This window comes from Homo sapiens, chromosome 18 (genome assembly GCF_000001405.40).
Source record: "Homo sapiens chromosome 18, GRCh38.p14 Primary Assembly".
Taxonomy (NCBI): Eukaryota; Metazoa; Chordata; class Mammalia; order Primates; family Hominidae; genus Homo; species Homo sapiens.
Window position 1 is genome coordinate 25,897,641 of NC_000018.10, and position 72,089 is coordinate 25,969,729.

At 39.5% G+C, this 72,089-nt stretch overlaps 1 long non-coding RNA gene across 1 annotated transcript, besides 2 other annotated features; it reads right to left on the reverse strand.

The window, feature by feature from the left end:
- Positions 24,198-24,297: an enhancer, noted in NCBI's record as "active region_13176". NCBI's record gives its function as "activates an Ori minimal core promoter by ATAC-STARR-seq in GM12878 lymphoblastoid cells {active_cell/tissue: GM12878}" and the evidence as "EXISTENCE:reporter gene assay evidence [ECO:0000049][PMID:35858748]".
- Positions 53,768-53,964: a silencer, noted in NCBI's record as "fragment chr18:23531372-23531568 (GRCh37/hg19 assembly coordinates)". NCBI's record gives its function as "represses an EF-1alpha promoter that drives an FKBP-Casp9 reporter gene in an ReSE screen in K562 erythroleukemia cells {active_cell/tissue: K562}" and the evidence as "EXISTENCE:reporter gene assay evidence [ECO:0000049][PMID:32094911]".
- Positions 60,293-61,815, reverse strand: LOC124904271 (uncharacterized). Its single transcript, XR_007066319.1, has 2 exons — positions 61,387-61,815; positions 60,293-60,514 (listed from the first exon to the last, which is right to left on the reverse strand). It is a non-coding gene; the product is annotated as an uncharacterized LOC124904271 (long non-coding RNA).
- Positions 61,816-72,089: the final 10,274 nt, after the last annotated feature.

Below are 72,089 nucleotides of genomic sequence, written 5' to 3' on the forward strand. Positions count from 1 at the left end.
TTCCATATGCTTGCTCTGCAACTTGCTTTTTTGCTTAACATTATGTATTGACCATATTTCTGTATCGCCGCCTATAGGCCTCTTTCATTCTTTTTTATCTGTTGTACAGCATTGAACAATAAGATGTATCATGGTTTATTTGGTCATTTCCCTATTGGTTTAAGGTTGTTTCTAATATTTTCCCATTATACACAATACAGTAATGAACACCTTGAACTATCTTGATATACTTATGCAAGTATATCTGTTGGCTAAATATCTAAAAATGAAACTGCTGAGATGAAGAATGTGCAAATATTAAATTTTAAAAGATAGCGCCAAATTCTGTTCACAAAGGCATGAATGTTTAAGGAGTTACCAGGCCTTTGTAACTAATCATAAATGTTAGCACTGGAAGTGTCCTTAAAATTGTCTAGCCAAAAAACCTTTGTTTTTTTATGATCACATTGGTAATATTTATTAATGCAAATATAATTTTTAATAATGATAAAAAGATGCAGTGAAAGAAAAAATAGCTATTTTAGAAAAGTGTATTCCATATCCTCTTGTTTAGTTTTTCATAAAAAGATTGCTTTTTTTTATATACATTAAGTTCTGGGGTACATGTGCAGAACGTGCAGGTTTGTTACATAGGTATACACGTGCCATGGTGGTTTGCTGCACCCAACAACTGGTCACCTACATTAGGTATTTCTCCTAATGCTCTCCCTCCCCTAGCCTTCCACCGGCCAACAGGCCCTGGTGTGTGTTGTTCCCCTCCCGGTGTCCATGTGTTCTCATTGTTCAACTCCCACTTATAAAACCTTTGTTTTTTAAGACAATACTAAGGTTTGTAGAATTTATATGACCGGTCCTGTTTCATGAACCCAGGCTCCAATCCAGGTTTTCCGACTGCCCCACCCAGTACTTCTCCCACTACAACATATTTTATAGGGGCAAAATTAGACTTGAATTTTGGAGTAATCATTTCCAGAGAAATAGAATGTCTTTTATAAACAATTAAAAACATCTTTTCTTCCTTTGGAGTTTTCAGCAGTATGGAGAACGACTAGGATTTATGTTATGAATCAAACATTCGGAGTGGCAATAGCTCTACGAAGCAAGCAAACAGGTAGGTTCTGTATCAGAACACAATGCTAAAAGTTGAAACCTGTAAATGGAATCTGATTTCCTTACTAAATGATGTTAGAAATGGAGGCTGCAGTTCCATACTCAGGCACTCATCACTTTAGGGAAATTATTCCAATCATCATACTCCAAAGCTCCTCAAATTATTTATTAGTGCATAATAAATTACCTCAAACTTAGTGGCATTTAAAAAAAACATTTTATCATATTCCTGGTTCTGTGGGTCAGGGTTTTGAGAAGGGTACAGCAGTGGTGGCTTGTCTCTGCTCCACAATGCCTGGAGCCTCAGCTGGGAAGGTTCACACATGGGGGTGACTCAAAGCTGGGGCTGGGATCGTCTAAAGGCAGGTGGAAGCTGGCTGTCATCTGGGATCTCAGCTGGGCTGTTGGCCAGAGAACCTGCACATGGCCTCTCCATATGGTCTCTGTGCTGTTTTATGGCACAGTGATGGGGTTCCACGGACAAATGTTCCAAAACTTATCTTCCAGTAACAGTGATGTGAGGAGATTAGGAGAGTGCCCTCCACAGGAATAAATATAAGACTGGACAACCATGTTTTTTTAAAAGATAATCAATTTCAGGTCACTGGAAAATGACTAAAAGTAGATAACATCTGGAGAAGTATTTACTCATGAAAACTACCAGTCAGGCCGGGCACAATGGCTCACACCTGTAATCTCAGCACTTTGGGAGGCCAAGGAGGGCAGATCACCTGAGGTTGGGAGTTCAAAACCAGCCAGGCCAACATGATGAAACCCCATCTCTACTAAAAATACAAAAAGTATCTGGATGTAGTGGTGCACATCTGTAATCCCAGCTACTAGGAAGGCTGAAGCAAGAGAATCACTTGAACCCAGGAGGCGGAGGTTGCAGTGAACCCAGATGGCGCCACTGCACTCCAGCCTGAGCAACAGAGTGAAACTCCATCTCAAAACATGAAAAAAGAAAAAGGAAAAAATGAAAAGAAAGAAAACTACCACTTGGGTAAATTAAGTGACTCTGTGGCTTTCTTTCCTGAGAGCATTCTAAGCTCAGGTGACAAAACCCTCAGCTCCACCTCCCAGAGGTATCTGGGCTCAGGATGGGAGACAGAGCGCTAAAACAAGGCAACACTGGAAGTGAGAGAACCTTAGAAGGGCGGGGGTAGTGAAAGCTCCACACATCTCTGGCTGACTGCTAATGGACACATGCCTGAGGGAAACCCCAAAATGCCCAGCAAACATTGCAAGCTCGGGAAACACGTACATGGAGGTGAGTGGCAGCAGGGCCTTAGAGACAATGGGAGCATCCTTCACTAAAGGAACGAATGAACACATTGCGAAGGATATATATTCCGGAATACTATGCATCAGATGGAAGCTACCATCTGGATGTACATGAGACAAAATGGATAAATCTTAAAAACATATTTGAGGGATAATAATTATGATAATGTCAACCAATACTTATATAGAACTAATTAGAAACCCCCATGAGTCTGGGACTTTTCTAAAATATGTCCATATATTAACTCATGTAGTCATCAAAGTCATTAGGTTGGTGCAAAAGTAGTTGCAGTTTTTGCCATTACTTTTAACGGCAATTAAAAGGCAATGTGGTATAGTCAGGATTCAACCAGGTAAATATTACCAATAGGATATGTATATATAAATATTCACATATGTATTTAATTACACAACTACATGAATACACTCCCATAAAAATGTTAAGCAATATAGAAATGTCTAAACTGTGAACACCCCTTTATATCCACCTCTTTATGCCATTCTTCTTGTCCTCCAAACATGCAGAACTTTATATATTATATATCTTAATATATACCTATAGATTATATATATCTTATATACCTATATATTAAGAGATTTTTTACAAGAAATTGACTTACACAAATTTAGGATCTGATGTCCAAGACCAAAAACAGTGAGGAAGTGAAGATCGTGGGCACAGGACAAAGTTCTCACCAACTGGGAGGCAGGAAGGGAAGACGACAGGCAAGATGGAACTCCATGGGCATGGGCTGAAGCTGTCATCACAAGTGGAATTTCTTCTGTGCGAGTGTTGTAGGCAGAATTCTAAGAATGAACTCAACTGACTTGCAGCCTTGACACCTTCCTTTTGAGGGGTAGTGGAAATCTGTGAATATGAGAAGCCATTATTCCCTTGATTATGTTACCTTATGCAGCAAAAGGGATGTTATCAGGGTGGGTCTTATCTAATTACACGAGACCTTTAAAAGCAAAGGGTTTTCTCTGCCTGGTAGCGGAAGAGGAAGTAAGAGATTTGAAGTACAAGAGTGACTGCTGGCTTTGAATACAGAGGGGATCACATGCCAAGCCTCTTTAGGAGCTGAGGAAAGCTCTCAAGCAACAGCCAGAAAGAAAGTGAGGTCTTTGGTCCTACAGTCCTACAACCACAAGGATCTGAATTCACCCAACAACCTGAATGCACTTGGAAGTAAATTCTTCCCCAGAACCTCTAGATGAGAACCTGGACAACACTGTGACTTCAGCCTTGTCAGGCCATGAACAGAGAATCCAGACAAGCCTGCCTGTACTTCTTACTACAAAAACTGAGATATTAGCCAGGTGTGGTAGCATGCGCCTGTAGTCCCAGATACTTGGGAGGCTGAGGTGGGAGACTTGTTTGAGCCTGGGAGGCAGAAGCTACAGTGAGCCAAGATCATGCCACTGCACTCCAGCCTGGGTGACAGAGTGAGACCCCATCTTAATAAAAAGAAAAAAAACTATGAGATAATAAATGACTGTATTGTAAGCTGCAAAGTTTTAATAATTTGTTAGGTGTTGTTATGCATGGAATGTATGTGTCCCCCTCAAAAATTCATATGTTAAGGTGTAGCTGTATTTGGAGGAAGGAAGTAATTAAGGTTAATTAATTACTTAAGGTCAAATGAGATCAAAAGGGTGGACCTCTGATATAAAAGAATTCGTGTCTTTTTTTTTTTTTTTTTTTTTTTTGAGACAGAGTCTTGTTCTGTCACCCAGGCTGGAGTGCAGTGGCATGATCTCGGCTCACTGCAACCTCTGCCTCCTGGGTTCAAGCTATTCTCCTGCCTCAGCCTCCTGAGTAGCTGGGATTGCAAGCACACACCACCCCACCACACCTGGCTAATTTTTGTATTTTTAGTAGAGAAGGGGCTTCACCATGTTGGTCAGGATGGTCTCGAACTCCTGACCTCGTGATCCGCCCACCTCAGCCTCCCAAAGTGCTGGGATTACAGGTGTGAGCCACCTCACCTGGCCAAGAATTAGTGTCTTTATAAGAAGAAACACCAGATGGCTAGCACTCGTTCACAAGTGCCCTCTGTCTTGCACGCTCTCCCTCCTTCTCTCTCTCTCTCTCACTCTCTCTTTTTCTCTCTCTGTGCCATATGAGAACACAGCAAGAAGGTGGTCATCTGCAAGACCAGGAGTAGGCCTTCACCAGAAATCAACTCAGCCAGATCTCGTACTTGGACTCTCTAGCCTGCAGAACTTTAAGAAAAGAAATTTCTATTGTTTAAGCCATGCAATCTATGATATTTTGCCATAGAAGGACTAAGATAGACAGCAATGGGAAACTAATATAGGAAGCTACTGTATTATCGTTATCCATGTGTTACAGTGAGGAAACTGAGTAAGATTCTATCACACTTCAACAAGAGCACCGTGACCACTCAGTAGAGGAAGGACAGTTGCTTCAACAAACGGTGTTCTTTTGCACTGCAACAGAATAAAGTTGAACCCTTATCTTGCACCTTGCAAAAAAATTCACTCAAAAATAATTAAATACTTAAATGTAATACTAAAACTGTAAAACTCCTATAAGAAAACACAGGAGAAAAGCTTCCTGACATTGGACTTGGCAATGATTTCTTGGATATGACACCGAAAGTACAGGCAACGCAAGCAAAACTAGACAAATAGGACTGCATCCAACTTAAAAACTTCTGCGCATGAAGGAACAAAGGATACAGTCAACAGAGTGAAAAGACAGCCTATAGAATGGGAGAAAATATTTGCAAATCATATATCTGAGAAGGGGTTAATATCCAGGGTATATATAAAGAAATGCTGCAACTCAACAACAGCAAAAAAATTTTTAATTAAAAAATAGACAAGGCTGGGTGCAGTGGCTCACGCCTGTAATCCTAACACTTTGGGAGGCCAAGGCAGGTGGATCACCTGAGGTCAAGAGTTCGAGACCAGCCTGGCCAACATGGCAAAACCTCATCTCTACTAAAAGTACAAAAATTAGCCGGGCATGGTGCCAGGCACCTGTAATCCCAGCTACTCAGGAGGCTGAGGCAGGAGAATCGCTTGAACCCAGGAGACAGAGGTTGCGGTGAGCCAAGATCACGCCACTGCACTACAGCCTGGGTGACAAGAGTGAGATTCTGTCTCAAAAAAGAAAAAAATAGACAAAATGTTTGAATGGATATTTTTCTAAAAATGATACACAAATGGCCAAAAATATATTTTAAAAAATCCTCAACAGCACTAATCATCAGAGAAATGCAAATCAAAACCAGAATAAGTTATTACCTAACACCCAATAGGATGAGTGCTATTAAAAAAAAAGAAAAGAACAATGGTTTGCAAGCATATGGAGAAATTGGAACCCTTTTGTGCTATCAGTGAGATTGTAAAATGACACAACTGCTGCTACAGAAAACAATATGGAAGTTCCTCAAAAAATTAAACATAGAACCACTATCTGATCCAGTAATTTCATGTCAGGGAATATAAGCAAAAGAATTGAAAGCCAGTCTCAAAAAGATATTTGTATGCCTGTGTTCATAGCAGCACTATTTATAATAGGCAAGAGATGGAAGCAACCCAAACGGCCACTGATGAATGACTAGGTAAATAAAATGTGGGATATACATACCATGGAATACTATCCAGTCTTAAAAAGGAAGAAAATCCTATCCCACGATACAACATGAATGAACCTTGAGGACATTATGTTAAGTGAAATAAGCCAGTTATAAAAAGGATAAATACTGTATGATCCCACCTATTATATGAGGTATCTAAAGTAGTTACATTCAAAGAAACAAAAAGTAGGATGTTGGTTACCAGGAACTAGGGAGAGAGAAGAAAGGGTAGTTATTCTTTAATGGGTGTAGAGTTGCAGAGTTGCAAGCCAAAGAATTCTGCAGATCTGTTTCACAATGATGTGAATTATGCTTAATACTACTGAACTGTACACTTAAAATGATGAAAATGGTATGTGTTATGTGCTTTTTAACCACAATAAAGCATATTTGCCACAGAAATTTAGTTAATATCTTATAACTAAACATGTATATATGTTGCTTATATAATCACTGTAAAAAATTATATTACAATATCATTTACATAAATGTAAGGACCATTTCTACACATAAAGTATATATTTTACAGGAATACACGCATATTAGGAAGTGAATCAAAGATATAAAATGGGTGTCCAGGTGAGTGAAAGGAAAGGATATGAGGCAGGTTGAAGATAAGGAGATAGGTGTTGGGGGGTGGAGAAGAGACAGAAACAGATGGAGCAAAAGAAAGGCCTTGCATGTACAGAAGAGAACGATCACCATTTTCTGTGCCTAAAGTACAAAGAAAACAAAACAGCCTGGGTAGCATGATACTACTTCTTCTCAATATGTTATGTATATTTGCAAAGAAGAATATCTGGAAGCATAAATATCAGAATATTAACTGGTTTTCCCTAATGCTTGGAAGTATGGATGATTCTTGTGTATATTTCCTAATTTAACTGTAGTAAAGGTGTATTGTTAAAAATAATCTTTAACATCCAATACATATAAATATATTATAGGCATGTTCATGTACAATATATATATTAGTGTCTATTATATATAATATTAATGTTATATGTATATTACGCATACAGTCATCCATCATTTAATGAGGGGAATACATTCCAGGAAATGTGTTATAAGCCAATTTCATTATTGTGTAAACATCATAGAGTGTACTTATACAGACCTAGATGGTATACCCTACTACACAGCTAGGCTATCCCTTATCCCTGTCTCTGTCTCTTCTCCACCCCCCAACACCTATCTCCTTATCTTCAACCTGCCTCATATCCTTTCCTTTCACTCACCTGGACACCCATTTTATATCTTTGACTCACTTCCTAATATGCATGTATTCCTGTAAAATATATACTTTATGTGTAGAAATGGTCCTTACATTTACATAAATGATATTGTAATATAATTTTTTACAGTGATTATATAAGCAACATATATACATGTTTAGGAGCAATAGGCTGCAAACCTGTACAGCATTACTGTACTGAATACTGCAGGCAATTGTAACAAAATAGTAAGTATTTATATATCTGAACATAGAAAAGGTATAGTAAAAATATGATATTATAGTTTTATGGGACCACCATCATATATGCGGTCTGTCATTGACGAGAACATTTTGTGGCACATGACTGTATATGTATGTGTCTTAGTTATGTTGCTGTAACTGAATACTACAGACTGGGTAAATTGTAAGAAATAGAGGTTTATTCAGCTCATGGTTGTGGAGGCCAGGAAGTCCAAGGTCAGTGGGCCAGCACCTGTGAGGGCCTTACTGCTGCACTATCTCATGGCAGAAAAGCAGAAGGACAAATGATGCATGCCCTCATGACTCAATTGCCTCCCAAGGGCCTCAGTTCTCAACACCACCACAATGACAACCCAGTTTCCAACATGTGAACTCTTGGGGGACACATGCAAACCATAGCAGATTGAAGGACAATATGGTAAACCAATCACATATAACTATAATTATTTTTAACAGCTCTGAGGTATAATATATATGCCATTAAACTCACACATTTGAAATATAAAATTCAATGGTTATTAGTATATTCACAGTGTCGTGTAACCATCACCACAATCTCAATATAGAAGATTTTTATTACCCAAAAAGAAACTATGTATCTCTTAGTAGTCACTCTTCATTTCTCTCCAAACACCCACGCCTAGGCAACAACTAATCCATTTTTTCTCTATAGATTTGTCTTTTCTGGACATCTAAAATAAATGGAATCCCACAATACTTGGTGTTTGGGGAATGGCTTCTTTCACTTAGCAAAATGTTTTCAAGATTCATCCATATTGTAGCATGCATCAGTACTTCATTCCTTTTTATTGCTGAATAATATCCTATGGTATTATGCCACAATTTATTTGTATAGCTGAATAATATTCTATTGTATTGAAATACTACATTTTGCTTATTCATTCATCACTTATAGACATTTGAGTTGTCTTCTCTTTTTGGCTATTGTGAATAATGCTGCTATGAATATTTAAGTACAAGATATTGTGTGAATGTGTGTTTTGTTTTTCATGGGAATATACCTAGGGGTGGAATTGCTGGGTTATGATAACTCCATGTTTAACATTTTCAGGAACTGCCAAAATATTTTCAAACTGCACCATTTTACATTACAACCAGAAGTGTATATGGGTTCCAATTTCTCCACATCCCCACCAATATTTGTTATTATATGTATTTTTATTATAATTATACTAGTGGCTATGAAGGAATATCTCATTGCAGTTTTGATTTGCATTTCCCTAATGGTTAATGATGATGGACATTTTTTCATATGAAAATTGGTCATCTGTATATCTTCTTTGGAGAAATATTTACTCAGACTCTTTGCCTTTTTTTTTTTTTTTTTTTAACGACAGGGTCTCTCTCTGTCTCCCAGGCTGGAGTGTAGTGACACAATCATAGCTCACTGCAGCCTCAAACTCCTGGGCTTGAGCTATCCTCCCACCTCAGCCTCCCCAGTAGCTGGGACTACAGACATGCTCCAGCATGCTTAGCTTTTTTTTTTTTTAATTTGTTTTTGTACAGGTGGAGCTCACTTTGTAGCCCAGGCTGGAATCAAACTCCTGGCTTCAAGAAATCCTCCCACCTCGGCCTCCCAAAGTCTTGGGATTACAGGCACAAGCCTCCACATCTGTCCTCTTTACCTGTTTCTACAGTGGACTATTTGTCTTTAATTCTTAAATTGTAAGACTATTTTATACCTTCTGGATACATGGCCCTTATAAGATATATGATTTTTAAATATTTTCTCTCATTCTGTAGTTTTCTTTTCACTCTATTGATGATGTCTTTTGAAATGCAAAAGATTTTTTATTATAATGAAATTCAATTTATCTAATTTTTTTTGGTCACTTGTGTTTTGGGTGTCATGTCTAAGATGGCTTCACTTAATATGAGGTCACGATGATTTACTCCTATGTTTTCTTCCAACAATTTTATAGTTTAGCTTTTACATTTAGATTTTTGCTCCATTTAGGGTTAGTTTTTGTATACGGTGCAAGGAAACTATCTAAATTCATTATTTTGCGTTAAGTTCTCCTAGCATCATTTGTGGAAAAGATCATCCTTGGCAACTTTTTCAAAAATCAATTAACATTAAATGTGGTCATTTATTTTTGGATGCTCAGTTTTATTCTGCTGATCTATATGTTTTTCCTTATCACACTGTCTTGATTACTGTAGCATTGTAGTTAGTTTGGAAAACAGGAAGTGTGAGTCCTCCAACTTTGGTCTTCTTTTACAATATTGTTTTGGCAATTTCAGATCCCTTGAATTTCCATATAAATTTTAGGAATAGTTTGTCAATTTCTGCACAAAAAAAGGCAGCTGAGATTTTGACAAGGATTGTGTTGAATCTCTAGATGAATTTAGCAAGTATTGCCATTTAAACAATACTGTCTTCCAATACATGAACATAAGATGTCCTTCTACTTAGATCTTCTTTAATTTTTCAACAATGTTTTATAGATTTAAAACACATATTTTTTACTTTTACATCTGCATATTTTATTCTTTTGTGGTATTGTAAATAAAATTGTTTTCTTAATTTCATTTTTGGATTGTTTAATACTAGTATATAGAAATACAATTTTTTATATTGATATTATTCAGTTGGTGCAAACGTAATTGCAAAAACTCCAATTACGTTTGCACCAACCGAATATATACTAAAAGTTTGCTGAACTCATTTGTTAGTTCTAATTTTCTAGAGGATTCCTTAGGATTTTCTATATATGAGATTATGTCATTTGCAAGTAGAGATGGTTTTACTTCTTCCTTTCCAATCTGGGTGATTTTGTTTATTTTTATTGTCTAGTTGCCCAGGCTAGAATCTCTCCACTACAACCTTTAATAGAACGGCAAGAGTGGACGTCCTTGTCTTTTTCCAGATCTTAGTGGGAAAGCATACAGTCTTTCACCGTTAAATATAATGTTACTTCTAAGCTTTTTATGAATATTCTTTATGAGACTGAGGAAGTTCCCTTCCATTCCTAGTTTGTTTAGTATTTTTATCATGAAAGGGTTTTGGATTTTGTTCAATAACCTTCTGCATCAAACAAAGTGATAATGTATTTTTGTCCTTTATCCTATTGATACGGTATAATACATTAACTGATTTTCAGTTGTTAAACAGACCTTCCTTTCGTAGGATAAGTCCCACTTGGTCATATTTGGTTTCCTAATCTTTTGCTAAGGGTTTGTTTGTTTGTTTGTTTGTTTGAGACGGAGTCTCGCTCTGTCGCCCAGGCTGGAGTGCAGTGGCGCGATCTCGGCTCACTGCAAGCTCCTCCTCCCAGGTTCACACCATTCTCCTGCCTCAGCCTCCCGAGTACCTGGGACTGCAGGCGCCCATCACTGCACCCGGCTAATTTTTTTGTATTTTTAGTAGAGACAGGGTTTCACCGTGTTAGCCAGGATGGTCTCGATCTCCTGACCTCGTGATCCGCCCGCCTCGGCCTCTCAAAGTGCTGGGATTACAGGCGTGGGCCACCTCGCCCAGCCTTGCTGAGGGTTTTTTGTGTCTATATTTAGTAAAAATACCAGTTTGAGGTTTTTTTCTGTGTGATGTCTTTGTCTGGTTTTTGGTATCAGGGTAATATTGGCCTCATAGAATGAGTTGGGAAGATTTCCCTCCTCTATTTTTTGAAAAAGTTTGTAAAGAATTGGTATTAATTCTTCTCTAAATGTTTAACAGAATTCACTAGTAAAGCCATCTGGTCCTGGGCTTTTCTTTGTGGGAATATTTTCAATTACTTGTTTAGCCTCATTACCTGTTATAGTTTGATATTGTCAGATTGTCTATTTTTTCTTAAGTTATTTTTGGTAGTTTGTATCATTCTAAGAATATGTACATTTCATCTAAGTTATCTAATTTGTTAACATACAATTGGTTGTAGTATTCCCTTATAATCCATTTTATTTCTTTAAGGTTGGTAGTGATATTTCCTATTTCTTTTCTGATTTAGTAATTTGAGTCTTCTGTTTTTCTTGCTCAGTCTAGATAGAGCTTTGTTAATTTTGTTGACAATTTCAAGGAACCCAATTTTTTGTTTCATTGCTTCTCTCACTGATTTTTCAATTATTTATTTATCTCTGCTCTACGTCTTTATTTTCCATCTTTCTGCTAGCTTTGGATTTGGTCTGCTCTTCTTTTTCTACTTCCTTAAGATAAAAAGTTACATTACTGATTTGAGATCTTTCTTTTTTTGTAATATGGGTATTTAAAGTTATAAATTTTCCTCTAAGCACTGCTTCAGCTTCATCCCATAACTTTTGGTAGATTGTGTTTCTATTTATCTCAAAATAGTTCCTAATTTTCATTGGTTATTTAGGAGTGTGTTGTTTAATTTCCACATATTTGTGAATTTCCCAAATTTCTTTCTGTTATTAGTTTCTAATTCCATTCCTCTGTGTTCAGAAAACATAATCCATATGATTTCATTTCTTTTTATTGTTTTTAGTTTTTTATGGCCTAGCATGTGGTATGTATATTGAAAAATGTTCTATGCACAATTGAGAAAAATGTATATTCTGCTGTTGTTGCGTAAAGTGCTCTATAGATGCCTATTAAATATAGCTGGTTTCTGATGTTCAACTATTTTATGTCATTAATGATCTTCTTCATAGTGGTACTATTATTGTTGAATTATCCATTTCTTCCTTCAATTATGTCCGTTTTAGCTTGACATAGCTTTAAACTCTGTTCTTAGGGACACACAGACAGACACACACACAAACACACATATATATACATGTATCTTTCTGATAATCTGACTCTTTTATCATTATAAAATGCCCATCTATAGCTCTAGTAACATTTTTTTGTTTTAAAATATGTTTTATCTGATGTTAGTATTGCTACTTCAGCTTTCTTGTGGTTACTATTTGCATGGTAGATATATTTCTCTTTTTTTTACTTCCAACATATTTGTATTTTGTGTCTAAAGTGTGATTTCTGCACACAGCATATAGTTGGATCTTGTTTTATATCCAGTTTGCCAATCTCTACTTGTTTCTATTGTTTAATTTATTCAGATTGAATGTTATTACTGATATGGTTGAATTTACACTGCTATTTGACTTTTTGTTTTCTATAGGTTTCTCTCGAGTCTTTTTATTCTCCTCTTCCTCCTTTACTCCTTTTCTTTACGTTAAACAAATACTGCCTTGTGTAACACTTTAAATTTTTAGTGACTTTTTAAATACTTTTTTATTTTTATTTTTTGTTCTTCCTCTAGGACTTATCACATACATCTTAAGTTTTCAGAATCTACTTCGGATTTATACTAACTTAATTTCAGTGACATATAAAAATGTTATTTCTTTATAGCGCTATTTCCTCTTCCCCTTTTTTGTACAACTGTTGTTATATATATTATATTTATATATGTTATAAACCCAAGAATATATTGTTACATTATAACGTTATATAATCTTATGTCTTTTAAAGAAGCTGAGCAAATAAATGAGACTATTTATTTATAAAGTTTATTATATTAACCTTCTTATTTACCATTTCTTTTCATTTGTTCCCACGATTTCAGTAACCATCTGGTGTCATTTTACACCAATACAACTTTGCTTAGCTGAGTATGGTGGTGCCCATCTGTAGTCCTAGCTACTCAGGAGGCTGGGGAAGGAGGATCACTTGAGCCCAGGAATTCAAGGTTGCAGTGATCTATGATCGTGCCATTACACTCCAGCCTGGGTGACAGAGCAAGACTCTGTCTCTAAAAAAAAAAATTAAGAATAGACAAATAAATAATTTAAAGTAATCATTTTGCTCTTTTGTGTACCCATCTGCTTTGTGCTATTATTGTCAAATAAATTACATCTTTCTATGCTATAGGTCCATAAATACAGATCAAGGTGGGGGTGTGGGAGAGAGAGAAAGAGAGAAGATATAAGTGTTTTTAAATTATTAAGTGAAGGAAGGTAAAGTTGAGTATACTCACAGTAATCCAAAGATGAGAGTGATTTTAGCAGGATTCTGTTTGTCTCACTCCTTCATCTCTCTTTTAGTTTCCTAACAGTCTGCCTCTATCGGTATCTCACTCAGCTGTTTGGCTACATGAACTGCCAGCTGATTGCCTTATTGTTTTCAGCAATGCTCTGGGCCATAAATTGCTCCACAGCCTAATCCAATTAAATTTGAACCCCTTTGCAAAGACAGTCTTTGAGGCTTGTTTCAATCCCAGGAAAGGCTTTTGTTAGCTATCTCTTTCCCTAATTCTTTCTGTTCTGTGGTTTAGCTTATTGCTATCATGAAGCTACCAGCCTCCTCATAATTGCTTACTACCAAAATCTCCATTGATTTTGATAGCAGCCTTGGACTTCAACTTTACCACACTTTGTTCCAAATAAAATCAGTGCCCTTAGGGAGACCTATGGAGTTCTCTATTCTCACAGCCTGCCTGTCCCCCTGGGAAAAACCTCTGTTTCACTGCTCTAGAGCTGAGGGAAGGAAGAAAGGCCTGCTTCTGTTGGAGTGATATCCCTGTTTTATGTGTGGGGCATTGGGAGGAGGTGGTAGCCCTGATCTTTTTTTGTCTTCTCTTCTGGCATGGAAACAAGACTATAAAAGTGAGTTAAAGTGAAAACCACTGGGCCCAATATTCTTGGTCTGCCCATAATAGAGCTTCTGCAACATGGAGCTGGGGAGTGAGGAATAAGAAATTCTAGCAGCTTGCTTCTCCAGGAAGAAACTGTAGCCCTAGACTGGAGCTTGGGAGAGTAGAAGCTCTTTGTTCTTGCCCACTCCCACCTACAGCAGAGCTTCCATCACACTGAGATGGAGTTTGTTGTAAGTAGGTGGTGGAATTCTGCATAAATGTCACAGACTCTTACTATTCTTATAGAGACTTAGTAAATTTTCTTTCTTTATTATTATTATTATTATTTTGAGATGGAGTCTCGCTCTGTCCTCCATGCTGGAATGCAGTGGTGCAGTCTCGGCTCATTGCAACCTCTGCCTCCTGGGTTCAAGCAATTCTCCTGCCTCAGCCTCCCTTGTAGGTGTGACTTACAGGCACCCTGTTGGCCAGGCTGGTCTCGAACTCCTGGCCTCAGGTGATCCACCCACCTCAGCCTCCCAAAGCGACTTAGTAAATTTTCTTAAATATGTTTTCGCATTTGTGTATGCCCTTAGGACAATTTCCAGAAGCCTTAAATGGTGTTTTCAAAATGTTTACCAGTTAGAATTGGTTAGCTGAGGCCAGGCATGGCAGCTCACACCTGTAATCCCAGCACTTTGGGAGGCCGAGGCGGGCAGATCACCTGAGGTCAGGAGTTCGAGGCCAGCCTCACCAACATGGAGAAACCCCGTCTCTACTAAAAATACAAAATTAGCCAGGCATGGTGGCGCATGCCTGTAATTCCAGCTGCTCTGGAGGCTGAGGCAGGAGAATCACTTGAACCCTGGAGGCAGAGGTTGTGGTGAGCCGAGATCACGCCATCACACTCCAGCCTGGGCAACAAGAGCAAAACTCCATCTCAAAAAAAAAAATATTGGTTAGCTGAGGAGAGGATCAGTGAAGCTCGTCCTACCACCATTCTAGAAGTTTCCCTTCTATATTTCTTTAAAAGATAAAATTTGCCTAAGGCTAGGAGCCAGGAAACCAGAAGACTCAAAGAGGAACCTAAGGTTGGAATCCACAAAGACTGGCCTGCAGGGCGGTGAAGACTGTGCACTCTGCTTGCCAAGCCATGTGCCCATGTAGCTGTGTTAATCTAGAAGAAATGGCACATTTTTCTAATGTGCTCAGGAAGAGGGGCACCGCTTTCTAATTCACACAAAGGCACCAATGTACTTGCACAGCCCCAGAAGCCACAGAGACTCCAGTTGATGGGTTATGTAGGATGAGTCAACCATCCAGAGCGGTGATTCCCAATTTTGGCTGCTCATTAGGATCACCTGGGGAGCTGCTGAAAAATACCAATGTGAGGGTCCCTCCTAGACCAATTAAATCACACTCTCTTGGGATGGGGCCCAGCCATCAGTATTTTTAATGGCCCCTCAGAGGATGCTAATGTACAGTCAGGATTGAGAACCACTGATCTAGAGCAGGGAGCCAGGGGAATGGGATTCTTTGAACCTAAATACCTCAAGAGGATATCAGCTGACAATGGAGTTCCCATGCTGGCAGCTGTAAAATGTTGTAAAAGTAAATAGTGACTAAAATTGGCAGAGCGAAGTAAGTCAAATTTACAGTAAGTAGTTTCTTTCCTGAAAGAAATTGCTGAAGTTGTCCCCAAGTAATAAGAAAAACAGACAATGACACTGTAAACATAGTTTCCAAACACCCCCACTGCCAGTCCTCACTGATACGGCTCACCCAAGCCTGGTCAATTGTCTCCTTGTGTCATGATGATGCTATGGTGGCAGGCCCTGCCCACTCATTTGGCCACACTCTACTCCATGCTATTCTTGGCATGGATAGGACTAGAGGCTGTCTTGACAGAGACATTAATTCCCAAAAGCCAGAGAACATAATGCCTTCAATCCCAGGGACAGGCTATTGTCCTTTAACAAGGGGACTCTACTTAGTCCTAGAATGTTCTGCCCAAAACATAGAAATAGAAGCAATATTTCTATTACATAGAAAGGAATCATTAGTCTAAAAAAAATTGGTAATGAGAGAATTTATAAAATGTTATGGAAATTCTCTGGGTCATTTGCCCACCCCTTTCTTGTCTTGGATGCTCCGGCTTGTAGGAAGTCCCCTGTGTGCTCCATAAATGCTGTTTTGTTCCCTTCCTTCCTTCTTCCAGAGACCCCCTTACTCACTCAAAAGCACCATAGCACAGTAAAATTTGAAAGGTTGGTAGAGATCTTCTAAATGAGTGAAGGCATACACATGGCTTATGTGACCCACTTCCTCATCCTTTGCTACCTACAAATATCTGTGATTGATTCACAGTACTCTTTCCTGGGAACCCAGGCAGCCTCTCTAGAATTGAAACATGAGTAGAAACTTCTTTGCCATCTCTGAATCAAACTAAAATAACTTGGTACAGTAAGATGAGTTTGACCAAGAATCAGACTTAGATTGAAAATTTAGCCTAGCTACTTTAAGCTGTTGACTTTAATAAGTTGCTCCATCTCTCTGAGTCACATCAGCTAAATGGGAGAACTAATGCCTACCTGGGTTATTGGATTAAATAATCTCAATGGTCCACCTCACACTGTATCTATCGGGTACTCATACTTCTCTTGCTCCTATAGGGGAGGAAAACAAAACTCTTCCTCTACACTCCTAGGTTCTCTGATTAGCGACCTGAAAATTTAATGGACAAAAGAGAGATAAACAAGAGGAAAACAAATAGAGAGTGTTAACATGTGCAATGCATATACATGTGGGAGAAACTCAGAGATGAGTAATTCAAATGGAGGGATAGAATTTGGGGGCTTGTATAGCATCTTCACAAAGAACAATAAATTTGTAGAGAAGGATAAAGGGTTTAGACTTTTAGGGGCAGCAAGCTGTGGGAAGGTAAATATATGGGGAAAATAAGGGTTATTTCAGTAAGTTTTGTTATGTAAATTCTTCTAAGTGCTGTCCCAGGGCTCATAAGTCTAGAGTTATCTCCAGTGCCAACGAAGAATCTAAGCCTGCTGATAGGCAAATGGGAGGAAGGCAGAGAGCTTTATTCATTCAGTCATTCATTCACTTATTTTTGGCATCTGCTGTTTCTCAGTTTTCTTCAGCTCAAAATAATCTTCATGCCAAAGTGGCATACTTTAAGGTAACATATTCTGATCCCCTACACTCAATATCCCAAAGCACACACATACACATACACAAACACACACACACACACACACACACACTTCACAAGAAAGGAAAACAAGCCTTCAGTGATAAAATGACTTGCTAGTTAGTGACACCTTAGTCAGTGGCAGAATTACAAGAACTAAATAAACCTGATTAATGAATAATAACAACCTCAACTCAGGACAAATGGCTTTTAAGTGTTACCTAGCGTATTAGTCCGTTCTCACGCTGCTGTAAGGACAGACCTGAGACTGGGTCATTTATAAAGGAAAGAGGTTTAATGATTTACAGTTCCCACAGGGCTGGGGAGGCCTCAGGAAACTTACAATCATGGCAGAAGGGGAATCAAATACATCCTTCTTAACATGGCGGCAGCAAGGAGAAGCGTAGAGTGAAGTGGGAGAAAAGCCCCTTATAAATCAGATCTCCAGACAATTCACTCACTATCACAAGAACAGCACGGAGGTAACCGTCCCCATGATTCAATTACCTCCCACTGGGTCCCTCCCACGACATGTGGGGATTATGGGAACTACAATTCCAGATGAGATTTGGATGGGGACACAGCAAACCACATCACCTAGATTGATCTAACTGAAAATATACTCTGCCAGAATTTCCTTATCATTTTAAATGCTTGATGTATCCCACACAACTTCCCACTCAGAGAAATACTAGCAGCCATTGCACAGGAAGAGTCTGGACATGCAGACTTCACTTCTGCAATACAAAAAAAAAGCACTGGATTGCTGGGCCTGGTGATGAAGCTTCTTGGGAGGAAGGTGGTGCTCTTTAAGCAATTTAAAAAGACATTTCTTTCAGTGGCTTTGGTCAAGGCTTCTCTCTTAGCTCTCAGAATGCCTGGCTCATAAAGAAGAGCCCCAGGAATTCTAAAGTCATTGGGAGCCTGTGCAGATCTGAGAACAGCCTTCCCACCCTCATCCCCTGCCTCACCCTGTGCATTTTTCCATCTCCCAAGCTCTCTTGTTTTCTGCACTTTTAAAACTTCTTTATATTTATTCTAGTAGTAGCCTGCCATGCAATAAAAGAATGAGGGAATCTCGTTAAAATTATATCAGAAGGAAAAAGATGGAGTAGAGCTTGAAATTCCTGCAATCTACACACAATAACCTAATCAACTAGAATACACAGGTTAAATGGAGTCCACCCTATGGTGAACCTAGAAGATTGAACTCCCTCCCGGGGAATTGCTACCTTCGGGGCACCTAGTGGTAGCCATATTAAAATGCAGGCATGAAAATACCTCACATTTTAGAGCACTTTTAACTTTCCTACTCACTTGCACAACTATTTAGTTTACTGACTTCGGTACAAAGGCCCAGGAAGGAGGAAAAGTTATTGCTATTATCCCATTTTGAGAGTTAAGGCAAAAGAGGCAGTGAGGTTTCTCTGAGGTCATCTCATTAGTGGTGGGATAAATCCAAGCCAAGAGTCCAGTCTTGCTTCTTCCCACATACCCACATCTTCTCTTACTTAAAATGAACCCAGGCTGAAACATAGTCAGATGACTGACCTAACAACTGTACAATCATCTTTCTCTCCCTCAGCTTCTAGTTTGAATTTGACATGAGCCTGAGTAAGCAGGAGATCGCAGTGTTTACTCAGAACTAAAAGTGACATCTTATAAATCTGCCTTAGCCTGGAACTGAAAAGGACCCAATAATCCCACAGATAGTTTTTTGGATAAACATATAAATTGACCCTGCTGGTCTTAAAGCTTGAACCTTACATTTGTTGTATCTGTTTTTTCCTCAGGAAAGGACCTTCAAGCCTGTCAAAAAAAAGTATCAAAGACCTGAAACTCACCAGATCACGGCATCCAGACAATGAGATGCTGGACCCCTCCTTCATCATCATCCTTCCTTGCCCCTCCCTAGCTCTTGTTTTCATTTCCTCCCTCCTGTATGAAACCCTACTTTTAGTCGGTCAAGGAGAGGATTTGAGACTGATCTCCCATCTCCTTGGCTGCAGCACCAAATTAAAGCCTTCATCCTTGGCAATACTGATCATCTCAGTCATTGGCTTTCTGGGTGGTGAGCAGCAGGACCTAGACTGAACCCCTGGTGTCTCAGTAACAGAACCACAGGAGTGGCAGGAGGATCAGAAGTCCATATGGACAGCAACGCTGACTGTCCGGAAGCAGGATAAACACCCTGCTAAATGTGAACCTATTCCATACATTTACATGTCCTCTATGTACAGAACAATATGTCCTGACTATAACTACATTAAGTCATAGTAGTTATAGTCAGGACATATTTTCTCAGTCAAAAGATATTAAAAGTTTAATATGTGAGGGCAGTGGGGAGATTGGCAAATTTTTTTAGCATTGAAAAAGGGCCCACAGAAGGTAAAAATCACAACTTCAGACTCTTTCTTGGCCGACTTCCACTCAAAATTCACCATTCCTGATTTCCATTCCTTCAGGGGCCTGATCTCTGCTTTAAAATGATAGTAAGCTAATATGATAATATAATATGTATTAATAATTTAATGCTTACCCTTCCTAGGTAATATATGTGCATTTTTAACTGAGCTGTTTTAGACAACACACTTTAATCCAAAGCAAACTTTCTAACCCACGTTTCTCTAGTGATGACCTGTCACCTGAGTCCCAGACCTATATATTCTCAGCTTACTAAACATTTCCATTCAAACCTGCCAGAGGAATTGAAACTCAATATGTCCAAAATTGATCCTCCACTTCTATCCTTCACCTCAGTCAGTGACATCACCAATCATTCACTTAAAGCCAGAGACCTGGGAGTTATTCTAGGTTCTTCACAACCCCACCCCAGCCAAGAGCTGATCCAATCTGTCTAACTCAGCATCTCCCAAATGGTGTTTTATGAGCATCGTGTCAATAGGCAAAATACTTTCCCTGATCAAACAAGTTTGGAAAACATTGGTTAGACAAAGTTAAACCTTTTTTATAGAACTAAGGGTTTCTAATATGTTGCCCTGAATTACAAATATCCAAAAAAGAAAATATACCACCTAATGTTCCAAACTCATTTGCCCAGGGAACTCTTATTTTCTTTGCAGAGTATATTGCAGGATCTATGTATTACAGAACATACTTTGAGAAATGCCATGATCAGATATTTTTGAACCGTGTTTTATTATCACGCATTGTCTCATGCAATTTCTGTGTTGTAGATAAGTAGTGTTGTAACAGTGTACATATAAGAAACTGAAAGTCTCAGGCATTACACGACTTGAAAGCCAGAAATGTGAATGAAAATATTTTGTTACAAATATTTATTGAGAAATCCCAGTCAAAATATCACTGGGATTTGGGGGCACTTCATGAAGTGTGCTTATGCTTAAGAGTAAGAGAAAGTCCAAAAGAATCCTAAACAAACAGCTGGCAGGAGCGATGGCTGGAATGTGCTGTTAAGGGTGGGGTTTTGGGAAGGTGGTTCGAGGCTTATTTTCCACTGGTTTGTATTGTTTGAATTTGTTATAGCAAGCTTATGTTATGTTTATAATTTATTTTCTTAAAACATCAATACAGAAAAAAAAATAATAAACAAATCAAATGCCTGGCTGGTGATAGTACTGTTTTAAAAATCCATCTGAAAGAACGAAAATGAAAGAAGAGCCAGACATTCTTGGAAAGTGTAAGAACTTGTGCTACCAATTATTACAATGTACTTAGAGCTGTAGTCATTTTTTTTTTCCTGAGATGGATTCTCGTTCTGTTGCCCAGGCTGGAGTGCAATGGCGCAATCTCAGCTCACTGCACCCTCCAACTCCCAGGTTCAAGGGATTCTCCTGCCTTAGCCTCCCGAGTAGGTGGGATTAGAGGTGCCTGCCACCACACCCAGCTAATTTTTGTATTTTTTCTAGAGACAGGGTTTCGCTCTGTTGGCCAGGCTGGTCTCAAACTCCTGACCTCAGGTGATCCGCCTGCCTCAGCCTCCCAAAATCCTGGGATTACAGGCGGGAGCCACCATGCCCGGCCAAGCTGTAGTCATTCTTAAAGTGAGCTAGTGGCACAGGTATATAGACCAACAGATGAGTTAATCCAATAGAAACTCCACAAATAGAGGCAAGGAGATATTGGCACCACACTCTAACCAATTGAGCTAACAGGCCATCGTGTGAGGCAAGCAGACATAAAAATTTAGTAGACGATTAAGGTGGCATTTTAAAGCAGTGGTGAAAGGAAAACTCAATTTTACTAAATTTTACTAAAACGATAGGGTAGCTATGTCCCAAATAAATAAGCTTGAATTCCTAACTTATTTATTATACTAAAATAAATTCCACATAAATCAGACTTAAAAATTATTATGAAGCCTTGAAAATAATAAAAGAAAACATAGGTAACTATTTTTATAATTCCAGTTTTGAAGGAAGCCTCTTTAAATGTATACAAAAGCCAGAAATGATCAAATCAAAGACTGTACATTGTACAACACAAAAATTCTCTAAAACAAAAAAGATCACTGCAAGGTGATTTACAAACAACATATAGAAGAAAATGTTTGCAGCATAAATGACAAAAAGTTAGCATATTAATATATTAATATAAAGCCCCCTGGTAAATCACTAAGAAAAAGAAGACTACCAGTAAACCACAAAAAAAGTATAAGCCCAAATTTCCTTAATTTAGCCTCAATTAAAATTAAAGTGAAAATCAGAGATCATAAGGTTTTGTTTGTTTTTTTTTTTTTTTAATTTTTTTAAGCGCTGGGGTCTTGCTATGTTGCCCAGGCTGGTCTTCAACTCCTGGGCTCAAGCAATCCTCTGGCCTCCACTTCCCAAGTAGCTGAGAGTGCACACCACTGGGCCTAGCTACAGATTTTTAACAGCAGGACTATAAAGAAAATATTGAGAAAAACCACTGAACAAGTCTTTCACATTTTATTTATAAAGATAAGGAAGAAACCTCAAGATACTGAAAACTCAGATACCTCAAAGGAACCAAGAATATAAATACTACCCAGGCTGGAGTGAAGGTTTTTTCTTATAATCTTTACACTTAATCAGTATTTTGTCACGATGACATTGAGCCCTGGGTAGATCATTTGCCAGAAGCTCTCTGGTGAGGTTCTACTTTATAAATAATACTTTATAGGCACATAATCTTTAACCTTGAGATTAATAAGTATGCTTATTTGTTTGGTATGGAAAGTGTTATTCATTGTTTATTTAGCATATGAAAATGAATTTTAATTAATTCAACAAGTTAATATTTAACCCATTGATTTTTACTTTGCCGACGTTATTTTAAATAATTCAACTAGGAAAAAAGGAAGAAAGGAAGGCAGAAAGAGAGGGGAGAGAGAGACAGAAAGTGTGTTCCAGTTTTCTTGGAGTTGGAAAACCACCACTTTTTCTCCTTGCATAAATTACAATGCAAGTAAAAAAAGAAATAGTAAGTATAGCCAAAACAATGTGAATCTCAACTTTTCCTCAACATGATTTAATACTGAAAATGACAAAGAACATTGTATCAGTCAGGATTGCTTTTGGCTAAAAGCTATAGAAATGATAACATTGTCTAAGTAATAAATACATTTAATTACTTCAAATGACAAGAAGTCTGATAGGAAGTTCTAGGAATTGATTCAGCCTCTCGCAGATGTCAACTTGCGGAGTCAATATCTCTATGATTCTCTTGCAAAATTCACCTCTTAAAAAAAAAACCAAAGCAGTAGGGAAGCTTCTCCAGATGGGAAGTCCCGCAGATCCCCAAAAGCTCACTCATATGCCCCTTTTGCCCCCAGTGTACACATCACTGGCAGCACCTGTCAGACTGTACTGTGATTTTTCAGTTTTCCTGACTGTCTTCTCCATCAGCAACAGTGAGGGCACTCCCATCTGATTTCTAGCACCAAACACATGCCTGGTGTACGAGGAGGCCCTTAATAATTGCTCTTTGGATGTCAAATAATGGTAAGCAAGTGGAAAGAGTTAGGGGAGCCCAGGCACTTTGCAGCATCCTTTTGGTCCTGCTCAGAACCTTGCAACTAAGTGGTAGAAAACAAAGGGGAACAAAACGGTAAGGAAATTCTGAAACACCGCAAGACCAGGAAGAGTGCACAGAGACACGGTCATTGCCAGTCTGGGCCCAATGCAAATCCTGAAAACTTGAACCCAAAGATGCTCAAGCTGCCAGCGGAGGTCTGACCACAGACAAAACTGAATGTTGTGCCAAGGTAAGCCTCAGTGGACTTCACATCAGCGTCTGGCTTCCCTTTGACATATCCCAGGAAACATGTTAAAAATAAGGGCATCCTTCATTCTTCTCTTTCAAATCTCTCAGGACGGCCCCTCCCCAAATAAATTGGACTTTCTTTTTTTTTTTACTCTCCTTCTCCAAAACCAGCCCATGAGGATCCTTTACTGACCTTTGAAAGAAATTCTCCCCCTCTTCATCTTTGTCCTTCAGGGGTATGCTTCTATCATAAAGACTTTACTCGTGATAGCTATAGCCCAGATTTCTGCCTTGGAAACACAAAAACCAGAGACCAGAGTCTACGGCAGATGGCGAGGGCTGCCAGAGTGAGAATTATGGAGAGAGAAACAAACATCAATGCAAAATTATCTTCTACCACATTTGTTATTCTGGTAGATCTGAGCATTCCTGCAAAAGAAACTTACTCTTCCTCTACATGTCCCCAGCAAACTGGGTCTCTGCCCCAAATTCAGTTTTTTGGAACAGTAACTCTCTAGCAAAATACTCCATGGTACGGTGGGTGCTAGCTTCCCCAGGCTCAAGTAGGGAAGCCCTTTTGCAGAGCCAGTTTCTTGCCTCAGTTATCTGGGGATGGCTTATCTAGGAGCCCGTCAGCTTCTCCTTTCTGCATTTACTGCCCCATCCACCAGAGGGAGTCTGGCACCAGACTAAAGTGAATTTTGTGCGAAGGTAAAATGGACACCCCGTCAGTGCCTGGCTTCAAGATGGTAGCCATGAAGGCAGCGAGTTCCCTTGTTCAGATCTCCAGTCTGCTCTCTTCCTCCTCAGTTGAGGCTGGGTGAGCACCTTATGCAGGAGGTGGAGAATTGTCACCTGATCTTCCATTCTCAGGAATCAAGAGACCACATGCTATGATCTGTCTCTCCTTTCCCAAGACCACCCCGATTCTACCTTAGTTTGGTCAGTGCCAGTGGCGGTGCTCTAGAATATGCCATGAAAAGTTCACTTTTTTCTTCCTACAAGAAAAGCAAAAGGAAGGAAATTTGTGTTTCCCTAAACTCTTGCAACGCTCTTCAAAACATTGTCCTTCTGAGCCTGGGCAGTGTTCCGCACACTCCTGCTTCAGTGTCTGTCTCTCCGACTCCAAGGCACAGTCCCCCACCCTCAGCAAGTGCCCTAGGCCACTGCAGCAAGGTGTGTGCCTGTTTGAGTGTCAGGCCAGCTGGGGCAAGCGAGATTCCACCTGCACATCCGAAATGTCTGAGGAGAGTGAAGGAGTGAAGGACGTCCCATCCCAAAATGTGTTGAATTGGTATACTGATTATTTCAAGTTACAAACGTTGGAGAAACTGTAGTTTCAGAAAGGGCTAACTGACCTGTCTCTTCCTACAGGCAGCAAACCATAAGGATTCCTCTGGGAGGCCGGCACGGTGGCTTACACCTGTAATCCCAGCATTTTGAGAGGCCAAGGCAGGCGGATCACTTGAGGCCAGGAGTTTGAGACCAGCCTGGCCAACATGGCTAAACCCTGTCTCTCCTAAAAATACAAAAAAATTAACTGGGCATGGCGGCACGCCCCTATAGTCTCAGCAGGAGAATTGCTTGAACCCAGGAGGCAGAGGTTGCAGTGAGCCTAGATCGTGCCACTGCACTCCAGCATGAATGACAGAACAAGACTCAGTCTCAAAAAAAAAAAAAAAAGCAGGAAAAAGAAATCCTGGATCCAGCTCCACCCTGGACAAGTACAAATCGTGGTTTGTACCTCTTTATTTTCATTCATTAGCTGTTTTTACACTAATTCACTTAATGCCTGTATTAAAACCACATTATTGTAGGGTGGTAGGAGTGCAGTCCTCGTAAATTTGGAATCCCCAGGTTGGAATCCCCAGGATTATGTGTAAGTTCTGAGGGGGGCCTCACAAAGTGCTAAAATGTTTGGTCACTATAGGAGGCCATGAAGTGTTCATTCTTCATTCCTTCCTACCTCCCATCCCCCCACCCTGGGCCCACTTGTGTCTCCACAGATGCCACAGCACTTGTGGGGGCACAGGAACCCCTTGCTGTTTGGGTGCCATCTTGTTCGTGGTCTGTTCAGGCTAGCACTCTAGCCACCTCTCCTGGTACTGCCCCCGAAGTGGGGGCACAGAGCCCCCCTCCAGCACCCACCAACAGCTCTGCTCTCCTCCCTTCCCCTAGCCATCCCCTCCACTCCCTGGCCCAAGGGAGTTGTCTCTTACTCCAAGAGAAACCTCTCCTCAAATCCTATTCCACCAAATTCTTAACCTCTATCCCAAATCTCAGTTCTATCTGAGGCTTAGATTTTGCAAACCAAAGCGACTTCCTCTTTCTCTTGGACACCTTTTCACATCACTTCCTTGAGGCAATGACCTAGAGAAATTACTTTAATGGAGTGGGGCAGAAGAGGGAAAGAAGATACTAATGGTAGGAGAGAGAGAAAAAACTTCGGTTAATATTTTTAAACACCACCACGTTGCATCTGCTATTACCTGATTTAAAATTGCAATGTTCTTAAATCTCAGATGACGACAGTGATTGAAAGAAAGATGCCTTCCCTGCAGGCTATTGTCCTTTATTCTCCCATCCTTAGTACTCTTTGTTTAACCCCAGCCTGGAAGTTTGCTTTACACTTTCACCCATAAGCCTGGACCCATTTTTACGCAACCACCTCTCTGTCCATTATTCCACTTAGCCATTCTTCTGCCTACAGCTCTTCAGAGCGCTTAACATTTCATTAGGTGCTTCATCAGGAAGACAAGGAAGAAGTGAAGTATCTCAAAATGACTGGCTTCGTTTGCCAATTTCTTTGTTTTGCACTAGAAAGCATTTCTGCAACTCAGTTGGCATATTCAAGCACAGTCAAGAGAAACTCCTCTTGTCAATTCCAATTCCACTCCATTTACTGGCACACATAGTTGAATGGGCTGTTTAAGTGGGGTTGTTACCAAATGAAATGAATTTGAATTTGCATTACATATACTTTCAATTATTTATGGTTTGGGGTAACCCATATCAGTGACTTTTCCCCTCTACTCTCCTGAATCATCAAGAGAAAGCAGAAGGAAAAGTAACTCAGCACTTTTTGCAAGGTCTGATGGTGATTACTGCTTACTATGCTGAACTGATCTTCATTAAGAGCTTCGTATCAAGGCTTCTTCCCATAGACTTTCAGACCTTTGAAGATCTTTGGGTCTAGGGCCACCACTCCATGGGGCCAGAAGAGACCAAATGTGATTGGAGAGGCCCTGCTAGATCCCAACTGTTCTACCCTCCTGAAATCCCCAATACTGAAGCTGCTTTTAAGGCTGCTTTCAGAAAAAAAGTCTTAATTAGACACTATTTGAGTAATTCTTTTACGGTTTAGGACATGGCCCTTTAAAGGCCACTGTTAAAATGTATTTTCGTGGCCTGCTTGCCATGAGGAGTCTCCCCTAATTTTCTCCCATTACCAGCTTAGTTAACCATCACCCAGGAAGGCTCAAAGTATCTGGCTCTTCAAGGGAGGGTTTCTGTGTAAATAACCTCAGGACTGTGTCCTTAATGGTGAAAGGATAGAGCTTGATATTCCATTATTAAACAGCATATTAAGTTCATGCACAGACTCCGGAGAATGTGTACCATGGGACCTCAGCTTAGAACACAAACAAAAGGTCTAAGTCTTCAGTTAAACCTAGGAAGCTAAGCACAAAATAATCAAGTTAGGCATCTCTTCATTCCAGGTCTGGAGATAAACACATATTCTTAAACCAGTTCTTTTTTTATTTAATTCATTGTCATACAACTCATTTCCAAAAAAGTTTATGCAAGCATTTTGGTGATTTTCTTAAGTCTTTTCTTACATAAAGAAGAGCCATATTGGAAAATCGCGGTGGTATATCATTAAAAAACAGATAGGAAATTATGAAGAACTGATATGGTAACTAAAAGTAGATTACAGAATAAAAGCGTAAAGAAAAGGAACATAAACAAAATTAAAGGGCAGCATTTGGAGGTCCGTTAATTGCGTGGTAATTGGGAGTCAAAGCAGAATCTATTTAGAATCCACAAGGCCTATTAGGAGTCCAGAGGACCAATAGCAAGTCAACCAAAATTAGGAAAAGAAATCAGATTTTAATTGTAAACAGAAGACTAATCATTAGCTGTTCCCTTTCCCTAGAGTAAGTCATGGATAGTTGCCTGACATTTTACATTTTACTTTAAGTACAAAGAAAAAATTACACAAGTGGCCTACTCATTAGCAGGTTTTCCTGCATTAGTGGCCATCATAAATGTAGCTAAAATCCAAGGTTTAAAAACATCTTCTCAATTTCTTCCTAACAGCATACTTTCAAAATTGTCTTTTATTCACTCCAGGTCTACTATTGCAGACAGAAGACCCCACTTTTCATACATACATAAGAGCGCACCCATGGCTTCAACCAAGTCACAGACCAATCAGCCGTACATTGAAAATCCAGTTAACTCCAACTTTCAGGAGTGTAATTCACTGCTAAGAGGCAAAAAAACTGTTCAATAGCTGTCATGTTCATTTGGTCAAGGTAAATTAGGTCACCATAAGCCACGATTACACACATTATGAGACAGGATCAAATGATCCTGAAATTGGTAACATCTTTTAATAACCATGCTTATTACATAGGAGTTAAATATGACCTTTAATACTTATTCTTGCTATAATATCTTTACCTATATTAGGGCTTCAATAGCCAAATACGTTAGAGTAGCCCATTGATGAGTTAGAAATGATAAATTATTACGGACATTGTTGAAATGACAGATTATACACTAGTCCCCTTCTCACTGCAGTTTTTTGTTTTGTTTTTTGAGACAGGATCTTGCTGTGTCACCCAGGCTGGAGTGCAGTGGCGCTATCATGGTTCACTGTAGCCTCAGCCTCTTGGGCTCAAGCAATCCTCCCACCTCAGCCTCCTTTAGTAGCTGGGACTACACACGCATGCAACCATGCACAGCTAACTTTTTAATTTTTTTGTAGAGACAGTCTCCCTATATTACCCAGACTGGTCTCAAACTCCTGGGCTCAAGCAATCCTCCCACCTTGGGCTCCCAAACTACTGGGGTGAGCCACTGCTCTCGGCCTTAACCACAGTTTTAATTTTCAAGGGTTCAGTGACCCACGGTCAAATGTGGTCCAAAAATATTACATCACTACTCTTGCACTTTGGGGCCTCTGTTAAGTAACATAAGAGTTACTTGAACAGTACAATAAGATATTTTGAGAGAGAGACACTACATTCATATAACATTTATTACAGTAGACTATTATAATTGTTCTATTTTATTATTAGCTATTGCAGTTAATATCTTACTGTTCTTAATTTATAAATTAAACTTTATCATAGGTGTGTATGTGTAGGAGAAAACATAGCAAAGGTTGAATATCCCTAATCTGAAATCCAAAATGCTCTAAAATCTGAAACTGTGAACACTGATATGATGCCCAAAGGAAATGCTCATTGAAACAATTTGGACTTCAGATTTTCGGGCTGGGAATTCCAAACGTGTAAATACAATGCAAATATTCCAAAATTAAAAAATCCAAATTCAAAACACTTCTGTTCCCAAGAATTTTGGATAAGGAATACTCAACCTGTGTATATAGGGTTTGGGCATCCACTGGGGATCTTGGAACATACCCTCTTCAGTTAAGAGGGGACTACTATATTGAAAAGCAACCTTATTTGATTTTACTTTGATACCTCTATATTGTAAGATCTATATTGATCTATGCAGCTTCTAGGAACATTTCTATGGTATATAAAGGAAACAGAAATAGCTCTACTTTTTAAATTTCATTAAATATAGTATTATTAGTGTTAACTACTACTTCCTAAGTAGAGTTTTTAACTTTTTGTTTGACTTTTTTTTGTTTGGGCACAAACTTTATAACCCAAGGGCTCCATGTTACATAGTTTTTAAAAAGACTGTACTGGCTGGGCGTGGTGGCTCACACCTGTAATCCTAGCACCTTGGGAGGCCGAGGCGGGTGGATCATCTGAGGTCAAAAATTTGAGACCAGCCTGGCCAACATGGCAAAACCCCGTCTCTAGTAAAAATACAAAAATTAGCCGGGAATGGTGGCAGGTGCCTGTAATCCCAGCTACTCGGGAGGCTGAGGCAGGAGAATCGCCTGAACCTGGGAAGTGGAGGTTGCAGTTAGCTGAGATCGCGCCACTGCACTCCAGCCTGGGTGAAACAGCGAAACTCTGTCTCAAAAATAATATAAATAAATAAATAAATAAATAAATAAATATAAAAAGACCGTACTAAGTATTTCATCCACTTTAGCACCTGGTAGGTATAAGGTACTGGGATGGGCATTGGAAAGGCTATTAAAATGTATAAAGTAGCATAGGACTAATAGAATTAAAGAAGTACCACAGGAGCTCAAAGGAGGAGAGGTGGCTTCCAGGGCAAGGATCAGGAAAGAATTCATGGAAGTGATAGAATAAGAACTAGACCAAGAAGAGTGAAAAGAATTCTGGTAGGCAGCTGAGCAGATATTTCATTCAGTTACTCAGTGTATATTTGTTGAGCCATAACTGGTGCTGGAAAATGTCATGGGTGAAGGAAGGTGCAGAGGCAGATACACTCAAGAATGTTAGCATAACTGCTGGCAGACGGGCTAAATTAAATGCAGCATAGTTACAGGGCTGTGGTGAGAAATATGGCTTGGGACCGACTCATGAAGGTCCCTGAACATCAGCTGAAGGAGTTTGGACTTCACTTCTGGGTAACATGAAGCCATTAAAAGGTTATAGCCAATAGGGACCACTAGAGTGACAAGAGAATAAGATCAAAGAGACCACACCAGAGAATATCAAATTGAAGGAGGAGACAGTGGTCAGAAACGTTGAACTGGAAGAAAATGATGTCTCAGACACCAGAAAGTAAAGGTTCATGAAACAGAGAGTGAGCAACAGCACCAGATGCTACAGCGAGGTACACAGGATGGAAACTGAAAATGGGCAATTGGGAGCACTTGGTGAATCAAATGTGAGCAGTTCAGTTGTTTTGCAGGAGCAAGAGCCAGAATGCTGTCTATTTGGAAGAGCAAATGAGAGGCAGGAAGGAGACAAAAGCCAGGGCAGAAAACTCTTTCAGAAATAGGCCCATCATGGGCTATATTGAGGGACAGCTGTGTCTTGTCCAAGGACAGACTTTTTTAAGATAGCGTGGATCTGGGAGTGTGTGGGGAAGGAGCCTTAGGGAAGGAGCCAGAGGACAGGGGAAGTTTTAAGAGACAATGGGGAACAAATGAATCTGCTGATAAAGTAAGAATTTATAATCTAGGAAGTCCTTTATAAGAAGCAAGAAGAGGCCAGGCATGGTGACTCACACCTGTAATCCCAGCACTTTGGGAGGCCAAGGAGGGTGGATTGCGTGAGGTCAGGAGTTCAAGGCCAGGCTGGCCAACATGGTGAAGCCCCGTCTCTACTAAAAATACAAAAATTAGCCGGGCATGGTGGCGCGTGCCTGTAATCCCAGCTACTCAGGAGGATGAGGCATGAGAATCACTTGAACCCAGGAGGCAGAGATCATGCCACTGCACTCCAGCCTGGTCAACACAGCAAGACTCTACCTCAAAAAAAAAATTAAAAAAGAAGAAGCAAGAAGAAGAGAACAAATGCCTTGGTTTTCCAGCACTCCGAAAGCATACCACCACAGAATCAGGCAAGACATCAAGATGTTGAGGAAAAAATGACAAAGGAGACAAAAACTGGAAACTCCAATCGGGGTCAGAAATCTAAAAAGTGAAACACAGTTGTCCAGTATATAGTGATGAGAAACCTCCCCCAAAGTGACCTGAAGCACAGTCCAGGACCATATTTCTGTACACCTGATTGCCTCTGTGGCCGAATGGTTGCAAATGTTCCTGATGATAAAATGAGTTCTGGGCTGGACCCTAGCCCCTCTTGTCAAAGACTGGCACTTGTAGGTGACCCTCAGAAAGGGTAGGAGGGATTTCCCAGCTGTGGGCCTGATGGATTCAGCTAGGTCTGTGGAAGTAATAGGAAGAATGAGAAAGGATGTTTATGTACCAAAAAAGGAATAAAGCATAGGCTGTCTCTGTTCATCTATCCTTGGCCAAACTGGTATAATTCTTGACGGAATTTTAATTAGTCAAGTAGAGGAGAATTAGAATGAGTAAGCAAAATTTAGCACATTATGCAAATGGTTTCAAATAAATTCCTAAAAAAGTGACCCCAAATGTTTCACTGAAAGAGACACAAATCTCTGAAATGAAGTAAATTTGCTGTTGAATTTCTGGAGTGAACGCTTTGAGGAGAGGGCTTGTCCCTAGAAAATCTCCAGTTGCTACCACTTCCGAAAGGACACCTCCCCGTAGACCACTGAGCAAGGTTATATTGTGAAAGACTCAGACTGAGGAGAGGGCTACAAAGAGGGCTACAAGCTCTTGAAGTTATCACCAGGCCTCTCAGCTCTGCCTGTTAGAAGGTTAATCCTAATTCCTGTAAATGAACCAGATTTGAAAATAGGTGCTTATGAACGGAATCGGCCCCAATGCCACAGCTCACAAAGCAGCCAGGCGAGTAGCCTGTTCAGCTCACCATTCAATGATAATAGGTTTACCAAGTGAAATAAAGGCTAGGCTGGGGATAGGGGAGAGTATTTTACCCTGTTTGACCTCTTAGGAAAGTCACCCAGTGTGTCCTAGGGGAAAAGAGCTGATAGGAGAGAAATACAGACATGCTCTCTTATCTGGGTTAATAATCCCTTGTTACAGAACCAAAATAGAAAAAATAGATTCTGATGACTTTCGTGATTGTCTTATTTGTTTTTATTTTATGTACTGCAGTGGGGCAGTGTTAGCCTAGTTCTCCTGCTCACTCTCCACTACTGGAACACAGCGCTCTGCAACTGAACCCAACCCACAAACACTTAAAGGAGCAGCATCAATTCTTCCAAATTTCTTCCAGCTCATATCCCTGAAGGCACCCTGTGTCCCCACAGACCACATACACACACAGGCATGCCCAGAATTCTGGACAGCCCTTCTCAGTGAGAGGTTGGGTGGGACAGACTTAGGTGGACTAAACTGGGGAGATCTAAAGTACAGCATTGCATTACATTGTTTGTTTTACCAACCCCACAATTCTGCTTTTAAGAAATATTTAAGTCAATCTATCTGTGCAAAGAGAAAAATTATACGGGTTATTAATTCTGTTTATGCCTTTTTACATAAAGATCATTGGGTTTTCAGACCACTGGTTCTGCACACACATATACACATCACATTTTAGCAGCCTGCATGAGCTCCTTTGCAAATGTTAATGTCTCCTTCTTAATGGGAATTCTTGTAATGAATGTGTGTATGTATGTATGTATGTGTATATATATATACACATATATATATATATGTACTATATACAGTGGATGAGCAAAGTTTACTCTTCTGATTCCCATCACCTAATCAAAAATAGAATACAAGTACATTATTTTAAACACGTACAAAATTTTAAAAGGAAAGGAAAACACAAAAAAGAAAAAATATATATATCTTTGAGACAGAGTCTCATTCTGTCATCCAGGCTGGAATGCAGTGGCACCATCTCCACTCACTACAACCTCTGCCTCCTGGGCTCAAACTATCCTCCCACCTCTGCCTCCCAACTACCTGGGACCACAGATGTATGCCACCACGCCCAGCTAAATTTTTGTATTTTTAGTAGAGACGGGGATTCACCATGTTGCCCAGGCTGGTCTCAAACTCCTGAGCTCAAGCGATCTGCCTGCCTCAGCCTCCCAAAGTGCTGGGATTATAGGCATGAGCCACCACTCCTGGCCAAAAGAAAGAAAATTTAAATCATTCATAAGCCTCTACCCAGAGATAAATGCTGTTATCATTTTGATATTTGTATTTCTTATCTGGTTTTCTATGCATAAGTACATGTTGTTTTTTTCCTCCAAAATAGTATACTGTGTATACTTTATTTTATATAAAGATTTTTTTCATATGTCAGACATATTTTTCCATATCAATAAAGATTATTCCAAGCATGATTTTCAAAAAAAGCATAATATGCCATAGGATTGATGTACCTTGTTATTCAATCATCCCCTATTTTTGGATATTTAAGTTGTTTCCAATATTCATTATCATTAGTCAAATTGTATTGAACATCCTTTTATCTTTACTTAAATCCAGAATTATTTCCTTAGGGTAAAATCTTGTAAATCAAATTGCTGAGTCATTGGGATTAAGCAATTATTAAAACTTTCTATATTTTGCAAAATTGCCTTTCAGAAAGATTATACCAATTTAAATTCCCACCAGCAGTGTATCAAAGCGCATATTTTCCCACTTACCAACAGTGGGTTTCCTATTATTTTGACTTTCTGTCTTTTGGGAATAGGACTTGTTCTGACCATGTTCTCTAAACTAGTAAATTAACAGCATTATTAGAGTTAAACATATTCCCATGATGTCTTTCGTAAACCTGTCAGGCCAAACTAGCCATCAACATATTAAATTTGATCATTGAGCCACTGTTCTAACGTGACTCCCAGACCCTCAGTTCCTGTGGCTAGTCTGTTCCTTTTCATCCACACGAAATGTTTCTGATTGGATATCTAAATGCTCTTAAGTAAAAATAAAGATAATTTCAAACAGTTGGGGATAAAGATTCCAAATATGGTTCTATAAAACGTAATGAGGTTTTGAATTGTAAACTCTCAATTGAGGAGAGAGTGTTCTGTGATGACTGTGATGCTCGCGGGAAGATCTAAAGAGTAAACAGCTCAGATCCCTGAACGGACCTCTGCGGAATGAAAGCTGGGTAAGAGCTAGCAGGAGTGAACAGAACAATATCAGAGTAAATAGACTGTACCGATTCCAGGAGATAAGATTGATAAAATCCAGCATAGTGCTAATATATCCCACCCACATAGTCGTATGAATAGGATTAGCTTATGGAAATGTGCAACCTAATATATATATATATATGCATGCTATGTCAGGCCATGGAAGCGGGCTTTTTTAATGTAATGAACAAAATATCTCTCTAAGGAATCTTCCTAACCCTGGATCTAAGCCTGGTAGAACAACATAAAACGGGATGTACTGAAAATAATTGTTTAACTAGCACTGCTAGTACACATAAAGTTAAAACCCACACCCAATTTTCTCATCTAAAACAGCGTGAAACTCAATAATTACTATGAGAGGTAACACCTAGAAATGTTTGACAGGGAAACCCATTATTGCTGTGTAAGGCTGCCACCTGGCCTCCTCCTCGTCAGCCAAAGGAGTAAATGACTCCCCAAATGCTTAGGGAAAGCTGACACGCTGAACTAATCTTTCATTTATTGATTTGCTAGCTCACTGAAAAAAAGTAGTATATCAATAAATGGCTTTACTTAAGAAGTTAAGGTCCAAGAAGAAACAATGAAGATTTGCTGGAATATATTGAGTACAACAGAGTTTATAGAAAATGAAATCAAGGGCTTCTGGGAGAAAATTGATGTCTGGTAAGCACATAAGAGCATCAAACAACATAAACTTTAAGATCAACAAACCTTAAGATCTACTTTATAATGTCCTTCCTTTTTTCTGCCATCTTATTTGTATGAAATAAAAAACAAAAACAATAAACTGGGAATTTTCAGATAAACCAAATTAAGAGCAGTAAGCGGAATGAATAATTTAGAACGCTAGGATCCAGTAAAATATGATTTCCTAACTTAGGACTTTATGCTTAATTATAATGATCAATTAAAGAAATCTCTGTATGAAAATTAAAAATAGGGAACCCTAAAATGATAAAACTAAAAAGGAAAGTAAAAGAGAAAAGGCAATGATGTAAAATTAAAATAATCCTTAATTCTGAAGATGAAAATGGTCCCTGAACATACTTAAATTACTTCTCGGCTCTTGCAGTCTTATATTACTCTTTCATAAGAAGAAATTGTAAAATTTCCCTTTACACTAACAGAAAATGTTGCTGAAGCACATTTTTTTAGTGTCTGAAACATGACATATTACTAATTTCGGGGTTGTATAAAACTATTTCTTAATAAACATGGAAAGTTCATTTTGAATAAAATGCTAAATAAATTAAATAAGTATATGTAGTAAAATATTTTGGATGTTTTGAGTAATGAAGAGAAGACAGTCCCATGATGTTATTCCTCAAAACAGTTACTAACATTTTTGTGTATTTCTAATATTTTTAATTTGAATTAATGTTTATTATGCAGTTGTTATAGGGCACATAAAAAATTGTGTATCTTCTTTTCATTAAATAGCATATTAAAAGGCTTTTTATTGATACATAATATTATACATATATATGAGATACAAGTGATATTTTGTTACATGCATAGAATGGGCAATGATCAAGTCAGGTTATTTGGGGCATCCATCATCTTGAGTATTTATTATTTCTACATGCTGGGGACATTTCAAGTTCTCTCTCCTAGCTACTTTGAAATATACAACATGTTATTGCTAACTATAGTCACCTTACTCTGCTATCTAACTTTAGAACTTATATCTTCTATCTAATTGTGTGTTTGTACCCATTGACCAACCTCTCTTCATTTCCCCCCACCTGCCTACACAATTTTCCTAGGCTATGGTGTCTATCATTCTACTCTCTACCTGCATGAAATCAACTTTTAGCTCCCAGAAGTGAGAACATGCGACATTTGTCTTTCTGTTCCTGCTTTATTTCACTTAACATAATTACCTCCAGTTCCATCCATGTTGCTGCAAATGGCATAATTTTGTTCTTTTTTATGGCTGAATAATATTCCATGGTGTATGTATACCACATTTTCTTCTTCCATTCATCCATTGATGGACACTTAGGTTAATTCTGTATCTTTGCTATTGTGAACAGTGCTGCAATAAACATGCAAGTGCAGACATCCTTTTGATAGACTGATTTCTCTTCCTTTGGATAAATGCCCAGTAGTAGAATTGCTGGATTGTATGGTAGTTCTATTTTCAGTTTCAGTTTTTGTTTTCTGTTTTTTGAGGCCAAGCCTCACTTTGTTGCCCAGGCCGGAGTGCAGTGGGGCAATCTCAGCTCACTGCAACTTTCGCCTCCCGGGTTCAAGCAATTCTCTTGCCTCAGCCTCCCAAGTAGCTGGGATTACAGGCACCTGCCACCATGCCTGGCTAATTTTTGTGTTTTTAGTAGAGACAGGGTTTCACCATGTTGGCCAGGCTGGTCTCAAACTCCTGACCGCAGGTGATCGGCCCACCTCGGCCTCTCAAAGTGTTGGAATTACAGGCGTGAGCCACTGCACCCAGCCTATTTTTAGTTTTTTAAGAAATCTCCACACTGTTTTCCATGGTGACTGTATTAATTTACATTCCCACCAACAGTATGTAAGAGTTTGCTTTACTCCACATCCTTGCCAGCATCTGTTATTTTTTGTCTTTTTAATAACAGCCTTTCTAATTGGGATAAGGTGATATCTCACTGTGGTTTTGATTTGCATTTCCCTGATGACTGGTGATGTTGAGGATTCTTTCATATATACCTGTTGGCCATTGGTATGTCTTTTTTTCAGAAATGTCTATTCCTGTCCTTTGCCTACTTTTTAATGAGATTATTTGGTTTTTTACACTGTTGAGTTGTTTGAGTTTCTTGTATATTCTGGCTATTAGTCCTTTGTCAGATGAATAATTTGCAAATGTTTTCTCCCATTCAACATGTTTTGTGTACACTCTGTTGATTGCTTCTTTTGCTATGCAGACACTTTTATCAAAAGCATTTTATTTTATTTATTTATTTATTTATGACAGAGTCTCTTTCTGTCACCCAGGCTGGAGTGCAGTGGTGCGATCTCAGCTCACTGAAACCTCTACCTCCTGAGTCCAAGCAATTCTTGTGCCACAGCCTCCCGAGTAGCTGGGGCTACAGGCATGCACCACCACACCCGGCTAATTTTTGTATTTTTAATACAGACAGGGTTTCAGTATGTTGACCAGGCTGGTCTCAAACTCCTGGCCTCAAGTGACCCACCCACCTTGGCCTCGGCAAGTGCTGGGATTACAGGTGTGAGCCACTGCACCCAGGCATCAGAAGCATTTTAAATGTTACTGTGTGAGAGCTACCAAATGGTCTTGCCATTTCATTTTAATTTTTAGTATTTTTGTTGGACTTCTGAATTACATTTATGCATTGCTACACTATAGAAACCATCGTGATAAACATCTTAATGTATATTTTTTGTGCTAGATTGATTGCCAAAATGGCTAGCTGTGTTTCCCCTTCCTGTGCCCATGCCCTCTTGCCATGTAACTACCAGTGCCCTCCCATTCTGATTCTGAGCTCAGCCATGTGGCTTGCTTGGCAAATGAGATATTAGCGAAACTTGAGACATACAAGTGCTTTCACATTGGGGTTTATTCCCCTGCTGCTCCTGGGAACTGTCACCATATGAACAAGTGTGGACTTGCTTGCTGGTTCATGAGACACATAGCTTAGTTGCTCCCATACCTTCTGCAGACCTGCCAATCACCAGACTTGTGAGTAAAGCCATCTTAGATCATGCAGTCACCAGCCAACACACCACTGAACACAGATTTGGACAAACCTAGCTGAAACTGGCAGAGCTAGCCTTGACAAGGAGAAATACCCAGTGACCACAGAATCATAAGCCAAATAAATGTTATTGTTTCGGCCACTTGGTTTTGAAGTGGTTTTTTATATAGCAAAATTCAAGTGATACAGGCTTTGTCTATATTTCCTTATGCTACTTTCTCAGAAATATATTTACTTGACCCCGGGGGCAAGAACATTGACTATTCTTTAATTATCACCTTCAGTGATAATAAATTATAAGAAACACCTACTTTCTCAACATTCGGTAGCCCAAGAATGCATTAGCCTTTAAGTAAATATTATCTGAATGGTTTCCACAGTCTTAGAAAGTTTTTTTTCAACTTTTATTTTAAGTTCAGGGGTACATATGCAGGATTTGCAGGTTGTTACATATGTAGGTAAACGTGTGCCATGATAGTTTGCTGCACGGATTATCCCATCACCTAGGTATTAAGTCCAGCATCCATTAGTTATTCTTCCTGATGCTGTCCCTCTCCTTACCGCACCGCCGCCCCCGCAACAAACCCCAGTGTGTTGTTCCCCTCCATGTGTCCATGTGTTTTCATTATTTGATTTTCTGTTCCTGCATTAGTTTGCTGAGGATAGTGATTTCCAGCTCCATCCATGTCCCTGCAAAGGACATGATCTCATTGATTTTTATGGTTGCATAGTATTTCATGGTGTTATATGTACCACATTTTCTTTATCCAGTCTTTCATTGATGGGCATTTCGGTTGATTCCATGTCTTTGCTATTGTGAATAGTGCTGCAATGAACATACGTATGCAGGTATCTTTATAATAGAACGATTTATATTCCTTTGGGTACATACCCAGTAATAGGATTGCTGGGTCAAATAGTATTTCTGCCTCTAGGTCTTTGAGGTATCACCACACTCTCTTCCACAATAGTTGAACTAATTTACACTCCCACCAAAAAAAAAAAAAAAAAAAAAAAAAAAAAAAGCATTCCTTTTTCTCTATAACCTTGCCAGCATCTGCTGTTTTTTGACTTTTTAATAATAGCCATTCTGACTGGTGACAGATGGTATCTCATTGTGATTTTGATTTGCATTTCTCTAATGATTAGTGATGTTGATTTTTTTCATGTTTGTTGGCCACATATATGTCTTCTTTTGAGAAGTGTCTGTTCATGTCCTTTGCCCACTTTTTAATGGGGTTGTTTTTTTCTTGTAAATTTATTTAAGTTCCTCATAGATTCCAGATGCTATACCTTTGTCAGATGGATAGATTGCAAAAATTTTCTCCCATTCTGTAGGTTGTCTATTCACTCTGATGATAGTTGCTTCTGCACAGCAACTATCCCACTTGTCAATTTTTGCTTTTTTTTTGCAATTGCTTTTGGCATTTTTGTCATGTTTAATTAAATCCCACTTGTCAATTTTTGCTTTTGTTGCAATTGCTTTTGGCATTTTTGTCATGAAATCTTTGCCCATGCCTATGTCCTGAATGGTATTGCTTAGATTTTCTTCTAGGGTTTTTATAGTTTTGGGTTTTATATTTAAGTCTTTAATCCATTGAGTTAATTTTTGTATATGGTTTAACCAAGGGGTCAGATTTCCGATTTCTGCATATAGCTAGCCAGTTATCCCAGCACCATTTATTAAATAGGGAGTTCTTTCCCCATTGATTGTTTTGGTCAAGTTTGTCAAAAATCAGATGGTTGTAGGTGTGTGGTCTTATTTCTGAATTCCTTACTTTGTTCCATTGGCCTATGTGTCTGTTCTTGTATCAGTACCATGCTATTTTGGTTACTTTAGCCTTGTAGTATAGTTTGAAGTCAGGTAGCATGATGTCTCCAGCTTTCTTCTTTTTGCTTAGGATTGTCTTGACTATTTGGGCTCTTTTTTGGTTCCATATGAATTTTAAAATAGTTTCTAATTCTGTGAAGGATGTCAATGGTATTTTAATGTGAATAGCACTGGATCTATAAATTACTTTGGGCATTATGGTTATTTTCATGATATTGATTATTCCTATCCATGAGTATGGAATGTTTCTCCATTTGTTTGTGTCCTCTCTGATTTCTTTGAGCAGTGGTTTGTAGTTCTCCTTGAAGAGGTCCTTCACTTCCCTTGTTAGCTATATTCCTAGGTATCTTATTCTTTTTGTAGCAATTGTTAATGGGAGTTCATTCATGATTTGGCTCTCTGCTTGCCTGTTGTTGGTGTATAGGAATGCTAGCGATTTTTGCGCATTGATTTTGTATCCTGAGACTTTGCTGAACTTGCTTATCAGCTTAAGAAGCTTTTGCCAGACCCTATTTTGATCCTAATTTTATTTATCTTGGCTTGGGTAGTAAAGTAAAGGTGATTTAGGACACAAGTTTACATTCGTTCTATATTGAAATAATAGTATTTTGGATATTTTGAGTTAAAACATATTAAAATTAATTTCACCTATTTTTTATTTTGTTAATGTTTGTAATCAGAAAAATTTAACATATGGCTCAGGTTTGTGGCTGCTATTATATTTCCATTGAACACTGTTGCCCTAGATGTTTTCAAGGTCTGGATAAAGGATGCTGATTTAAACTGCGCAGTAAAGAAATTAACTGAATGAAGTTAATTGCAATCTGGACAGAGATGAAGACTCACATGAGATGACAGTACTGGGTCAAAGCGTGGTGTATTGGTGAAGGAACTGTTTCTTTTCCACCCTCTGAAGGTTTGCTGAAATTAATTAATAGACAGATCAACAGGAGAAAAAGCACACAAATGTGTTAATGTGCAAGTGTACATGGAATTTGTACAAAATATGAGACTCAAAGAAGGACCAGGTGGCTGAAGGGTAAACAGCACTCTCTTCATAGGGGACAGAGAAATGACAGAATGTAGACAATTTTGGAATCTGGTTTTTAGGAGAATTAAGTAGGCCCCAAAGAGCAGACAATAGTTCGTAAATGATTCTCTTTGGAAACTGAATGGGACTGAAGAATAGGGCATAGCTTGTGACAAAGTCTGCCTAGGTGGGATGACATTCCTGTCTTCCTTCCTGTGATACGAGTTTAATCCTTTCTGGGCAGTGAAATTTCAGGGAGGGGAGTGAAGACCATTGTGTTTCTCCTGGAAGAGCTTCAGATAAGGAAACTTCAGAGAGACAGAGAGTTCCACTCTGTGCTGGGGGAGAAAGAGGAGAAGGTTAGAAAGTTCTTGGTTCTGAGGCTGATTCTAAGGCTTCTTAATTTCTTTTCATTCATACTGTTCCACGTATCAAAGTGCCATGCTTTGGAGTATTGTTTTCTAAGCCTCAACATTGCCCTGTCTAAAATTTTCCTAGAAGTTTCACACATTAAAAGCTGAGTTGGTGGCCACAGAAAGAAAAATTCAGTTTGTAGTTGAGTAGCAAATTATCTCATTAAACCAGTCTCCTATTCTTAAGATAGGTCAGTCCAATTAAAAAGTTCTTTGTCATGTCAATAGGTGACATTTTAGGGCTCTATTCATGAATAGTTTCTCAATTCTGGAGATATTAGGTAGGAAAAAAGTAAATGCTTCAAATCTGTTCACAAAGATATACTTTACCAAATTGCTGAAAGCTATAGCTAGCTTAAAAGGAACAAAGTTTCCTTAAATCTGGAAAACAAAACATGAGAAGAATAACCAATGTTTTGACCAAAAAAGCCATAAAAACCATGCTCTTTTGTCAGTTTTATTCCATGTGATTAATCTTTATTCTGCTTGATGTTGAGTGAGCAGTTTTCTAAGTTCAGTTTTTAGCAGAGTTCTGTAAATTCAGTCCAGTGGTATGAACTCAAAGTCATTAGAAACCTGTGCTTATCAGAATTCTTTTCATATATCTCCTTGAATGTACAACACTTTAGGATTATAACTGCTTGCAAAGAACTTTCAGAAGAAGCATCAGAATAAAGCAATTAACTGTGGGCAATAAGACTTAGAATAACCAAGGTTAAAGATATGATTGGAGTTCATTATAATGATGCAATTAGCATGAAAATTATATTATTTTGTGGCCTATAACAATTTAATAAGATAATCATACTATATTGTGACCAATGACATATTAGATTTTCAGGAATATACGGTTTCTGAACACTCACCAATAACATACTTATAAAATTTTAAGTCAAAAAAATTAAACATCATTTCTTATTTGTTAGTCCATCCAATATAATTTTAACATTTCCAATAAGCCTAATTAGTTTAATATTTCTCTGTTGAACTTTCAGGGGCCCCATGGAATATCCAAAAGATAGTTTGTGGTCAAAAAGGCTTATGTTGATTTTTGAGAGGTTTGTCAAGTATCAAACATTTAAAACACTAGGTCAAAATAAGATCACCAATCATTGTGAAATAATAGTCATTCATTTAGCCAGAATGATAATTAAAAGTCTTGAAAAGCAAATACAGGAATTTACATAGTTGTTAAAAAACAAACAAAAACTTTACTCTTTGAGAGGATACTTGGTTTCCTTAAGTAATCAAAAGACCTAATAAAGACAGCATGAGGCACAAATAATGTTTCTCACCTCCCTCACTTCGCTTTTGCAGTTCACTTTAAAAGGTAAATAAAAATCTTTTGCTACCTCTTGGCAGTACTACATGAAAATCTTGTTTAAATGAGAAGACCAAATTTTAGTTTTGTATCGGTGTACTTTTGATATTAAGGCTCAATTTTAAAACCTGTTATAATAAATTTATGTAATCATAGTCAGTTTAACCACATAAGATTATCTTTTGCACTCTTCCCCCCATCTTTTTATATTCACTTCTTTTTGTCTATAATGTTTTATCTTCCACTTATCTATTCTGAAATAATTTTTAATACCCTCTAAACTAGATAAAATTACTTTTTTCCTGAACAATAACACATGTCCATATATCTTTTTAAATAACTTTTCTCACCCAAAACACATTTTTTCCTTGTACACTTTGTATACAAAATAGTTTCCTTTATTTTTAGTAATTTTAATTACATATAATAATTAGAATTTTTAACCCTAAGTAGCCTTAATTTTCAGTGAAAACCTAGGAAGCAAGCAATTTTGAACTGTCACGTACCAACATTTTATGAATACATATCTTATAATTTTAAGAAATATAGGCCTTTTCATAGAATAATCTTTCAATGTGAACTGGACATATTTATGTAAAGTAACCCTTGATATCCCCAAGAGCCAGAGATTAGGGAGTTTAATGCAAAAGAGAACAGAGCATCCGATCTGAGAGGAATACCACCCATGAGTTTCAGAGCTCCATGAGGGAGACAGAGGACCCCAAAAGTGGGGGGTCAGTGGTGTCTTTTGTGTGTCCTTCAAGGTGTCCCAGGGTCATCAAAAATCTCATTTAGGTTCTTCATGTGATAGAACTCTGATATTCCCCCTCAGTAATTTTTAATTTGCTGGCCGCTAAATGGAGGGGAACATATTTCAAATATAGAAGTCATTCCAATTCAAAGAATTCATCATCTGGTCATTAACAATTAGGACCTCCAACGGTGTATTTATTGCAGTAGCAGCTCAATTCGATAAGCCTCTTCATGGAAAGACCAGGAGGTAATCTTCTAGGTTTAGAATAAATTTTTAGCGTGAAAGCAAGAGGCATTCTCAAAGAGGGTGCAGAAGATGCAGCTCTTAAGATCCCCCAAAATTCACTTTCAAAAATAGATTAAGATAGTGTAAAGACCTGTATTAGCATAGGCAGTTAAGAATCACATTTGCAGTCAGGTGCGGTGTCTCACATCTGTAATCCCAGCACTTTGGGAGGCTGAGGTGGGTGGATCACGAGGTCAGGAGTTCAAGACCAGCCTGGCCAAGATGGTGAAACCCCGTCTCTACTAAAAATACAAAAATTAGGTGGGCACGGTGGCAGGCGTCTATAATCCCAGCTACTCGGGAGGCTGAGGCAGGAGAATCACTTGAACCCAGGTGGCAGAGGTTGCAATGAGCTGAGATCGTGCTACTGCACTCCAGCCTTGGCAACAGAGTGAGTCTCTGTCTCAAAAAAAAGAATAACATTTGCAAATGGTGTCTCCAGTCCACTGCAAAATGTGGAATGGCATTAGTCACAGACCTACTAATCTGTGACATCAGATAGGCACATCCGGGATTGGACTTTCCCAGCACTAACCAGACAACAGAGGTAGAGATGACAAAAGCCCCTTATGGATGGAATTTATTAAGATAAACTTCCCTGAGAGCTTGGCACATTTAGACAAAGAGAATGCTGCTTAATAGCATTTTGTGTCTTGGGTTCCTAGTCTTTTCAGACTGGCCACCTGGCACAACCTGACAACTGTACTTCCCAGCTGACAAAGAACAAGAAAGAGAGGTTCTGGCTTGTTCACAAAGCCAGGATCTCAAGACACAAAACAAGACAAGCAAGGAACCTTATTCGTTTTTTGTTTCAGGGACCCACAGCAAAGTTTCTATGCCAGGCTGGTGAGAACCACGCACTCATCAGTCTATAAGGACGGCTCAAACAATGGGCTTATAAGGGCTTTAGGCCCATGTTCTACCCAAAAAAGGTTGTCCTTTTTACAACAAACAACCCATGAGACAGAGACAAAGGAAAACAAAGACCATTTCTGGGAAAAAAGAGATCATCCAATATGAGTATTCATACCAAAAAAATATATACCAGAATTGCTATACGCAAGGACTAGTCTGTACAAATGATTTTATCCTACTCTTCTAAATTTGCAAAGAAAAAAGGAACAGGCAGTGATTTTTGCTATCCACTCAACCTCATTCCGTAAGCTGGAATCAGATCCAAGGGGCTGAGTAGTAAGAATTCCTTACCCTTTCATCAGCTTATCGGGTTCTAGGTTCTCACAACTGCAGTTTCCAGAGGAACAGAGCAGTTTTGCATATCCTGCCAACTGTGTCAAATCTAAAGGAATGAATACAAAACTTCCCCTTCGCCCTCTGAAGGTTTGCCGTGAACTGACAATAGACAGGTCAACAGAAAAAGCAAACAATTTTATTTTTTAATATTGATTATTGATTGATTGAGACAAGGTCTGGCTCTATTGCCAAGGCTGGAGTGCAGTGGTGTGATGTTGGCTCACTGCAACCTTCGCCTCCTGAGCTCAAGCGATCCTCCCACCTCAGCCTCCTAAGTAGCTGGGACTACAGGCACACACCACCAGGCCTGGCTAATTTTTGTATTTTTTGTAGAGATGGAGTTTTGCCATGTTGCTGATATAGGAGTTAACAAGGAATTATTTAGGCAAATAGTGAGGGTAAGGAAGTCCTCAGTAAGGTTTCCCTTTTCATGAAAAGCAGCCCCCAAATCACTTCTAACAAAGAGCAGCCTAGAAAATGGAGCTGCGGACACAGATAAGCAAGCTGGAAGCTTGCACAGGTAAATGCCAGCAGCTGTGCCAATAGGAAAGGGGCTACCTGGGGACTAGTTGTGTTCAACATGGTGGCTCCATCTTCCCTTTTCTTTATCAACCACGTGTACGGTAAGAAGCAGACAGCATGGCACTGACCAGGTAAAAAAACCCACTTGCATAATAAAAGATTAGGGTGGGGTGGCCAGCTTCTTTGCACACTATGTAAATGTCACACCTAATCCAACCAATCTTTGGGCCTTATGTAAATCAGAGACCACCTCCTCAAGCTGGTCTATAAAACCCCATGCACTTCACCACAAAACCGGAAGTCCCACTCAGGCACCCCTCTCTCTCCCAGGACAGAGAGCTATTCTCCTTTCTCTTTCTTTCACCTATTAAACCTCTGCTCTTAAACCCACTTCTTGTGTGTCTGCATACTCGATTTCCTTGGTGTGAGACAAGGAACCTCTGGTATTCACCCCAGAAAATGACACCAATTCATTGCCCAGACTGGTCTTATGAGCTTAAGCAATCCGCCTGCCTAAGCCTCCCAAAGTGCTGGGATTACAGGCATGTGCCACTGTGCCCAGCTGCATACAAATTTATTATTTAATAAATTTATTATTTCCATGCAAGTGTGCATGGAAGTTCATGAGACTCAAAGAAGGGCCAGATGGCTGATGCTTACATAGTAGCCTCTTCATGGGGGACAGGGTGATGGGAGAATGTAGACAATTTTGAGGTGTAGTAAATGATTTTTAGGAGAATTGAGTGGGCCCCAGTGAGCAGACTATAGTTTGTAAATAATTATCTTTGGAAACTGAATGGGACTGGAGGACAGGCCATAGCTTGTGACAAAGTCTGTCTAGGTATGGCGACATTCCTCCATCTTCCTTCCTGTGATATGAGTTTAATCTTTTCTAGTTAGTGAAATTTCAGGGAGAGGATGGAATGCAATTACATTCCTTCTGGAGGATCTTGAGATAATGAGACTTAGAGAGATAGAGAGTTCCATCCACCCTGTGCTTGCAGAAAGAAACAGAAGTTCAAGTCCTTGGTTCTGAGCCTGCTTCTAAAGCCTTTGAATTTTCTTTAGTTCAAAGTGCTTAGTATGCCAAAGTGCCATACCTCAGGGTGTTGATTTCTTCCCTTGACATAGAAATGAAAGATTACTAAGTTTTCAATTGGTGACACAGAATTATCATAGAAACATGTAGCCCTTAAACCCCATATCCAATCTAGTATCTCCAAACAACATCCTAGCCATGATTTGTCAATTTCCAATAACCAACCTCAGTTCACCCACTATAATAAATCTTCTAATGGGTAAATATATTTCCAAGATCCGGAAAAGCTAGAATAAGACATAAATATAATTAAAGAGATCAGGCCTGGCACTGTGGCTCAGCCAGGTGTGGTGGTTCACACCTGTAATACTAGCACTTTGGGAGGCAGAGGTGGGTGGATCACTTGAACCCAGGAGTTCTGGACCAGCATGGGCAAAATGGTGAAATCCCATCTCTACAAAAAAAAAAAAAAAAAAGTCAGGCATGATAGCACATGCCTGTAATCCCAGCTACTCTGGAGGCTGAGGCAAGAGGATCGCTTGAGCCCAGGAGGCAGAGGTTGCAGTGAGCTGAGATCATGCCACTGCACTGCAGCCTGGGTGACAGAGTGAGACAATGTTTCAAAGGAAAAAAAAGAAAACAAATGAAATCGAAACCCGTCATATTAACGATTTTGTATTGAATTCAGGAAACCATTTTTTTATCATTGGAAAAATCCACCTGTATCTGGTATTAAAATATTTGTAATTTTAAAAGAATTTGGCATATTCGTTATTTTTGTCCAATTAATAAGCTTTATGGTTCCAATTTAAATGTGTAATTAATTTTAGAATTGTTTTAAAAGGAATAAGATTTTTTTTCTTTTTTCTTTTTTTTTTTTTTGAGACCAAGTCTCACCATGTTACCAGACTGGAGTGCAGTGGTGTAATCTCAGCTCACTGCAACCTCTGCCTCCCAGATTCAAGAGATTCTTATGCTCCAGCCTGAACTGAGTAACTGGGACTCCAGGCGTGAGCCACCACGCCAGGCTAATTTTTGTATTTTTAGTAGAGATGAGGTTTCCCCATGTTGGCCAGGCTGGTCTCGAACGCCTGACCTCAGGTGGTCTGCCCGCCTCAGCCTCCCAAAGCGCTGGGATTACAGCATAAGCCACCATGCCTGGCCAATTTTTAAAACATGTACATAATGTTTGAAGGTTTCAAAGCATTTATTTATGTTTATTATTTGTCTTACTATGTTTGCAAATGTAATGCATATAGATTTACAAGAGTTTTGTAAGTTCTTGGAAAGTTTCTCCTTGTTAGAGTCAACAGCTTGCTCTGTTGGGCATTCAAAGTTCTATAACAGAGAATAAAATCTGTTAAATGTATTGATGCATCTTTAAATGTTTGAGGAATTAAATTTGTAAATAGAACTGGTTGTTTAAGGACTTTCAGTCTTTTTAACTTGAGTTAGTTAAGTAATTAACCCCAAAAAAAGTGAAGCTATTTATTATAATTTTAATAGAGTTTTACATAGAAAACAAGATTTGTAAGTTAAAATTTAAAACTTAATAAAATAGATTTAACATTTAAAAAAATTTTATAAACTATTAATTAAAAACTCCAGTACTGTAAGTAGTTCTTTCTATGCACAAAAGCCCCATATTCAGGACATGAAAAAATTATGCAAGGGAAGGGTACCCAAAATTCTTGGAAGAAAGCCAAGACTTGTGTAGAAATTATACTTGCTTTTTAAAGGAATGTTTCCATTAGAGAATAAAAAAGCCAGTCTTAATTTAGGAAAGAAAATTGTGATTAGATGTCATCTCAACCCCTGTATCAACCTCAGGAGGCCAGGATATCTCTGTCCTTGAAAATACTTGCCTGATCATGCCCATGAAACTGGGTTGTTGGCAAGTCATCTGTGGGCATCCCTTCAACCAAGGGGACCATGTTGGTTCAGGGGTGCTGGATTGCTCAGACAGTGAAGGATTCTACCTTGGCAGATAGTACCTCCACATTGCTTTGGGCTAAGAATAAAGAGACAATAAAAACTGGGTAGCAGTCCCGAAATTTCTGTCTTATCATTATTAAAAGAACCAAAGTTGGGCCTGTCCCAGAAAGGGGTCTCATTCCTAACTCTGGCCATCTTTAAAACATCTGTATGCCCACGTTGTCAACTCTGGTGAAATGCTGACCCAGGCTTGCCTTGTACTTCAATGTCCCATACTTTGCTTTCAGAGAGAAGCCAGGAATAAAACTGAAAACACAGTTTGGGACCAAATTGTGGAAGGCCTTAAACAAAGACCAAAGGGCATTTACTTTATTTAAAAGGCAGTGATAAATTGGCAAAGATTTTAAACACATGCATAAATTTATTCCAAAAAGTACTTTAAAAAGATTAATCCTTTCCAGTAGCATACACTCAGGGAAAGCTTTGAGATGAGAGACCAGTTAGAAGATATCACAAAATTGAACCTAGCAACTCAACATCTCACAGGACACATTGGGAGTGAAAGAGGGTACCAATTGAATGGAATTCTAGGTGGAAATCCCAGCTGCCCTTAGCAAACTAGGATGCATAGGGAAAGAAAGAAGGAAAGAGAGAAAGAGAAAGAGAGAGAGAAAGAAAGGAAGGAAGGAAGGAAGGAGAAAGAAAAGAAAAGAAAGAAAAAGAAAGGAAAGGAAAGGAAGAGGAAGGGAGGGAGGAAGGAAGGAAGGAGGAAGGAAGGAAGGAGGAAAGAAGGAAGGAGGGAGGAAGGAAGGAAGGAGGAAAGAAGGAAGGAAGGAGGAAGGAAGGAAGGAAAGAAAAAAAGCAAAAAGACTTAGTGATTTACCTGATTCAAGAGATTAAGAAGAAGGGAGAAGTCAAATATAACTTCGAGTTCTGGGTAGTTTGGAGAACACTGGTGCCACTAATAGAAACAGGACACACATTGGGTGCTGGGTTTTGGGAGGAGGTAACCAGGTGGAGATGTCAAGCAAACAACAAATGTTAAACCAAAGCCCAGCCAGGTTTAAAGATAGGGGACTCATCTCCATAAGAAGGGAGAGAAAAGCAGATAGAGAAAGACAGTCTCAGTAGTACATTTATTGTAGAGGGAGGAAAGAGGAAGGATCATTGGTAAAGGAGATAACCAACAAGCCAGAGTCATACGAGGAGGACAATCACCATAACAAAGGCCTTCAAGTGAGTTTGGAGAAAACAGGAGACCAAGGGTACCAAATGCTATAGAATTTTCCAAGTTGAGAAGAATAGAGCCAAAGCTAGTGGCTTAGCAATTAAGAAGTTACCAGTGCAGCCTGGGCAACATGGTGAGACCCCATCTCCACAAAAAATAAAAAATAAATTATCTAGGCATGGTGGCACACACCTGTGGTCCCAGCTACTCAGGAGGCTGAAGGAGGAAAATCTCTTGAGTCTGAGAGGTCAAGGCTGCAGTGAGTTGTGATTGCAATACTGCACTCCAGCCTGGGTGACAGAGCAAGACCCTGTGTTAAAAAATAAATAAATAAATAAAAGCACTGAACATCAAGAAAGCAATTTATTTAAAGGGATGGGAACTAAAGCTAGGTTGCAAGAGGGTAAGTAATGAGTGGTGACGAGAAAATAAAGACATCTTTCTCCTTCCTTTCCTTATCAAACACTTAAATGTTTGGAAGTCCAAGATCAAACATTTAAATGTTTGATGATGAAAGGAAGGAGAAAGATATAAGGGTGCTTGGGGGATAGTCTAACCCTGTATAAAAAACATATTTCCAGCAGCAAAATTCTAAAGCTAAATTCTGGTTCTCTACACAGGTAAGACATATGTGAAAACCACCTGATTCTCTTGGGCTCTGTCTATTCATTTTGGAGCAAGCCCAACAAAGCTCATATAATAACCTACAGCATGTTAACTTTTGTTTGAAGTCTCATAATGAATATAAATTCTAGATTTATTGTTTCGGTTGAATTCAAGTCAAGTGGTTCTTTGTGTTATTGGAATTTTGTCAAAAATCTCATTCCTCATTCAAATTCCCATTTAATTGTCGTTTAAAAGAGCGTGTCAATTTAGGTATATTCCATCTTGGAAATACAATTTTCATTTGTAAGTTACTCAAGAAAAAGAGAAAAGGAAAAGTGAAAAGAGCGTGGGAGGAAAATAGAGGAGAATGGCAACTCACTATAATTATATATATACTCATGAAAGTAAGTAAAAATCTAGATTTGCTCATTTGAAGACTTGGTTGTTAAGCAAAACAATATGAATAGTCAACAACTCATCATAGTTTTACTTGTGACTTTTTTTTATTTTATGAGAGTGCAAAAGCAATACACATCCATTAGAAACCATATTCAAGTACCCTTTAAAGTATTCTGTTTTTCACTTCCAGTACAGTATTCAATAAGTTGCATGAGATATTCAACACTTTATTATAAAATAGGCTTTGTGTTAGATGAGTTTGCCCAGCTGTAGGCTAATGTGTGTCTTCTGATCATGTTTAAGATATGCTAGGCTAACCTATGATGTTTGGCAGGTTAGGTATAGCAGATGCATTTTCAACTTGCAATATTTTCACCTTACAATGGGTTTATCGGGATGTAACCCCATCATAAGTTAAGAAGCATCTGTACTTCAAGGAAATAAAAATGTACTTAAATTATTTATCGTCCTGTGTGCTGTTCATCCAGTCCCAATCCGTAGCCCCCTCCCTTCACCTCTCTAGCTCATAGTCACTTTCAGATTATAGTTGAACGTCCCTTCCTCATCACTGCCCTTCAAACTGGCTTAAGATAATATGTTGTATGTGGCTTTCATAACCTTCAACATATTTTATTGTAATTACTTGTTTACTATCTTTCTTCTTCACCAACCAATAGTTTGAGAGATTAGGAGCCATGTCTGTTTTGGGTACAAATCAGCACTTTGTGTAGTGCCTAGCACAAAGTAGGTAAGTGCTGAATAACAATACTTAGTAAACAAATAAAGCTCTCAAAAACATGATCATCTGTCTTAGTCTATTTGGGTTGCTATAACAAAAATACCATAAACTTGGTGACTTATAAACAACAAACATTTATTTCTCACAGTTCTAGAGGCTGAGAAGTCCAAGATCAAGGCACTAGTAGATTCACTGTCTGATGAGGACCCATTCCTTATAGATGGTGCCTTCTTGCTGTGTCCTCATATGGCTAGCTAGCTCTCTGGGGTGTCTTTTATAAGGGCACTAATCCCATTAATTAGGGCAGAGCCATCATGAGCTAATCACCTCCCAAAAGTCCCACCTTCTAATACTATTACCTTGAGGATTAGGTTTTAATCTATAAATGATGGGAGCACACAAACCTTCAGACCACAGCATCATCTGTCAACTCTGGATCTATCTTCTATCCCTCAGCAATTACAGCATATTTTTTGAATTCATAGAACCAAAGATCATAGTACTTCAGGACCATAAAGATACTTAATGATCTGATTTAAATACTTATATTTAGCAATAGGCCCTTTTTTCCCCAAAATATAATTTTATAAATGCTCTCTAATGTCTAAGTGAGGTAAAAGAGAGCTATTGTGGATGAAGCATGGGTTGAGGGAACCAGAACCCCGTTTGTTCTGCCTTGAATTTCCAAGGAAGGGCAGCCACATGTACCTCATACAGCTCCACAGAGCCTTGGGCTCCACGGAACACCATTTGAAAACCACAGAACTGGACTTGCATCTTCACAATATATTAAAAGTTCTTAGAAATCAACAAGAAGAAAGACAAATTAACCAATAGAAAAAAATATGAAAAGTAAATTCACTGAGGAAGAAATATTGATGGCCAATAAAGACATATAAAGATGATGGGCTTTTCTGCTAATCAAGCAAGTGTAGAATAAAACATGAAGGAAAAATACTTTACCCATAATACTGGCAAAAATGCAAATATTGATATTATAAAGGTGAGAAATCATTGTTATGAAAGTGGAAATTGGGCAGCAATTCCAATTTTAAATTGTAATTGACCTTTGATCCAGAAATATGACTTCCAAGAATCTAATCTACAGAAATTCCAAACATGTGGCCGGGTGTGGTGGCTCACGCCTGTAATCCCAGCACTTTGGGAGGCCGAGGCGGGCAGATCACGAGGTCACGAGATCAAGACCATCCTGGCTAACACGGTGAAACCCCGTCTCTACTAAAAATACAGAAAAAAAAATTAGCCGGGAGCAGTGGTGGGCGCCTGTAGTCCCAGCTACTCGGGAGGCTGAGGCAGGAGAATGGTGTGAACCCGGGAGGTGGAGCTTGCAGTGAGCTGAGATTGCGCCACTGCACTTCAGCCTGGGTGACAGAGTGAGACTCCCTCTCAAAAAAAAAAAAAAAAGAAAAGAAATTCCAAACATGTGGACAAAGATCCTTGAAGATACCTGTATTAGGCCATTCTTGCATTGTGCTAAAGAAATACCTGAGATTGGGTAATTTATAAGAAAAGAGGTTTAACTGGCTCACAGTTCTGCTGGCTGTACAGGAAACACAGCACTGGTGTCTGCTTCTGGGAGGCCTCAGGGAGCTTACAATTATGGTGGAAGGCAAAGGGGCATCCCACATGGCAGGAGTGGGAACAAGAAGAAGAGAGTGGGTGGGGATAGGGAGTGCCACACACTTTTACTGAACCAGACCTCATAAGAACTCGCTCATTATCTCAAGAACAGCACCAAGCCAGGAAGGATTCACCCTCATGACACAAACACCTCTCGCCAGGCCCCATCTCCAACACTGGGGATTACATCTCAACATGAGATTTGGAGGGGACATCCAAATGATATCAATATCTCTGTCCATTATTTTTATTTAAAAAAATTAGAAACAACATCAAGACTCTCTGTGGAAGAAGATTTAAATAAATTATAACTTTAATACTATGAACACTATAAACTAATTTTTTGTAAATGATAAATAATAATAAAAATAATGATAAAAGTAATAGTTGATGTAATAGGATGTTAAAGTGGAAGTTTTAACCAAGGCACCAAAATGCAGTAAATATACCACATCAAAGTAAAATATCAATCTAATTTTCAATGAAAATAATCCAGGAACCAGTTATTGAACTCTTAAGCATCTTGTTCCATTTGAAGACAAAAAATAATCAATTCATGGGAAATTAAAAGGATTCCAGAAATACTTCTTTGCCAAAAGTTGCTGATATACTATGAGTACTATCAAGATGGAAGGGTTTGGGGTGCTCCTTGTATATCCAAGTTAAGGGAGAGGGACTCTAGTGAGACTACTCAGAGAATGAAATAAGCACCCCCTGAAGTTGGAGGAGAAGGAGGATACAATGAATTGTATCTGATCCCATCTGAGAAATCTATGAGGAGAGGTAGGCTGTGTAGCTACTGATGAATGAGTAGAAGAAATGTCTGTGTGGGGGTGGCCTGCACTCCCAGAATTTATGGAGACAAGAAGACCTGAGTAATTTCATGGGCCAGGTGTGGACCATGGGGGAGAAACAACCAGCCTGAGGTCTTCTTGGGACCTGTCCACCTGGGCCAACTGAGAGGGTGGATAGGCCTCAGCAGAGAGAAGCTGATGGTAGCAACATATTCCTAGGGACCACAGAATGGGAAGGCAGCCAGCTGGAAGCAAACTCATCATTCTTGTCAAGGGAAATATAGGTGGGAAGTCCCAAGGGGTTGGAGGATACACCGAAGAACCCATGCAAACATCCATGAGAGAAAGAGCCTCTTGTTAGAGCTGCCAGATTCAGAAAACACAAAACTGGTCAATCATGAAATAACTTTCCTACCCACTTCTGCTACTCCTTCCCTCTGTCTGAACCCTGAAAGTGTGAGAGACCATAGAAGATACCAGAAGACAGGCAGCAGGATAAGATGGAGAAATAACATGGAAAAAGAATAACTTGAACCCAATACACCTTCCCCAAGAGTGGGCTTCCCAACAACAGCAGGTTCTAGCTGAATAGAGGAGAGGTAAAAGGCTTAATTGTAAATCACGTTCAAAGTTTTGTTTCTCATCTGGTCTTGGATATTCTTGTTTTTGAATTGACACTGTGTTTGCCACTCAAGGTGACTCTGGGACTTGTTATGACCTAAGGATGTTCAGAAGATTTGTGGGACTCCCAGAGCTTCCATCCAGGAGCAGGGGAAAAGAATTCTCCACTGAATAAAGCTTAAAGGGTCAGGAGATGATAAACACTTGCCTGGTGATGCTAGCCCTGCATGCTCCATGCTCCACGTACCGATGATGCATTAACATTGCCAAGCACAGTGCTGAACACTTTATTGCATTATATCAGTTAAACTGCAGATGCTGCCATAGAAAGAAAACACCAAACAAATAAAGCACATGCAATAGACTCCAATTTGAGTGTTTATGTTTGAATGTGTATATTTGAATATGTCCAGAGAAACAATGGGAAGGTGTGTTAGTCAAGGTTCTCTAAAGAAACAGAAACAGGATGTGTATATATGTAGAGAGAGATTTATTTTAAGGATTGACTCATACGATTGTAAGGCTTGGAACATTCAAAATCTGATGAAGAGGCTGGCAGGCTGGAGACCCAGGCCAGAGCTGCAGTTCCAGACCAAAGGCCACCTGAGGACAGAATTCTAGAAGGTGGTGGAATCTTGCATGGTCAGTATTTGTTCTCTTCAGGACTTCAGTTGATTGGATGCAGCCCACTCACTTTATGAAGGGCTTTGTGTATTTATTTTTATTTTTGGAGAAAATAAGCTTTATTATAATGATTTGAGATTTTGTGCATGGTAAAGAGATACACATGAATCGTGTTTCTCCTATGTTTCATGACAGAATTAATTTAAAGTTTCACTGCAGACCAAAGCATCCAAAAAACAGTGGTACTTTTTTTTTTTTTTTTTTTTTTTTTGAGACAGAGTGTTGCCCTGGAGTGCAGAGGCACAATCTTGGCTCAATGCAACCTCTGCCTCCCCGGTTCAAGGGATTCTCCTACCTCAGCCTCCCAAGTAGCTGGACTACAGGCACGAGCCACCATGCCCAGTTAATTTTTCTATTTTTAGTAGAGATGAAGTTTCACCATGTTGGCCAGGCTGGTCGAAAACTCCTGACCTCAAGTGATCCGCCCCTCCTTGGCCTCCCAAAGTGTTGGGATTACAGGTGTGAGCCACCATGCCCAGCCCCACAGTCTCTTTTTAATGAGTTTGCAGATGCCAGACAATTCCTGCTCTGGTGTTGGCGGCATCAGGGACAGTGAGCTTGAGCTTTCCACCCCCAAGGGCAGCATGGGGAGTGGCAGGTGCAGGAATTCCAGCATGCTGCTCTGCTTGTTCCTCTTCATTCCCTTCATGTCCAGTATCTTCCGGAAGGCTTCTGTGTTGCAGTCTGTGAAGAGTTTGATGTAGTTGTCAACTAATACCACCAACAGTTCCTGAGGGGCTGTCACTACCTACCAAGGGAGGAGACAAGAGCAGGCCTGCCAAGGAAAACTCACAGTTGCAGTTCACCAATTTAAATGCTAATCTCATCCCCAAAAAACACATTTACAGAAAACATCCGTAATAGTATTTAACCAAGTATATGGGCACCATGGTCCAGTTAAGTTGACACATACAATTAACCATCCTAGAAGGATACACACTAAACTATGGACAGTAAGTGGGTATCGTCGGGGCAGGGACAGAAAGTGAAAGGATAGCTAGGCGTGGTGGTGCACCTGTGGTCCCAGCTACTTGGGAGGCTGAGGTGGGAGGATCACTTGAGCCTGGGTGGTTGAGGTCTCAGTGAGCCGTGATCGCACCACTGCACTCCAGCCTGGGTGACAGAGCAAGACCTCGTCTCAAAAAAATAAAATAAATAAATAAACAAAAATGAAAGTAAAAGTGAAAGGAAATTAGGTGTACTTTTCACTTCTTGCTCTCTCTCTCTCAGAATACATTATTCACCCTGAGACCTGAGGAGTGGGGAAGTGTACTACTCCTGCTGCATGATAGACAACCCCACCCTGACCCTTCCCCAGCTTCTCTCTGACACTTTTCTAGCCAGGCTTCTCTGCACAAGGCCAGGAGCTTTCAGTGTCAACAGTACATGCTTACCCTGAGTCCTTGGCCACAATATTAGACTGTGTTTCAGGCACCCGGGACTCCAGAATGCCCTGTCCAGGGTCCCAGAGCCTGTGCATGGTGCCTTCCCAAGTCAACCTCTCAAGGGCAGCTGCATCCCCACCAGTGTGCACACCCCCAGCCCTAAGAAGTGACAAGGGGCAGACGTTTGTGGGGCTGAAGTCCGGGGGAGTTGAGGATAGAATTGAATGTGCAGACTGGGTTGCCACACGTGTGTGCCCAAGGCCCTTGCAGTGGGAAGGGAAGATGAGGTGAGGGCATGGGCCAGGGCCAGCTCTCTCTACCATGCCATATTTTGATGAAGAACTCTGGAGAGTCTAAGAATTCCTCATTTAAATCCCATCTTCCAATTCTCTAGGACTGTATATTTGTCAAGGTAAAAGGATATGTTGAGAAAATATAATTCTAAACAAAATCTTCTTCCAAGCCAGAAACCCTCTCCACAAAGGTAGCAGAGAAAATAGTTTTATTACGAATAAACTATTAAACCAAAATGTGATGCACATCACAGGCAGTCCACTAAGGAATTACAAAGACAGAAAGAAATTCCAGCCTTTAATATAGCCAAGAAGATACAACCCATTATATACCTTTTCCCAAGATAAACAAAAATTAGTTCTCAAATAACACATAGTTCGTCCTAAATTCACCTGGTAATTGGCGTAACCATCTGTATTAGTTAAATGATTTTATACAAAGGAAAATAAGCTTCTCCTATCTTTATGACAGAAGGTAATTTTGCAAGTTGTGGCGGGGAGGCAATCACCAAAGTTAGGCTCCTACCGTCCCTCAGAAACTGAGAGATGGGGTGCTATCTCCCTCAATGATTATATTCTAAAGCAATGGCTGCCAGGTCCTTGAGAAAGACATTCCTGGGTCACAAAGACAGCAGAAAACTTATTTAGCTCTAAAAACATTTACGTACATGTCAAAGAGGGAAATAACTTACAAGTACACATTTTCTAAAGTAAATACTCTAAGAAAAGTGAACGAAGGTAATTTCTTCCCTTATTTTTAACAAGAATTAAGCCTCTTATTTTTAATATTTACTTGCCCTTACAGATAGGACATATTTTACTTGATAGTTTGTTACCTTATCTTGTAACATGCAGATATGTAGACACGCTATATGTGGATCTCTGTTTGTTTTCTTGACAGGACCTGCAAATGTTAGAAGCTGGCTTTTTCTTTTCTAAAAACAGTGATATATTTGACAAATTTCAAAATGATTTTTAAAATTTTATTTTAAAGGAACAGATATACATTAGCTATTTTTAAAAAACAGTCATTTGTTTTCATTGTTAATTCAGTTGGCTTTCTCCTATCACCCTATGGGTTCATATTTTAAATGTGCTTTGCATATGCACAAAGAAGATATGAATCATGTTAGTTGTAGAAACTGCTGGCCATCTTTATCTGCTTTAATGGGTCTGCCCAAGCAAATACTAGTTAATTTTCCTCTTAACGTGACATTGCAGGTGTCACTCTTTGATACTGAAAATTTTATTTTAAAATGTGTCCTTCAGGTAAAGAAGCTAGTTTGAGGATGCAGTAACCCAAAGCTAAATACTGAACATGTGGTAACAAGATTGCAAAAATGGAAACCAGGAAATCCAAATTCTAATACCAGTCTTGCCACTAATCATTAGTGTGTGACCTTCAATTATGGATTCTTTTGGAGTCTCAGTGTCTTCATCTGTAAAATCAAACAAGTGGACTAGAGGTTCCTTCAGACACAAAATTTTCTTGGCATCTTTTCAGATATCTTTTCTCCTTCTTACTCTTTCCCTGTTCTCACTTGTTTTTGTTTTTTGGTTCATTTTCACCGTCTCTATGTGGCCTATATCTGTGAGGATATAGGGTGAGTGAACAGACCTTTAGCTCCAAACAATCGGTAATTAAACTCAAACCTCTACCCGAAGAGTTCAAGACATTCTATTTCTGTGCAGAAAATAAAACAGAAAACCAGCAGTTAAGTCAAGGTCTCCTTTGTATTTCTTCGTCTTTATCAGTCCTGACAAGGTCTTGTTAGCAAACCCTCATCCTTATTTTCCACCTCCAACTCTACACCTTCAGTTAAATCCCTCCTTTCCTTTGCAGTTTCCATAGTTAACATTCTCCAGGATTTGTTTTTTTCAATGTATCCTCCTTAGATGACTCTTCTAGAAGTTTTGTTTTTTTGTTTTTTTGTTTTTTTTCAGATGGAAATGTAGTCCACAATTCTTCCCAAGGCAGTGGCTGATTCAGGCTTCAACATAAAAAATCCACTATCACTATAATCTGTTAATATAATGTATTAATTCACAGACTTGCTGTTTTACCTCTTTTCACATAACTCTTATTGCTATGTCCATCTGAACTTGGTTGCTTGTTGGCTTTCTTACAATCCATGGAAGGATGTAGGACTTAGCTATTTAATTCACAATATGCAGCTTGTCATGCACGTATGGGTGCTTCATTCATAATGATTCTTTAATTCATTGTCTCAAGTGTTTCCATATCCTTATTCTTGCTCTGATCACTGAAATATGGGTTGGGTTTCTTTTTTTTTTTTTTTTTCTTTTTCATTCTTTTCTTAACCTGTTTTTATCTAAGGAGTATGATTCTGCAGGGTGTACAGGAAGCATGGTGCTGGCATCTCTTCTGGTGAGGCTTCAGGAAGCTTCCAATAGTGGTAGAGGGCGAAGGGGGAGCAGTCGCATCAAATGGCGAGAGCAGGAGCAAGGGAGGGCAGTTAGCTATTTATTTTATAAGGGAGGAAGCTGAGGCTAGCAATCACTGAGCAACTTGCTCAGGGTCACACAGGAAGTTAGCGAGAGAATTGCAGCAAGAACCTAGTCCTCCTGATAAAGCTTGGCTCTCTTTCCATTGGTTTATGCTGCTTCCCATTCACTCGGGTTGTTTACTCTAATTTCAGGCAAGTTTGACTTATCTCAACAAGTCTTGCTATGGCCTAGGAGTTAAACAGCAACAAGGATCTCAAAGAAAACTGAATGTAGAATTTAGATACTTCAAACTTGGAAAAAAAAAACTCACGTTTTTAGTACATAATCATTGTGTAAGAAGCGAGTCTTCAATCAATATGTCAGAAGATGTCATTTTGCACTTCCAGAGTTAAAGATTTTTTACTGCCATGACCCCTCCCTCCTCCCCATGACAGCTTCCGGATTCCTATAAAGCCCTAGCACCTCACATTCCCCCAGCCACTTCTAACTCTGCCTTCCTCTTCTTCTAGCTCTCCACTTCCCTCACTCTGCACCTCCTGGGTTTTCCTCTGCTCCACACCAAGCCAAACATGAAACTCATCTTCACACTCAAAGCTGGCTTTGTGCATAGCAGACTTTACTAAGGCTGCCTTTTCCCCTGGGATCAGCTCCCCTTCCTATTTCTCTTTGCCCTGCTCTCTCTCTCTCTCTCTCACACACACACACACACACACACACACACACACACACATACACACACATACATACCTCCTCCTACCTTCCTGAGTTTCTGTTCTCTAGCCCCCTCCTCTCACACTCAATTCTTTTATTTTATTATGCAAAGCAATTTAGGTTCCACCCACAACTCAGCTGCTACCTTTGTATATCCCAGGCTTTGCAAGGCCTGCTCCGGGGCCCACACTTGAACAGCATGAAAGAAAGGGTAAAAACTTTATAATTTTCATTTTTTTCTTTCTCCCAGCAGTGAAAAGGCATAGTATAGAGATTCATTTTCACACTGTATCAATTCAGATGATTTCACCTGTAACTAATAGGAAACCAAAATCAAACTGATTTAAACAAAAAGAGGTTATGGAAGGAGTTTATTATAGAGTTTGGGAGGTTTTGGAATTGACTTCAGGACACAAGCTGTCTCTTTTTCGCTCTGTCATCCTCAGCTTACTGGCTGTCCTGAGAGCTGTCCCTTTATGGTCAGAATATAGCTTTCATCGTTCCAGAAATCAGTGTAGACACAACAATGTCAGGCAGAAAAACACAGACATGTCCTCCCTTGAGTCGCTTTTTATCTGTAAGGGAAGGCCATTCAGTATCTCACTGACTGTGACTGGGCCCCGTGTATCCCCCTAAAATAGTTTGGCAAAAGAATGGAATTATTAAGAATGGTTTACACCTATCATGACTCACTTCCAGGACTGAGAAGATGTTTTTTCCTGAGCACATTGGTTACGGTTGTCTATTATTATACAACAAAGTGTTAACCGGTAGAGGGTCTTGACCGCAAGTTGTCCAGGTTCTTGGCGTTTTAAACAAAGAATTGGACAAAACGCCCAGCAAAGCAAAGACAGAATGAAGCAACAAAAGAACGAAAGCAGGGATTTACTGAAAACAAAAGTACACTCCACAGTGTGGGAGCTGGCCCAGCAGCGGCTCAAGGACCCCTAAACAGAATCTTCTCAGGTCCAAATATCCCCTAGAGGTTTCCCATTAGCCACTTCATGCTCACCTCATGGAAATGAAGTGGTGGCCTACAATTGGTCTGATGGGTTGCCAAAAGCAACCAATCAGAGGCTGAAGTGGAGTTACAAAGGTCACACTCCTGTGCAAACATCTGATTGGTTGCAAAAAAGTAACCAATCAGAGACTAAGGTGAAGTTACAAAGTTGCGAAAAAAGACTCTACCAGCAATCAGTCTGATTGGTTGTGGATAGCCAATTTCCCATCTGGGAAAGGTGAGGGGTTTGCAAAGGGAGTAGCCTCCGGTCCTTTTGTTACTTAGTCGCGGAAAGTTAGGGTTTTCCCTTCAGTTTAGTTCCGGGAAGTCGGCATGAAACAGCCTTAGGTTCCCTACCTCCAGATCCTATTCTCCTGCCTCAAAACCACCCAAACACTTAGTGCCTTAAAGCAATTTACTATGATATCTCATAGTTTTGTGAGTTACCTGAGCTCAGCTGGGCATTGCTTGGCTTCCTTCTGTGGCTGCCATCAAATGACTGGGGCTGGAGTCTTCTGTAGGCTCGGCTGGGCTGGCTGTTCCCCAAGATGGCCTCCTTGCTCACACATCTAGTCCTTCAGTGCTTGTGCACGTGGCCTCTCTCTTAAGTGGAGTGGTCTAACCTTCTTAGCAGGTAGCTCACGGCTCCCAAAGACAGGAAGCAGAAACTCCATTCCTCTTGAATGCCAAGCCTGGAGCTGGCTATACTCTCTCATGCCATATACTTCTGCAGTATTCTATTGGTCAAACCCAGTCCAGCCCAGATTGTAGAGACTCCACTCCTCAATGGGGGAGTACAGGGAGGGAAGGAATCCATGGCAGCCATCTTTGGAGTCAGGTTACTGTAGGATTGCTGACCGACATTCAAATAAAATCAGCATCCTGTTGGACAAGGAAAGAGCAGAGAAATAGCTGTTGAGCAAACAACCACGTTAGCTTTTGTTTTGCAAATTGGGTCTGAAGAGATGACGCAGGTTTGTAATCCGGCCTAATCATGGGGCCTTCCTGTGAATCTCAACCAGAATAGCCTTCCTTGAGAGACCCCTGCAGAATCCTCTGACTTGCTCAATTGCTCACTTGGTTTTTAGCTACCATATTTTTTTTAAATCATAAAGTATTTTAGGGCCGGGTGAGGTGGCTCACGCCTGTAATCCCAGCACTTTGGGAGGCCGAGACAGTCAAATAACATGAGGTCAAGGGTTTGAGACCAGCCTGGCCAACATGATGACCCCCTGTCTCTACTAAAAATACAAAAATTAGCCAGACATGGTGGCATGTGCCTGTAATCCCAGCTACTCAGGAGGCTGAGGCAGGAGAATCACTTGAACCCAGGAGGCAGAGGTGGCAGTGAGCCAAGATCGTGTCATTGCACTCCAGTCGGGGCGATAAGAGCGAAACCCCATCTCAAACAAACAAACAAACAAACATATATAGAGAGAGAGAGAGAGAAATTCAAAGGCCATTTTATGCAGCAAACCATTTTACAGATTCAGAGATAGGGATTGAGGGAAATGGTATGCTCTGTCCAAGGTAACAATAAATGGCAGAGACAGGACAGTCTAAGCCTCCGGCATTAAGCCTCCAGCGTTTCTCAGTCTCCCATTGTACCTCCACAATATAGAGTTCAAATTCACAGCTAGGTAATAGAGCACTGGATTAGGACTAAAAGACTGTGTTCTATGTCTAGCTTTATGTGATATATACTGTTAGCATTCCCTCAATATTCGGGCTCCCCTTCTCCACAGTAAAAAGACCTCCCAATTTTATTGAGAGCATGTGCTTAACTAAATACTGCCTTTCCCAAACTTCCTTGCAGGAAGGTACAATCGTGTAACAAAGTTCTGGCCAATAAGACTTAAGCACAAGTGTGTGAATTCCAGGAAATCTCTTTACCAGCCAGCGTCCACCCTTGGCCTGTTTCTTCCCCCTCTTGCCTTTCCTCCATCCTAACTAACACCTGACTCCACTGTGAGAGACAGAGCTGGAGAAGCCATTGTGACCACACACACAATGAAAGAAACAAGGCCTGAACACTCTGCACAATTGCCCACAAATGATTTTATTTTTCCCCCCAAAGTTTCTCCCTCTCAGCTTCCACAATCCCCAGGTACAGCATTACTGCCCTGCCCAACACAAAACTACCCCTAACTTTTGCATCCTCAGCTCCCTTATTTCTGTCCTCAGTCATCAAATCCTTCACCATGTCTTTCTGCTTCTCTCATCATTGCATCCTTAGGCTCTTCCCTCCAGGACTGACTTGCCTGAGCAGCTATCTGATTAGTACTGATAGTGACAGCAGCAACTAAAGCTACTTGCCAACCTCCTAAAATGACACTTTGCTCACTGCCTTGGCTGTATTCTTTGCTTTTGTCAGTCCTTGTTCATGGTATCCTCTGGGGCAATGCATCTTACAAGGCAAGAAAGAAATGGCAAGGGTAGGACCTTCCACCAATGAATGCACAGTCCTACCAAAGAGACAGTATGTCATTCATTCATTCATTCCCTCAGCAAACTTTAGTTACGTGCTTGTATGCCAGGACCTGCGCTGATGCCAAAGATAGAAAGACATGGCCTCTGCACTCAAGGACCACCTCTTCCAGAGGAGAAGACAGACATGTATAAATAGAAACCAGAAACAAACAATTAGATGAAAATTTATTTTTAAGGAGAAAGTCCTAAAGCCAAGTTTCTGTTTGCCATTCATGGAAGAATAATGCAAACACTACCCGAGTCTCTGAGGCCCAGCCTCCACATTCTGGAGAGCATCCCATAGAGCCCATGCAATAACCTACAGCATGCTAACTTCTGTTGTAATCTCTTAGTGGTTTCAAAATGCCCATCTATCGTTTTAGCTAAATGGGATTTGGGTGATTACATTCCTTCCAGCTCTAAATTTCTGTGTTCTGTGAAATACGTAACTAATGACAATTATGGTTACCCAGACATATATACATGAGTGCTTAGAGGTGCTTAGAGTGATAGGAATGTCTGGAGATGAGCAAGTTAATCTAGGAGGGTTTAACAGAGGAACTACCCACATAGGCATTCCAGTAGGAATGAGAGTGCCTTCCTGTCAATGATAGTTCCAAGTGAGTAACAGCCAGAAGCAGAACCCCGATTTGTGCTTAATACAAGAATTTCCACGTGTATGTTTCATTAGAAAATAAGATAGCACTATTTAATAAAATGTTATAATTTCATTGAATATTTACTTTCTATGCCCCCAACTGTTTCCAAAAATGAATTTGAGGCCTCTATGCAATAGGAGGATTTTGGAAAGGATAAGAGAACAAGAGTCTTTTGCAGAAAAATAAATTAGAATGACAGAATTGATCAGAACATTTACCTCTGAGCTTTCTGGTGGCTAAGACAAAATGCAAAACATCTTGGGTTACAGAGTTTTCATTAACTGGTAAAAAGAAGCCTATCAGTTTATCAGGATCTCTTTTTACATTTTGAGGAGAATTTATTGTATAGATCTTTATGAACAGGACAATGAACAATTTTAGCAGAATATTCTTAAGAGCAGATTTACAAATATGATATACCTTACAGCAATGCTCAATAAAACACCAACACATACAATCAAAATATACTCCATTTAGAACTACTTAATAGAATGTTGCTATGAACTATAGAAACCTACTTTTAGAAGGAATGTAGGTCCTGACCTGGGACTGTTTTGGAAAATTGAATGTCCTAAGCTTAACTGCCAACCCAGCCAAGCTGTCGTTTTGCACAGATACACTTCTGTGTCACCTAGGACTCTGCAACAAGACTGAGGGTTTCTCGGGGAATTCCCAGCCAACACTTGCTGACCACCTGACCAAAGCAAGAAAAACTCAGTCTCACACAGAATTCTCCAACAACAACCTGCATTCTCAGCTGCCTCAACCTGAACTCTGAGCACCCTGTCTAACCTCTGCTAAAAGCCATCGACAACGCTGAATACCCTTCCCAAATGGATCAGGTGCTGCAATGCCAGATGGCAGACCAGGGCTGCTGATGTGTCTTTGTTCTCTCCCCAAAAGTTTGGGTGTGTGGATTTCTCTAGTCCCCTCCATGTCTGCTGGTTTGTCCCTTGGATAGCTCAGGTTCAGTGCAACCAACTCTTATCAACAAATGTCTGTCTGGGGGCTACCTGGCTTCTCACCCCTAATGAGTAGCAGTGATCAGCACCCAAAGCCATTCAAAGAGGAGGGACTTCAGAGACCAAAAGTGGACCTTCCAGAGCAAGACAGGACTCTACAATCCTTTCCAAACTTGGTTTCCCAAGAGTTTATGGAGAATCTATAACCCACTCTAAAATTACTCTAAAATCTCCAGATTTCTCTAGATCCACAAAGCAGATTCAGAGATCCCCAGAGGGCTTTAAACTTCTTTTTCCCAAGTCCCTCTTAGCCTCAAAAATCCAAAGTGTAGCCAGCAGAGGAGTGCAGGCTGGAAGGTGGACACACATCTCTATTCCTTTGCACATGCCTCTTCCACTTGCATGGACCTGCCTCTCTCTTGTTCATCTGTCAAACTTCTATTCATCCTTCAAAACCCAGGTCAGGCAGGTCTGGAAAAATTTTCTTGACAGCACTCTCTCTCCATGAGAATAAATCACCTGCAGTTCTGAACTATTTCTTTACTTCATACAGACTTTATTATTCCCAGTATCATTTCACGTATTTGTTTCTTGTGCTCGGCTTGAAACTCCATGAGGCAGAGATTTTTACTGCTGTTTGTAATCTTCAACCCTAGCAGAGGGCTTACCGTTTTCTAATGGCTTAATTAGGGTTTGTTGAACTATCTGAACAAGAGCTTTAAATGTGATTAAAAATTCCAAATATTACACTTGGGATTTGCCAGGCTCCCAGATGGCCTTGGAAGGTCTACATACTTCAAATGCTGTCTGCCATATTTCAAATTAGATTAAGAGTTGTTAGAGTTCATCTTTTAGAGTTCAAGACTTATTACTGGTGATAAGTTGAAATAGGGGGGAATTGTGTGCTCAGTGGTGTTATGAAACACATAGAAGGAAAATATTTTGAAATGTTTATTTCTGTTGTTCCTTGCTTCTCCCCATTCCCACCCCAAACCCACTGAATTCCTCCATTTACACACCGAGAGCCTCTTTTCTCCTCGGCTCATGGAAGTCTGTCACTAGGAACCGGAACAAAAAGCTTTAGGCACTTGTCTATTTGGAGTAGAGGGGAATTTACTCACCTAAACCCAAGGAGAAAGACTGAAATGCATACTTGCAAAGTGGAATTTTCTGTCCTTAGAAATAAAAAAATGTTGCCTTCCCAGCTGGGAAAGGGAGGAAAAAAACAAAAGAGGAAGAGACTGCTGGGAGTGTTTAAGAAGAAACCAGCAGAGCCAGCAGCCTGAGCCCACCCTCTGGCTCCTGTGTGCAAGGTCCCCAAGCTGACAGCAGCCAACCTATCACCTAGGCACTCCCTGAGTGGGGGTGACTCTCATATGGGCATCAGGATTATTCCACCCCCACTCTCCCTACCCATCCTCCTACACAGCCCTCATCCCGCAATGGCCCAGGACACTAGTAAGCTCCTCTCAGAATGCAGAGTGAATGACATCTCCTCCAGGGGCATGGCAGGAAGGGAAAGCTCTCTAACAAACAGAAAGCATATGGAATCATTTTGAAATCAGCCACCCATTAGCACAGCAGTGGGACATAGCATCCCCATCACAACGGCCTTGTAATTGGGCAATGTACTGAAATGTGGAAGCTTCCAGGTTAAACATCAGGCAACTCAGGTGCTGAGGTTCCACTGGTCCCCACAGGACTCTGGCGCAGTGATCTATGGTGAGGAGGGAGTGTTTTCTCTGCCTTTAGACAACACAGTTACCCTGTTTTTCTGTTTGGGAGGGGGTCTTCCATATCACACTATCCAGCTCCAGGGAATACCCACAAGTGCTAGCATTTTTAATACCGGGGGCTCCCTTAAAAAATGTGCTTAAAGTTAAAATCTAACCTCAAATATACATTTTCTTACTTGGTGACTGAGGCGTGAAATGGAATCATGTGGGATAAGGAAGTGGCAGAGTAGAACAAAGAAACAATACCAACAACACAGAAATTAGTGTTTCCTGAGCTCTGGGAAGCACATGTTTGAGAAAGTTAATTCCCTAGGAAGTGCTTGCTTCTATGCCGTAGTTTTTTCTGTTCTACTCTACCACTTCCTTATCCCATGTGATTCTGTTTCATGGCTCAGTCACTGAAAAGAAAATGTATATTTTAATTTTGAAGTGCGAATTCTGAAACATGTTTGAAGTATGCGTTGGTGCAACAAAGCTGAATCCCTAAGCCTGACAGATCAGCGACAGAGGTGAGGCATTTGAAAGGAAAGTTGAGAGCTCAAAAAGTTGATTCAGCAAGAAAATGTTGGATGACATTAGGTGATGAGAAGTAAATAAGTGGCAAACTAAACTACTGTTGTTCAAAATGAGGTAAAAACTAAGGCCACCAAAAAAATAATTCAGGCACCTCTAGAAGGCAAGTGGTAGCAATTCACAGGAGAAAAAAGGGTTTATTTTTGCACTGATTTTTCTGAAAGAGAAGCACTGCAAAGGTTGAGCTCAATTAAAAGAATTCTAATATCACTTCACTTGCAAAGAAGAATAAATCCAAAAGAAAGGTGTATACAATAGGTTATTCTTGTTTTTTTAATCAGAAGTACAGTATTTTAAGTGACCGGTCACATTTTTTAATGGCGAAGAAGGTTATAATTGTTTTACCAAGACAGTTACTCAATAATTCTTGCGCTATTTACCATTACAGAGAAAATCTTTGGAGACAGGGAATTGATGGTTGTGGAGACATAAGCCTTGCAGAAGTTCCAGCACAAAAATGCTCCTTTGTCCAGCTGACAGTTCCACCAAAGTCAATGACTATCTGGGGCTTGAATGTCACTCGCTATTTATATTTTTAAAATTTATTTATTATCTTTTTTTTCTGTTCTAGGAAAAGAAAATCAAATGATTGTATCCTGGGAGGCAAATTTTTATCTTAGGAGGAAACAGCTTTATGCTTATATGTTATCCTAACAATAACAACATTTGCATTACCCAAGCAGCCCCCTCCTTAGCTCTACAATAAAAATCTCTTCCCATGATTCCTGAGATCATCATCAGCCTTCAGTTTATTTACTGCAGGAGAGGAGAAAGAATGTTGATCTCTCAAGCCCTTACTGCACTTCTGAGAGATCTCAAGATTCCCAAACTTGATCTGATGATGAATATATATATATATATATATATGTATATCTTACAATGTTGTATATGGAAAGTCATGTTTACATAAAAGGCCTGAATATTACAGACTCAGAAAAACAAAGGCATGAGTGAAGAAGAGAAGTCTTGAAATAAAGAGACAAAGAATACCTGATAGCAATAGACCAGCTGTCCCTCAAAAAAAGACTTCAGTCAATAGCACATCTTTGAGGATTTTTTCAGAAACTAGTTCAATTAGCTATTAAACCTCTCCTGAACTTTTCAGTAGTAATTTTTCACTTCTTCCTATTACTCAAGACAAAGTGAGACAAATAGCCTAAACAGGAAAAAAAAATTCTATTAGCAACACTTACTAATAAAATCAAGAACATAGAACTTTTCTCTTAAAAATGAACTATATATTTTTCAGATCCTGACTTCAGCCATTTATTATTTTTATTTAAGAACAAAGTGTACAGAGTCTGAAGAATGCAGACATGTGTACAAATGGCTCAGGAACCACATATATAAATTCAGAGATTAAATCCCTTTAGTGTTTCATGTATTTGTGCTCACGTAAGTCAATAAATTTTGAAGTTATAGGTTTCTAGAGCAAAAAGAATTTTCTGACTCTCTCATAGTGAATATTTTATGTTTTGAAAAATATATAAGCAAACCCAAATTGAGAGAAATTCTACAAAATAACTGATTTATGCTCTTCAAAAATGTCAAGGTCATGACAAAGACAGACTGGGGACTGTTCCAGATTGAAGGAGACTAAAGCAACTTGACAGTTGAATTCAATGCATTGTCTGCGATTTTTCTCTTGATGTAAAAGGACATTATTGAGAAAATTAGCAAAATTGAATAAGGTAGATCAGACAATAGTATTATATCTGTGCTAATGTTCTGATTTTGGTTATAGCACTGTGGTTATGTAAGAGAATGTCTTCGCATTAGCAAAGGTATAGATGTATTTAAAGGTATAGCAGCATCATGTCTGCAACTTACTCTTCAGAAAGCAGTTTAGAAAAAAAAGATTAAATGGACACACACACACACACAGAGACTGGGGGGAGCAGTAAAGCAAATGTGGTATAATATAAAAATCTAGAGAATCAAAGTGAAGGATATATGGAAATTCTTTGTACTATGCTTGCAAGGTTCCTGTAACTCTGAAATTATGTCAAAATAAAGAACTGAAAAAATTTCAATAAAAATATATAGTATTAAATTTTTATTCCATGCAATCCTACATGGCCTTTAGCAATATTTACTTAAGAGGAGCACATTAAAGGGTCAAGACTTTACTGGGCTGTTTTACCCTAAAAATACATGCAAGGGAGCCCTATTTTGAGAAGGAAATATCTACAATAAGTTTTTAAAAAGAAAAACATGGATGATTACTTTCATAGTCTGATACCTGGAAAGAGAGTTAGAATGTGGATAGATTTCTTACATGTTAGCAATAAATATATTTTAAAAGCTGAGGGCTGCTTATTTCAGATAAGGGAAAAGTTAGTACCAAAGGGAAGAATTACCTCCCAAAATATCAGTACCTTTTAAAAGAGCAAGATTACCAGGACCAAAGACGTCAAGTAATGGCCCCAGATGATAGTCTGCAAAACCACTGGCACAACCTCTGTGTTATGTGTTTTTGTATTTAACATCAGTAATTTAGTCAGAAGATTTTAATTACATAAATTTTTAAATGTTCCTAGTTTTTACATTAACGTGTAAGAGAATGGGTTGGTCTCCTTGCCGCTTGAGATAAAGTTCCCCAGAGTAAAATAAGAGGAACTCATAATAAAATATGAGTAATATGACCACATTACCAATTGTTGGTTTTTTTCCAATTTCAATAAAATTTCAAAGCAAAGTGCTTTGTTTTCCAATCCAAACATTTTATTAACATGTATTTGCATTTAATTATTGAGTTAGAAAACTCCTTGGTAAAAAACAAAGTTCAAAGTTAATGCAAATGATGCTTTATTTCAATCTTACCTGAGTAGCTCTAAAAACCATGTGAATCTTCTGAATATCTGGACACAGGCTTCAATTTTTAATATTCCTATCTAAAAAATATGAAGCCATTTTTCTCCTAATTTGACTTCATTGTCCTTTCTCAATAAGAACTCTATTCCCATTCAGTTTGAAGTTTATGGCTTCTGTTCTTTAAGTTATATAAGCCCAAAAAGGTCAGAACATTTTTTAGAGAAGAGAGTGTGTTTTTTCACCTTCACATGATTCAAATACATCAAAAGTGTAGCCCAGCTGATGCTTTAAAAACACTCACCTACTAGTTGGTTTGGGAAGTTTTAACCTAAGAAAATATAGTCAGTAACATAAGATGAGACTTTTCAGTAGCAAGTTCTCAAATTACCTCTGTTGCATATTCTGTAGTAACATACATGACCTTTCTAATTTTTTTTTTCTAAGGCAGGGTCTTGCTCTTTTGCCCAGGCTAGACTGCAGGAGTACGATCATGGCTCACTGCAGCCTTGACCTCTTGGGCTCAAGAGATTCTCCTACTTCAGCCTCCTGAGTAGCTGGGACCACAGGTGCGCACCACCACAGCCAGCTAATTTTTAATTTTTTAAAATTTTTTGTAGAGAAGGGACCTCAGAATATTGCCCAGGCTGGTCTCAAACTTCTGGGCTTAAGCGATCCATGTACCTTGGCCTGCCAAAATGCTGGGATTACAGATGTGTGCCACTGCACTCAGCCACATGATGACACAATTGTTTATTTGATTTTGCAATATCGTTTCTAGACTTAAAAACGGAATCTATTAATGGGGTAATAAATTTTTTTTATTAAAACTGTTAGTTTGAAAAAACAGGTCTGGTAGTTATAAAGCAACTATATTGGTCTCCCACTGTCCTTTTACTCAGCTTCCCTACCTCCTTGAATGAAATTGGGCATGTTCCATAGCTTTTCTGGATACCCTTCAGCCACAAAAGTTTCTCTGGTGACTCTAGTCCCCCAAACAGTCTTAGTTCATTAATAAAATGGCCAGTCCCTTATACTTGTCAAATTCTCCAACTATGTTCAAAGTTAAGTTTTCTTCCATTCTGCAGCTAGGCCTGATTCGGGCTGAATACCTACAGTGGCAAAGATGCACACAGTTGGCTTCCCGACTCACTCTGCCAGCATTATCCTGCCCCTCCTCATCAGCCCCAACGCAACTCCAGCTGAGGCTTCAGACCTCAGGGTTGAAGAGGAATAGGGAAGGAGAAGGGGTAAGAGCAGCGATATGGTGTGAAACTGTCTTCTTAAAAACATTTACAGCTGATTCATTTTCCCATGGGCTCGTCAGTGGATTCTTGGGCAATAGGGGATCTTTTACCTATTAATACAATTTACCTGTCCTGGAAAAAATTATCATCTTACACTGGGAGCTTACAACTATCTCTCTCAGTCTCTGCAGTCTGGCTGTACTCCTTCAACATCTTCCTGCCAAGAGCTCCTCACCCCTACAGGTAGAATTTTATGGCAAGGTCGTGGACAAACTGTCACCACCTCTTTCTCTTTTGTGGCCCACACTGGTTACAGAGAAGCTCTCGGGCATTGTTGCAGTACAAATGCTGACTGTACAGCCTGTCCCCTACCCAGTAATCAATATCCCCCCTTCTGTCAAAGCAAGCAACCAGTCCTAGGCTACTGAAGTATCTTTTCCTATGCATAAAGTGAAAGCAAATACTCCTGGCCAGACGTGGTGGCTCATGCCTGTAATCCCAACACTTTGAGAGGCTGAAGCGGGTGGATCACGAGGTCAGGAGATCAAGACCATCCTGGCTAACACGGTGAAACCCTGTCTCTACTAAAAATACAAAAACATTAGCCGGGTGTGGTGGCAGGCACCTGTAGTCCCAGCTACTCGGGAGGCTGAGGTAGGAGAATGGCTTGAACCCAGGAGGTGGAGCTTGCAG